Source organism: Adiantum capillus-veneris, chromosome 6 (genome assembly GCF_014529385.1).
Source record: "Adiantum capillus-veneris isolate H3 chromosome 6, ASM1452938v2, whole genome shotgun sequence".
In the NCBI taxonomy this organism is placed as follows: Eukaryota; Viridiplantae; Streptophyta; class Polypodiopsida; order Polypodiales; family Pteridaceae; genus Adiantum; species Adiantum capillus-veneris.
The window spans coordinates 120,899,182-120,971,270 of record NC_140936.1 but is presented as its reverse complement, the minus strand read 5'-3'; the positions used below and the strand labels follow the sequence as shown (position 1 = coordinate 120,971,270).

At 42.8% G+C, this 72,089-nt stretch overlaps 1 protein-coding gene across 2 annotated transcripts; it reads right to left on the bottom strand.

The window, feature by feature from the left end:
- Positions 1 to 23,794: 23,794 nt before the first annotated feature.
- LOC147456181 (uncharacterized) lies at positions 23,795 to 50,599 on the bottom strand. Of its 2 annotated transcripts, XM_086514730.1 has the most exons (5): positions 50,244 to 50,598; positions 25,777 to 25,975; positions 25,622 to 25,690; positions 24,859 to 25,009; positions 23,795 to 24,756 (listed from the first exon to the last, which is right to left on the bottom strand). In XM_086514730.1, exons 1-5 carry the CDS (start codon positions 50,476 to 50,478, stop codon positions 24,490 to 24,492), a joined length of 921 nt encoding a protein of 306 aa, XP_086370856.1. In that variant the 5' UTR covers positions 50,479 to 50,598; the 3' UTR covers positions 23,795 to 24,489. The 2 variants fall into 2 exon arrangements, with proteins under 2 accessions (XP_086370856.1, XP_086370857.1); XM_086514731.1 differs by lacking the exon at positions 25,622 to 25,690 and having other exon boundaries at positions 50,244 to 50,599.
- Between the last annotated feature and the right edge of the window lie 21,490 nt (positions 50,600 to 72,089).

Below are 72,089 nucleotides of genomic sequence, written 5' to 3'. Positions count from 1 at the left end.
CCTCCAAAGTTGGATCTAAGGTCGGTAAAGTTCCTTGATTAACACTTGCTTCTGTTGAAATATGACTTGACTGGTCTCTAACAGCAGGATTTCTATTATGATATAACTTGCTTGATCACAAATACATCAAGAAAATTACGCTTACAAAACCCTAACTTGTTATCTTTATGGTGCATCCAATTTTCCAATCAATAACAATTTGAATTGCAAACTCTGATTTTCACAACCTGTACAAAAAGTACTTGGTGGCTATAAGTCTACATCCGTTTTGTTAGTCAAAATCTACGCAAATCAAAGTTTTAACGCACTTTCGACACAAAATTTCATTTAGCTTGTAACTTGACAAATCAAATGTAAATTGAATTTTGAAAAGACCAATATGCTTCTAGGGACTGGTGTTAGCTTTGGTATAATCTGGGCTCACTCTGTGAGACAGGGACATGGATCGCGATCGATGTATCGTATATGTCAGAATGCACTAAAACTTGGCACGCAAATCTCTCAGAGTTCTTTGATCCGTGCTATGTGGTTTTTATGTGGTTTGGATCTCTTTGGATTACCCAAAAGTCAATTTCTAGGTATGTTTGGCGATTTTTGGACTCGAATGACTTTTGCGTTGTTTTGATACACTTCCTGAAGTTTTTTGATACCCTCGTTTATGGAGAATTTGTTTGTATTGGTCTCTACCCAAAGATTGTATGGCCTCTATCCCAAAATTTAGCAGGGGGGTATGGATTGCGATCCATGTTCCGATAGATATGAACTCCAAACTTGGTTATATGAATACCTATAGTCTAAGGAGTGTACCCCACTACTTACTTTTGGACTTGGAAAATTTATTGATCAAAGGTGAATTTTTCTATCTGTCTTGCAGATTTTGACTAGCAGTTCATCTTTTGGTGATTTGGTCAACTTTTTGTTGTTTTTTACTATGGTACCTTTTACAAAATTTGTCTCAAATGTCATCATCTACTACTCATTGCTCAAATCTCAACCTTAAATGATCAACAGTGAATTCAAAAAGTCAAAACGTCCCAAATTTTGGTCAATTTCCAAGGACTTTGAAGGTTTTCTCCAATTTCTTGAGTTGAATCAGTTCTCTATGTCAAACTTTCACTAAAAGTGTATATCCAATGATCTGGAACGTCACTAAACCCAATGGTATCAGTTTTTGGTTAAAATGTCAAAGGGAGTCATGGATCACAATCCATATTCCTGCACCAATTGGCTTGAAACTTTTTAGATCAGCTCTTCTTGGCTTGGTTTACCCCTTTTTGCACTTATTTTTAGGTTTGTATCAACTTTTGAGTTCTAACCATCAAATTTTCAAAATTTCAGAGCTTATGGTCTTGATTAGCAAAATATGGTTTTGATAGTTTTTTTCTGATCTTTTTAGCCGAAATTGATGGTTTTGGTTGTTATGTAACCTACACGTACTTGCTCCTCTTCCTGAAATAAAATCACAAGTTTCTTGCAAGATTCCTTTAGCACATATGTCGCAATCACGAGCCCTCCTTTCCATGCTCATCGTCCTCTGTCCACCCAGCACTAGTCGACCCTGTTGCACTATCGTTTGTGCCTGAGTGCCGCAATCAACCTCTGAAATCCCTCAACCTCTCTCTTCCCTACAAGATTGATCACAACCCTTATGGTTGTAGTTTGCCAAGGGTCAAAGGCGAAGGCAGTGCGAGAACTGAGTAGACAACATGGACACGAGCTGAACAATCTCTTTGCAACATGGACACGAGCTGAACAATCTCTTTGCAACATCCTTCTCTACCCTTTCCTCTCTACGTGGCAGCAGCCCCAGAGCAACAAACTTTGCCCTGACTCTCTCTTGTAAGTCCAAGGGTCATGAAGACCTGCAATACCCCATGCCTACTCCAACTTGTTGCCATGCAAACTCACCAAAGAAGCTTTTGCTTGTCTTTTTTAGCTAATGAGAAGGAATACATGTTCTTTTGAAAGTATTTTCTTTTTTTGATAATGGCTAACATGAGAAGGAATATGTGCTCTTTGGAAATTGTTTTCTTTTTTTTTAAATGGGTGCAACTTGCTTTTGCTTCTCTTTTTTAGCTAACGTGAGAATGAATATGTGTTCTTTTGAAAGTATTTTCTTTTTTTTGAAATGGGTGCATCCTACTCTTAGGTTTTGAAATGAATCCTATGAACAAAAACCAACAAATGGTGCAAAATTGAAAGAAAAACTGATGGTGGAATAGTACTTTCAAAGCATCGAAAAAAATGTAGAATGAAATGCTTTAGTATCTCACTCACAACTCCCAATACCTCTCAAGAATAGATCTAGCAAGTCCCCAAATTTTAGCCTCTATCAAGCACTAAACCCGTGCTGTCTGATAAAGTGTAAACGGAATGAAAATCAAAATCAAAGGTCTCTACGACTAAGTCACTCACCACCTAAGGATTACTATCCTCGGCAACGGCACCAATGTTAGTGGGTAGTCGCGACAGACGTTTGTAGCATAGCTATCTGGCACTAACATAATGTCAATACTCAAGAAAGTAACTTGGATGGGGCATAGAGACTCTTTGAGAGTGTCAACCTTAAGAAGTAAGCCTACGGAGCAAAATCGTCTTTCACACTAACAAATCTATCACTCTCAAATCTGACAAATTGCCTATGTTCTATGTCACTGTTGTCGATTGTCATGCCATTTTGGCACTCAAACGAAGTCCAAATGCAACGAAACTTTAGGAGGAGGTCTACGACACCTAGAGGCACTAACCTACCAAGTTTGGTTGCAATTTAAAAAAGGTACCAAAATTACGATCCATCAAGATCAAGGTCCAAAAACCTACAACAGAACATACTAGAAATATGGCCCTATGGTATAGGAATACTCTCCCATGGTCCAAATGTCAAAGAACGATCATTAATCCACTAGAAACAATGGATTTAGTTTTCTGACGCATAGTCATGAACCACATTAGAATTAATAATGATTACACTTAAATTAAAAAGCAATAGACAAGGAACACAATGCAATAATTGGAATCAAATTTGGATTACCAGAGCTCAAAATAAATCAATTACAAAGCGCATGAGTAGTCGCTCTCAGTCGTACGCTCCAAAACTCATAAAACCTCTTGATAATGATAATGTCTTCTTTCCCACTTGAAAAAATTAGACTTTATCCCTAGGGCTTGCTTGGCCAGTGGCTCGCTTAGAAGACTCAAACTCAATTTCAAACTTTACAACTCCGATTTTACATAAATTCGCTCAAAAATCATCTGACTAAAATCACAGATTCTCATATAATTACAAAGTCTTTTTGCAAAAATAATGATGGGATATCAAAATTTTAGGTCACATGATGGAGGAGTCGACTAGGAGGGCGCCCGTCTGGTCCATCTGCCAACACTCACCATGTTTGAAACCGTGGAAACTTGGATCTATTTGGAAACAAAAGCTCCTTGGTTTCAAGAATCACAAGAACAAGGGGGGACCGTAGCCATTGTGCAACATGTTTTTCAATGTCAAGCATGCAATTGCAACAACCTGCTCGATTCCCACCACATTATGAATACATAGTTTGAGAATACAAAGTTGGGTGTGAGGTCATAGTGGAATGTTTTTGTGGCTTCATAATTATGTTTTGGCTTGCTTTTGCAGTCATATTTCATCTACATTGATGGAGTATCAACCACTTCATAGCCTCTACGGCAAATTCAAACCTATACATGGGGATATTGGAGCAACAATTTTTGCATACCTTTGTCCAATAACATTGGTTCAAAAGAGAATTTCTACTCCTATATTGTACCTACTATTATGCAAGGTTATGGGAAGCTTGAACCCATCAAGGTATCTTCCTTATTAAGTATGAAATAGCCATAACTAGATTTATGGTGGTGGCATCTTTCAAGCAAAAGATAGTATCAAATGTACAAAACTCCTTGAAGTATGTAAGGTCTCTAACCCCGACCAAAAAAGAGCACCATTGTACCATGAAATGAACATAATGGAAAAAGTTACTATTTTTAGCAGTTTTCCAAATTCTGTTAGTGCCATGATGTTAATAATGTTTTAAGCTTCGAAATGTGAATTAAAATAATTTTTGTAAAAACTTTTCCAAAAATAGTAAGTTTTGGTCACCCGATCCGTCCAGTTTTGACCGTCTCGAAAAACTGCATCCGTACCCGAAATTTGAAAAAAACACATTTTCGGACCCCGAGGGCTGTTAAATATGGCAGGTACTTGGACAGATACGCTTTAGTTAGAGCTTAATATAGCAATTTACAGCATTAAAATCCGACTCGTATGGCCGTTTTAGCCTAAAACCAATTTTTCCTCAGGTTGAGCGGGGAGGCACCGGGGCTCGAGGCTGTGTGGGAACAGGTCCCAGGCCACTCAGAGCCTTCTTTAGCAGCTAGGGGGCGCCCTCTCTTCTTTTAGGAGTTGTGGGAGAGTTACCAAGCTTGAGAGAGAGTGTGAGAGTCAGTTAGACTACCTAATTGGACGCTTGGTAGGCATGTAACTGGACTTGCCATGCATGAAGTGAGTGCTCAATCAGATGCTTATAGCAGCATGGGTCGATTTTCAGCATGGAGGGCCTATTTAAGAGTGTTCTCTCTCTCTCACACACACACACACACACACATATGCTCACACATCCACTCACTACACACACACACACACCTTCGGGAGGTGCTGCCGGCACATAGTTTTTGGAGAAGAAGCAAAGGAGGGAAGTGCTTTCCGATTCTCATCTCGAGGACTCCATTGGATCAAAAATTCGAGAAGAAATTCAGCCCCTAATCACAACATTAGTTCTTTTTCTCCAAGTTGTAAATTAAGTAGTGAGTATAAAATGGCCTTGGTAAAGAGAACTCGCTTCGGTGGTGCCCACGACCGCGAGGCGGGAACAAGCAACGTGAATGAGAAAGGAAAAGCTCCCATGGACGACCAAGTACCGGCCATCTCACGGACCACTCACGAGGAAGTGGAGGAGGTAGGTCACATTTTTATTCAAGTTGTTTAATTTAACATTGCATACGATAACTTAGGAAAGAACATATCCCTAAACATGTTGGAGAAATCTGACGGAAACCTCGGCATTTGAAATTCAATTGTATATTAAAGTCTAAGTAGGAAAGAATGGTTGATGGATATACTGTTTGAAACAGGAAAGAATGTTTGCTATGGAAAATTTAACTCAACATGTTCATTCTATTTCCAATGTTGAATTAGTCCTGAACCCCCTCCTGATCACAGGGGGCAGAGTTAAGGGCTCTTGAATCCACGAATGTTGGTTGAGCGGTGAATACCCACGACTTGCTTTCTATGCGGTGGGAACCCACGTCTTGCTTTCTATGCGGTGGGAATGTCCATGTCGTGCTTTGTATGCGGTGGACATACTTAGTTGTATGGACAGCTAGGCGACAACGGGAGGAGTAAGCTCTCGCTGGAGGGGGGATGTTGTACCTCCAGAACATTGGAATTTTAATGAATAAGTTTGAGTAGAATTTTTACTAGAGTATTGTCTTGGTGCCACTTTGCAATACTGATTGAAGGCTGTCTTAACGAATATTGTGATTCGGAATCTAATCAAGGAATGTTTATGTGGAACAATCATTGTGGTAGTAATTAAGACACACAAGGAAGTGTGAGTGTGGGGGTGGAAAGTGAGGGATTGGCTCAAGTTGCCAATGCCTATGAGAAGGGTGGTCCCGATTGGTCGGGAACTCTCTGTCCCCATAATGTTTAAATCGATACTAGTAATACTCATTGCCCCTAGAGCGGCGAAGTTCAAGTGTACGTGCCTCTGAAACATGGGGAAAAGGCACTCAGGATTTCTCTCCTCTGGAAGATGGATCTTAGGATCGCTAGATAGGTTAAGTACGCTTTCCCTGCGAGGTGGAGCTAGATCTCATTGCTAGTAGGCTCGACCTCGCTCGACTCACTTTGTGATGAGAGATCGTCCGCTAGTTGAACCCTGAACCACTTTGTTTGCTTCCGCTATAGATCTAGTGGCCACCAGGTTCACCATCAGATCTGTCGTTTCATACGCCGAGATGGGGACCTCACACCTGGTATCAGAGCCTAGGTTTATGAACTGAAAAATGATGTTGTTTGAAACTTTTAAAATAATAAAGGTTGGCAAGGTAGACGTACTCAAGGACTGAGCATTGATGTTTTAGGAAGATGCCAAGATTGCTTACTGCAAGTTTAGAACATTTGAGATAATGTATATGGAGGCGTGTCGTTCTCCAAATTACAATTTCCGTCAAAGTATGATGGAAATTTTGATGAAGGCCTTTGCTCCTCCATCAACGGGAATCCATCAAGGTTGGGAGATTATATGGAATAGTAAGGGTCGTATCTTCTACATCAATGCTACAAAATTTGAGTATTTGTCCACATACTTGAAGAAGCTTCATTGGGCGCATGAATTGCGGGTTATCCAAGTTTTCTACTTCCTTGGGACTTTTGGAGAAGTTAAGGTCACTGTAGATGGTCTCAAGACAACCTTGAACCGATGGGTCTTCGATCAAGCAAAGAATGTGATCCCTAGTGATAGAATTAAGCCGAATGCCATTCTGGACGTGTTTCCTCCAAACGAGAATCTTGTAATATTTGAGCCTATTAGCAATGTGTACAAGAAATATTACTCTGAGGAGATAGTAGACTATAAGCATTTGTCTTCAAACAAATATCACTTGTACTATTGTGCTCTTGAACAACCAATAGTTAGAATCCTTTAACTGTTGAACCAAGCTAGATTTGTGACTACTTGGCAAAAATCAACTACGGAACTCGACTTGGATAAGGAAATTTTGTCTTGAGTCTTTTGTCTTGTGCTGTTAAAGTTTTAAGTTGTTATTCTAGAACGGCCTCAACCCTCTTCTATCAGTGAAGTGTGAGAATTTCTTGAGATTACGGGTTGGTGTATGAATTGTCATAGATTATGCTCTTATCGTAGCTCTTATATAACAGAATTACTAAAGAAGGAAATAAGGATTGAGTGGGAGACTGAGCATGATTCTAGTTTTTCCAAGCTAAAAGGATTCCTAGTTTTGCACCTACTCTAAGGTTTCTAGATTTTGCTAAAGGATTCAAAGTAGTACTAATGCCAATAAATTGCCTTAGGAGGAGTTCTTACGCAAGAAGTAAAGACCTGCAGTATTACTACATGAAAGCTGAGAGATCATGAAAAGAATTAATCAACTCATGATTTAGAACTCTTAGCAATTATTCATGCCCTTAAGCTATGGAAACATTATCAGCTTGGGCAAATTAATTCATTGATAACGGATCACAAGAGTCTTAAGTCAGATTAGTCATAAGGAACAATTCCAAGTATGAGAAACTTTTGTCTGGTGCTCAAAATGGATGCTGTTAAGAAATTTTTGTATAATGATAGATACCTTAACGTAGAAGGAGCCTAAGAATTCCAAAAGATCTTTTACTCAAGAAGAGCATCCAAACATAAGCTCTTGATAATTCAATTGCAAGACATCCAAGGTACGTAAAGGACCTCAATGCTATAAGGAAGAGCTATCACTAAACAAACTTAAGGGTGATGTGCTACGACACATGCACCAATATCTTTCAAGATATCACATCAAAGTCAAGAGGATTAAGATGCCGTAATGAGAAATACAATCATTAGACATTCTTCAAATGACGTGAGAGTATGTAAGTATAGATTTTGTTGCAAGATTATCTCTACTCAAGGAGAACATGATGGTTGTAGTTGGTATACCCACTAAAGTGACAGCTATTATCCCAGTACAAGTCAATTATACTAACCCCAAGATAGCTCGACTGTTTATTAAGAAAGTACTCAAGTTTCATGGATTACCAAAGAGAATAATAAGCGATAGGGATGCTCAGTTTACATCTAAGTTTTAGGCATCATTGTTCCAAGCTGTTGAGACACAATTAAGATTTGGTACAGCTTATTATCCTCAAGCCAAAAGACAAACAAAGAAAGTCAATTAAGTTATTAAAAGATATGGCACAACAAACTAAGATTGTAAGAAATATACTCAAGTTGCCCAAGTTAGGCAAAAATTTTACATCAACAAGAAAAGATATTCCAGACTCTGTATTTGTGGTTGTTGATATGCTCACAAAAGTGGCTCATCTAATACCTGTAAAAACAACCTTTACTGCTTCCGATATTAGCCGAGTATTCATCAAGGGAATTTTTAGGATGCATGGTTTACCCAAGCGTATCGTCAGTGATAGAGATGCCAAGTTTACATCAAAATTTTTCACTTCTCCTTTCCAATCTATTGGGTCACAATTAGCCTTCAGTACAGCGTATCATTCGCAGACAGATGGGCAAACTGAAAGGGTTAATCAAGTCATTGAGGACATTCTCAGAGCCTATTGTTTGCAAGAACCAAAGAAGTGGTTACAATATCTACCTTTGGTGGAGTATACTTATAATTATTCCGAACACAAAAGCATTGGAATGTCACCCTTCAAAGCTCTTTATAGACAGGACAGTTTAGAACCAGTGAACTTCTCAGATCCAACCATCAGGGTAGAAGCCTCTAGGAAGATGTTAGAAGATATGGAAGCTCATACTAGAGCTATTCGCCAAGACATTGAGGCCGCTCAGGAAAGACAGAAGCACTATGCAGATAAGAACCGTTCGGAAAGAACTTTCAAAGAAGGGGATAAGGTTTTTTTGCGAGTCCGACCAAAGAAAAGCAACTTATCACTAGGTAGATATAAGAAGCTAAGCCGAAGGTATTGTGGACCATTCGAGATCGTTAAGGTTGTGAGTGACCAGGCCTAGAAGCTAAAGTTACCTACAAACTTGAAGGTTCATGATGTATTCTACGTCAGCTTACTCAAACCCTACATCCCTAATCCTGATCAATTCTTGGACTCAGATCAGATAGTCATGCCAGCACAAGGAGTTCTCGAACTCCAACCTGACTATGTACTTGAAACAAGGGAAAGGAAGTTACGCAACAGAACTATCACGGAGCATCTAGTAAAGTGGAAGGATTACCCTGAAGAAGATGCAACTTGGGAGGACGAACCAACACTCATCAAGGATTACTCAAACACATTCTTGAGATGAGGACATCTCAAATTTTTCACGTTGGGGAGGTTGTAAGGTCTCTGACCCCGACCAAAAAATAGCACCATTGTACCATGAAATGAACATAATGAAAAAAGTTACTATTTTTAGCAGTTTTCCAAATTTTGTCAGTATTATGATGTTTAGAATGTTTTAAAGCTTCGAAATGTGAATTAAAATTTTTTTTGTAAAAAATATTCCAAAAATAGTAAGTTTTTGGTCACCCGACCCGTATAGTTTTGACTGTCTCGAAAAACTGCACCCGTACTCCCAATTTGAAAAAAATGCATTTTCGGACCCCGGGGACTGCTAAATATGGCAAGTACTCGGACAAATACGCCTTAGTTAGAGCTTAGTATAGCAATTTACGGCATTAAAATCCGACTCGTATAGCCGTTTTAGCCTAAAACCAATTTTTCCTAAGGTTGAGCGGGGAGGCACCAGGGCTCGAGGCTATGTGGGAACAGCAGGTCCCAGGCCACTCAAAGCCTTCTTTAGCAGCTAGGGGGCGCCCTCTCTTCTTTTGGGAGTTGTGGGGGAGTTGCCAAGCTTGAGAGAGAGTGTGAGAGTCAGTTAGACTAGCTAATTGGACACTTGGTAGGCATGTAACTGGACTTGCCATGCATGAAGTGAGTGCTCAATCATATGCTTATAGCAACATGGGTCGATTTTCAGCATGGAGGGCCTATTTAAGAGTGTTCTCTCTCTCTCTCTCTCTCTCTCTCTCTCTCTCTCTCTCTCTCACACACACACACACACACACACACACACATATGCTCACATATCCACTCACTACACACACACACCTTCGCGAGGTGCTGCCGGCACACACAGTTTTTGGAGAAGAAGTAAAGGAGGGAAGTGCTTTCCAATTCTCATCTCGAGGACTCCATTGGATCAGAAATTCGAGAAGAAATTCAGCCCATAATCACAACATTAGTTCTTTTTCTCCAAGTTGTAAATTAAGTAGTGAGTATAAAATGGCCCCGGTAAAGAGAACTCGCTTCGGTGGTGCCCACGACCGCGAGGCGGGAACAAGCAACGTGAATGAGAAAGGAAAAGCTCCCATGGACGACCAAGTACCGGCCATCTCACGGACTACTCACGAGGAAGTGGAGGAGGTAGGTCACATTTTTATTCAAGTTGTTTAATTTAACATTGCATACGATAAGTTAGGAAATAACATATCCCTAAACATGTTGGAGAAATCTGACGGAAACCTCGGCATTTGAAATTCAATTGTATATTAAAGTCTAAGTAGGAAAGAATCGTTGATGGATATACTGTTTGAAATAGGAAAGAATGTTTGCTAGGGAAAATTTAACTCAGCATGTTCATTCTATTTCCAATGTTGAATTAGTCATGAACCCCCTCCTGATCACAGGGGGCAGAGTTAAGGGATCTTGAATCCACGACTGTTGGTTGAGCGGTGGATACCCACGACTTGCTTTCTATGCGGTGGGAATGTCCATGTCGTGCTTTCTATGCGGTGGACATACCTAGTTGTATGGGCAGCTAGGCGACAATGGGAGGAGTGAACTCTCGCTGGAGGGGGGATGTTGTACCTCTAGAACATTGAAATTTTAATGAATAAGTTTGAGTAGAATTTTTACTAGAGTATTGTCTTGGTGCCGCTTTGCAATACTGATTGAAGGGATGTCTTAACGAATATTGTGATTCGGAATCTAATCAAGGAATGTTTATGTTGAACAATCATTGTGGTAGTAATTAGGACACACAAGGAAGTGTGAATGTGGGGGTGGAAAGTGGGGGCTTGGCTCAGGTTGCCAATGCCTATGAGAAGGGTGGTCCCGATTGGTCGGGAACTCTCTGTCCCCATAATATTTAAATCGATACTAGTAATACTCATTGCCCCTAGAGCGGCGAAGTTCAAGTGTACGTGCCTCTAAAACATGGGAAAAAAGGCACTCGGGATTTCTCTCCTCTTGGAAGGTGGGTCTTAGGATCTCTAGATAGGTTAAGTACGCTTCCCCTGCGAGGTGGAGCTAGATCTCATTGCTAGTAGGCTCGAACTCAACTCACTTTGTGATGAGAGATCGTCCGCTAGTTGAACCCTGAACCACTTTGTTTGCTTCCGCTATAGATCTAGTGGCCACCAAGTTCACCATCAGATCTGACGTTTGATACAGTGGGGTGGGGACCTCACAGTATTCTAAAGCTTCTAGGTCTATGGGCTTAAGTTGATGTTTGCATGTTCATTGTTATGCACATATCTTTACAGAGTTGCATTTGCAGAGACAACCACAATGTTTGTTTGCAAAGATGTGCACTATGAGGATTTGGGGAGGCTTTTAGAAGAGAACTTGGGTTTGTTAGAGGGCATGCACAATGGAGATAGGTACCATTGTAGGGGTGGAGCATTAGGTATTGGGATGCGCTCTCGCACCTCCTTGTAGGTATGATTTCATTATGATCAATGGATGTGCAAGCTTTGAGTGTGGACTCCCTTATAGTGTGTATAGGGAGCTATTGCAAGTTTTGAGGATGCCAATGATGCTCTAGAAACTATCCAAGTGAACAAGCATTGGACTCTTGACAATGTGCGAGAAAATTTAGCCATTATGGGTTTTAAGGACCTTCAGAAAGCTCAATTTCATCTCCAAGTCACAAGGTGAGGATTTTTTCATCAAAGTTTTGGTCCATCAAAGTTTGACATTTATTGCTTTAGTTATTGTTGAATGTCTGTAGATTGGAAAGAGAATGGAAGACAAAAACAAGGTCCATCATGATTGGGGTGTGGATGGAACTATGATCTCACTGTTGTATCTTTGTTACTCTTATATTTTTGAAAAAAAATCTCCTCTATAATCAATTTGCTTAGCTTTGGCACATTTTGGATTTTGAATATAATTTTTCATTCAACAATAGCAGTCTTGTGTACAATTTGTTTCAATATCATTTTTATGTATTTTTTAGAATCTTGGGATCACAAGGAGGTGAAAGTCCATTGTTATAGCGTACGTTGGCTGCCCTATTAAAGAAGACATTTTAATAAGCTATTTTTGGAAAAGATGCCTTTTTTAAAAAGGACACCATTATAAAAGGGGGGTTTGATAACTCATTCACACTTTTCACTTTCGCAACCCTTGAGCTCTTCCTTTGTCTATCGACACTCCAAACCATATATGGATACATCCACAGTCTCTACCTTTGTACCCACGTCCACCTCTTTGTCATGCTTTACTCTCTTCCTTGAGGACACCAACTACAAGGAAAATTTGGAACTTCACACACTTTTCACATGCTCCCCAGCCTTGCTGCCATAGTTTCCCTCCACATGGATGCATTTGCAAAGATTTCAACATTCATAGAGGAGCACATCATCTAATATGCCATAACTATTCCCTCACATGCAAGGATCTGGGTGCCTTGTAACCTCTTGCACTACATCCACAAAAGACTATCTGTTCTCTAAGCAGTTGAGATGATTCCAAGAAATTTCCATTGATATAGGCCATTTCTTGTGGACGAGCAGGCCCTAGGGGTGCCAGTGTTAAAGAAACAACTTCAGGTTGGCTTCATCATCAAGGATGCCAAGAAGTAGCAAAGTATCCCTATGAACCCTTTGGCCGAAGGCCATGCACTTCAACTTGAGTACCCTAGGTGGCTCGAGAAAGTGGTTAAAAAACCCATCATTGTGGCTAGCACTAGTGTCACTCTAAAGGATGCTCCACTGATGGATGATGCAATCCCAAAAGTAGAGATCAATTACTTATCGTTATTGGTAGTGGATGGGGTAGAGTTTATTTTTTTGCATGACTTAGAGAAAGTGTTTGGCCTATGCATGGAAGAATGCATGAGTGTGCTATGCACCAGTGTCCAATTTTCCCTAAACTCCACGCTAGATGCCCTTGAGAGTAAGCTTCTTCCACTCGGTGACTCTTTCACTGACACTATCACACTTGTGTGTGAGGAGATTCTGGTAGCAAAGAAATTTCACGTGGCAGAGGAATCACGCAAGCTAAGGTTGTGGATGCAAGGATACCTACTCCAATGTACAACCCCCCTCTGATGAGCCAAAGATCGTGGATGCTGTAAAGTCATGCATCGACTTGGATGTCAAGGGAAATAGAGAGGAGGCGGACAAGGAGAAAGAGTTGAATTCTATCTTAATTTCAAATTTGTTTTTTCTTAGCTTAATTTTCCTTTGATTGGTTTTTGACAGGATTTCTTGGAGCTTGATGAGTTTGCAGCGCAGACGGGCGGCAAGTGAAACGATTTTCGGACCACAATCCTTCCTTGCATATTACATAGGAAAAATATCCCCTGACAATGTTGCCATTGTACTATATGAATTCAATCCCAAAGTTCATTTCATGGCATGGTCTTTGAAAGCCTTGAGAAAAGTCTTGTGGTTAAGCGCCATTGTCCAAACTGCTCATCTTTTATTCCTAGTGTGTAGATCCCTGGCATGCACTGTATTTGGCACTGGCTTTCGTGGCAAGGTACTTGCCCAAAAAGGGATACATGCCTCTGTTGGATTGATTGACCCTAAGGCGACAACACACTCCCTCTTGGTCGGGGAGTTTCCTTATGTGCAAGAGAGACGTCATTGGGAAAACAAGAACAAGGGCCACCTCTATAGCAATGTCTCCCAATAGCGCTCAAGGCACAAATTCAACACCACAACAAGTATTAAAATAACTCCCACAATACCACAACTCAAAGGTAGTTAATCCCTTGGGACTTTACAAGCACACGCCCACCTAAAAGATCACCATGGAAACTAGGAAGCACCTGCACTAGCATGGAATTACAACACACATTGATCAATGTACTTGAGGAAAAGAGCTTCTCATTTCACTATATGATAAAACCACAATTTGAAAGTGTATATACACCACAAAACAAGCGAGCTTCCACAACTCACTATAGATAAAACTACCTACAGGCTGCCATACCATGTACCCTGCGGGAAACAAGCGGTATTTCCCAAACCAAAACTCCAAAAGGGTTGTTTTAAAGCCTAAAAATTTTATGTATTTTTTGCAACAAAACCTCTAAATACCACAATTTTCAAATCTATGCACCTCTATGTGCAAAATCCACACACGCTTTTGACATCGAGCATTATTTTCATATGCATAAATTTACACAAAAATGGGGTGTACAAAATTCGTGCAACAATGCCAAGAAATAGCTAAGAAAATTATGGGCACCCCAAATGAATGATGTAACATCCTTCCTTTTAATTACTAATAAAATATATGCAGTTGCCTCTCTGTTCAATTATGTTTTGAGGTCTTTAAAAAACCCTAAACTTGGTGTTGTTATTTATGAATGTGTGTCCTTTTTGCTTTGCCAAATTGTAACTCGTGCCGGTGTCAAGAGGAGGGGGTGAATGGATGCATGGAAACTTAAATTTAATTTGAATTTGTGCTTCTCTGGTGTCCTGGGGTGCACACGAGGCCAATCAAGGGAAGGGGGGGCACAAGGGCATGCAAAACTGCCAAATATGGTTCTATTTGGAAGTTTTGCATGCCCTTGTGCCCCCCCCCCCCCCCCCCCCCCCCCCCCTTTGCCTTGATTGGCCTTGTGTGCATCCCACGACACCAAGAAAACACAAATTTAGCTTAAAGTCAAGTTTCCATGCATCCATTCACCTCCTCTCCCTGACACTTATAGGTCCAAAGGTGAATGGGCTCATGAACACTTGAATTTGGGCAAAAAGATGTGTTTTTCTAGTGACCTAGGGTGCACACAGTCCATTCGAGGAAAAAAGAGGGGTGGTCACAAGGGCGTGCAGAAATGCCAAACAAGGACCTCTACGGGCCCTTGTGGCCACCCCCCTTTTTGCCTTGGCTGGCCTTGTGTGCACCCAAGACACCAAAAACACTCAAATTGTGCTTAAATTCAAGTGTCCATGCATCCATCCCCCCCCCCCCCCCCCAACAACACACTATGGATTCAAAGGTTGTGCACCAAACATGCAAATTTAACTTAAAAACATTAGGAGGTTAAATGATATTGGACATAGAAGATACAAAAGTCTGAATCCTTTAATCATCAACAAAATGTTTGGATACAAAAGGGTGGGCAATACAAAAATATAAGTTTCACTTTCGCTAATTCTCGAAGTCTCGCCTCAACTGATGCGTAAGTTGCATGTCCTTTGGTTGTATAGTCACTCTCTTTGCATGTACGGCACATAAATTGGTATCCTCTGTGGGCCTCAACAGCTTCTTGAATTGCCTCCATTGCCATTGCTTGCATTCTATATTGATTTCCATAGCTTTGAAGCATCTCTTTCACCATGCGAGCAAAGAGGCTCATTGAATGAGAAAATCTTTTGTCTTCTAGTAGTGTCGAATTTCCACAAATGCCCTTGTGATTTTGCAAAGACACTCGGATTGTTTGGGGGGCACTTGCACATTTGTTGGTGGGGGACGCTTGGGCTTCTTAAAAACTTGGATTTATAGTGGTTTACATGCTTCATTGCTGGTGGTTCTCCCTCCTTCGGGTCCTCATGACTTCCTCTCTCCTTGACCCCCAATCTTGTGATGTAAGGAGAGCTCCTTGCCCATGGGGTAGTGTCTTCTCTGCCACTAGCACCCAAAGTGTGTGTGGTATCTGAGGACGCTGCCATGGTGGCTCTATCTTTGACTCATTGTCTCTATTCCCCACTTGAGCTCACGACCCTCCTACTTGTGCTTGTTGATGTGGTGGCTCTTCCCTATCAGTCGAAGATGATAATTCCTATTCTTCTTCTCTCCATCATCTGGCGCAGACCTTTATTGTTTGGCATGGTGGCTGTTGTGCTTGATTGTCGTGTGCGTGCCACTTTTGTGAGTCCGAGGCCTCTCAACAACTACCTTGCCCAGAGCTTGAGGAGCACCAAGATCGTCCAAGTGTTCACGGGCAGTTTCTTATGTTTCTAAGCCACGCCGACTTCTCGCAACCTTGGAGAATCTTCTTGTTGGTGGTAGGCATATGCTCCTTGGCGGGTTTTTTATTACATGCCATGGGGTATGGTGGTAGCTCACTTGTGAGAATGAGAGAAGAACCAAGTGAAAAGTGAATGGATCTTATATTTATAAGGATCCATTTTGGAAGGGCCCTTTCATACTATGATTTTCTTTTTGAAAGCTTTAATTTATTAAAAGGGTGTCCCAAACTTTAATAAAAGTAAATCTATAGACATGAAGTGGTTTTTTGTGTTGATTCCACCTCGACCCTTGTCTGACCTTGCATTGGCACCATGTTGCATGCTTGGCAGGGCCTTGTGACATTCGCCACTTGTTGTTGTACTCTCGATGACAAATCAATTTGCGCACTTCCCTTGCAATCTTTTATTGTTGTGCATGGTCCATGATAAGCTTACGAGAAAATTCCATGCGGAAGAGCGAGTTAAACATCTCAAATAATTAGATTGTACTACATCACCACCATGTCCAATATTTTTAAAGTACACCCCCTAGATTGATAATCATGGGATTTCTCTTTGTCCTGAGTGCTAAAAATCTCAAGCGAACCATATTTGTGCATAAAAATGCTCCATGCACAAATAAGATATGTGGTTTACACAGTAAAATGATGCAAATTATAAAATGAAAAGAACCTCTTATAATACTTTCACTATGTGATAAGGCTTACCACGTAATGTGTGATGTTATTCTCACCCCAAGCAAGGGTGAAGACCTTGGTGAAATCTACCAACAACACTTGAAATGATGGGCATTGTTCCTTTGTTGTGTTGGTAAGACCCATAAGCTTGACCATTCTATCAAAAGTTGCCCAAACTTGCTTGCGCTTGTTTATAAGCTCGCTATTTGAGTCATTGTCAGTAGTGGCTTTGCATAAATTTTTTGAAGCTATTTTGAGTGTCATCTTGGCATGGGTTTCCGGGACTTGCTTTCTTTAAGAAGTGTTTTGCATTTTGTCCACTCATTGATGCTTGTTGGGCGATCTCATGGGCCTCCCCTATGTTCTTTGTTAGCAACAGTTGACACGTTTCCACCATGATAGCCAATGGAATTGAAAAGTGCCTCCATCCTGGTGATCGTCTCTTAGGACTTTCGTAAAGGATTCATTGTGTGAGCATAGTCAATGTGGAGTTCAATAGCCTATCAAAAATGAACATGAATGTGTGTGATGTGAAGAAATGCACATTAGACAGAGAAAATGGAAAGCAAGGGTTTGCAGGCCTTGTCCTTCAGTGCATATCCGATGCATTCAGCATGGGGCATCTCAACAAATATTTTTCTCATTCCCTGCCTTCATCTCCGACAAAAATATCATCCAATGCTTTGCCTCCATCCTCTTACCACCATGGAAGCATTGAACTATCTTTTGTAGAGTTCTTTTGTGCTTTTTGTCTGGTAGGTTTGTACCCAGGAGTGCAAAATGGACAAGGATAGAGTGGAGAAGCCCCTTAATTGTATCCAAGAAAACACTTTATGGTCTTAAGTTCCCACACAGGTACCACTCTACATCAAATCTACCTAAACCCTCAATCTGCAACTTCTCACCCGCAAGTTGGGAGTGTATTACTTTTGTAATCCATGGAGTTCTCTAAAAAAATCCATGAGCATTGGTCTCTTTGGACATCTCCGTAGCACACAGCCATTGATTGGATTACTGTGATTGCTCACTGAAAGAGAGGATGGGAGATGACTCGATTGAATCCCTTCACTTTGTTTGCAACAGGGCTTCATTCACTAGAGTGACACTTATCATCTCTAGCCTTTGATCTTTCACTATTTCACATTCATTGAGTTTCAGCACAAAAGAGACCTTTGTGCCAAGCACTGCAAAATAAGTAAAGGAGTCTAATGAGGCATCATACAACAAGTGTAATGCATCCCATCTTCCAAACCACTTGTGTATATCTTGCATCCATAGTATTTGTGTCACCTTCTTGAGGTATCTCGTAGAATCTTAGCATAGCTTGCTAAAGTCTTTTGAGGTCCATAAATATATTGTTCTACATTGTGTAAGAGAAGCCCTTCTCTAAAGATCTTGTGGAGTTTTGCCTAGCCTTTTCCCTTGTCTTTGGCGTGCATGAAGCATAAAGTGAAGCAAGCATTGTGTCATCAATGTGTAGGCATGTCCCACTGTGAGAGAATACATCTTCGTTTGTGAATGCCTTTACAAGGTTGTAACTTTGTGTGGAACAAGAAACAGGTTATCCACGCAGGGAATCCTTTAGAAGTTGAAAAATAGCCTTGTAGGCTTTAGTGTTGATCCCGGCCTCATCACAAGCTTGTTTCATATCACCTTCACTAACCACATTTTCCAATTTATGCATCAACTCCTTGGTGAGTGCATCACTAATGCACTTTCCCCCTCAGGTGAATGTAAGATACAAATCACATCATGGTTATTGAGACAACTAGTGAGAAGATGGACTTGATCATCTTGGCTTGATCCACCGCTTGCCTCCTGAAGTTTTTGGCTTCCAACAAGATAAATAATAGTGATTAGTGTGTAGTAAAAATTTCTCTTGCAAGAGAAGAACAAATCACCTTGCGGATACCAATCATCGTTTGCATGCTCCACCCATATGTGCAAGTGTTTCAATCGATAAAAATGCAAGCTTGTGTTCTCTTTCACCAAGGGGTGTTTCTTTCAAGTGTGCGATGGTGTTTCCAAACTTTTAAATGTTGGCATCCTTCTCTTGCATTTGTTGTTGGAGAGTTACAACCTCTCTCTCCAAAGAGGCAATTCTTTCTTGTAATGCCAATGTGTTGAATTGAAGTACTTGACATTGGTACATCCACCAATGCAAAGAATCACTTTCACCCATAGACTACCGCTTGCAATAACCTAACAACCTTGTCTCTCTCATCTCAAGATATTAAAGAAACGTCGAAAGGCTATTAAATATTGGATGGAAGCAGTTTACAGGATCGTACGGATAAAAATGGCCAACCATCCAAAGTTTGACATTAGTCTCACCAACGGCACGACGTTCCTGTGATGATCTTTGCTCACCCACTGTTGTACGGTCTTCGGTGCAAACTCCGTGGGCAAGCGAACATATACCATTGTGGTGTGTGGAGTACATGGTGGCAGAGGAACACAGTTTATGATGTCACTAAGCGCCATGGCAACTGATGTGTGAGGAAGTGAAGGAGGAAAAGAGGAAGGGAAATAGAGGAAAGGGGAGGGAGAAGGAGGAGAGAAGGAGACATGCAGGGAAGGGGGGAGGGAGTGGAGGAGGAGAGAAGGGGACATGGATGGAGAGAGAGAGAGAGAGAGAGAGAGAGAGAGAGAGAGAGAGAAAATGTTATTTTTAAAGGGATAAAAAGAATATTGAAAAAGTGAACTTTCAGTGAGTGTAAGTAAAAAAAAAAACGATTTAAAAATGGTCTTTTTGATATGTAGATATGTTTTGGAGGGGGGGGGGGGTGGTTAGACCAAAAATAAATGAAGCTTTTTGAAAAAAAAAAAGTTACTTTTTAGCCTTTAGTTATGCACATTTTTTATGATGTGGTCACACTCCGTTTTCTCCCTTCACTTTCAAAACGCTAGAGAGAGAAAGGGACCTCCTAGATCCACTTCCTACATGGGCCTTAAAAAAAGCTAAATAATCCTATAAAAAACTAGGTTCTAAAATATCCTTGTTCCCTTAACCCTACAAAATATTAGCCTTAATCTCTAAAAATTAGGCTTTCTTACAAGGCCCATGCAAAGTCCATATTTTTCCTAATAGTGCTATAATGGGTCTTGAATCTATCCTTATCTATACTCTAGATGTTGAGATAGTATGACTCAAATCCTTTGTTGTAGTCTCCGTCAATGTTGTGAAGCTCCTCTCTCCCTAATCGCAAGCATCTCGATCTCCCTGGCTCCAATGCTCAAATCCTTTGTTGTAGTCTCCATCGATGTTGTGAATCTCCTCTCTACTTAATCGCAAGCATCTCGATATCCCTAGCTCCAATGCTCGGTCAATGAGAGTACCACGGGTGTGAGTATGAGCTAAGCTTTGCAGTGGTGCTTGCTCCTCTATCTGTCCAGTGTCTGGTGTGAAGAAATCAATAATCTGTCTCTTGGATTGTCCCTCTTCATATCTCCTTAATAAACTATCTATGTGTCTGTGTAACTCAAGTAGATACACTCCAAGACATATATAGTCTTGATACCTCATGACTTTGAAGAAGGGTCTGAAGCCTTCTCCGAATAGATAGTAGATGTGACTCCGTATCTCGTAATACACTAGGCACTGACGTATATAATGCATCTCCATCTCTGGTTATGTATGGCATGCGCGGCATATCTTGTTGGATATTGGTATCCCTCTGAATCTTGCAGTCTCAATCTCAAGCTGGTGGAAAGATTTCTGTATCTGACCATAACCTATGAGATAGATGTGTATCCATATATAGCTAGGTTGGGACGCAAACCCATTCGCTCTGTGAGTTGGACAATATGCTCTTTATGGAAATCCATCTTCATACCCAACTCCTGTGTTGGCTCTATCCTTGTTCTCTTGGTGTCCAAGTGGTCAGATCCTGGCAAATGAGTCTAGTAATCTCCACCCATGTAAGAGACAACGATGGTTGTCCATGTTGAAGCCGTGTGTCACGGACGCTAGAGAATCAGCCTTCTTGAGCTCCTACAAGAAGAAGAACCTTCTTCTTGTAGGGCTCAAGAAGAATGATTCTGTACTTTAATCTTGTAATCCAAGTCTTGTATCAAGTTCTCATAATCAAGTATTAAGTCTTGTAATCAAGTTTGTTAATCAAGATTAAGTTTATAATCAAGTCTCAAGATCTTGTTAATTTGTGAGCGCCTCCCCTCACTCTCTCTCCTAGCTCGAGACGCGCTCATAATAGTTTGGTAAGGTTGAGGGGCTTGTAGCCCAAGACCTCTATTTATACTAAGGGCAAAGGAGGTTAAGATCTTTTTATGTTCTTCCTTCTAATTAAGGAGGTTAGATCCTGTAGGTCCTTCATTTTAAGGAGGTTAGAACCTTCTAGGTTCTTCCTTCTAGAACCTTTTGGTGATGATGCAGGCGATGATGTAGGCAATAAGCGATGATGACATAAGTGATGATGTAGTCGATGTTGTAGGTCATCTTCTAGAAGCTTCTAAAACTTTATTCGATCTTCTAGAATCTTCCAGAAAGGCTTCTTGTAGGATGTCAAGAAGACTAATTCTCCGGCATCCATGACACCATGTATTTGAGATCATGATGATATTTATGCATACCAACATGATGTGTTCCCTTGTAAAGATAACTATATGGAGGACTCTAAGGACCAATCTGGCATATCTATCTCTAGTAGTATCCCATAAGTTGTGCATAAAGGAGACAAATTTAGTAAGCGCCTCTATCTCCATGGAGAAGTCTTCTAACTCCGCTCTAATGATCTCATGTGACACGGAGGCCTTGGCTCTAATCAACCGAGAGATCATATATACCAAGGGCCTCTCCATACCTCTCTACCCATCATGACCCATAGAGGGTCCCAAACTTGAACCCCATAATTCAACTACAGAGATTGTGGGAAATTTCAAAAAAATTGTAAATTCAGGTTTTTTTGCAAGTAGCAAAAATTTCGAAACATTTATCAGAAGTACAGAGATTGTAGACAGATGTGGAATGCACATGTATGCATGATGTGGAGATTCCAAACAAATGTGGCATGAACATGTAGGCATAATGTGAAAACACCTACTTACATAGTATGGATTTCTCTCTTTCAAGAACTTTCGCCCTCTCCCTCTCCTCTCCTATTGCGGTTCTCAAACATGAGGAAGCAAAATGGCAAAGACGACCCTCTAGAGCATGCCATTCAAAAATGCAAAGAAGAATTTGTGAGACCATTGACAAGATTAATCGCGACATCCTCGGCACAATAAAGACACTCGAAGGACAGGTGTCGATCCAAGAAAGCACGATGAACACACTTGAGGATCGAGCAACGCCCAAGATCAAGCGATAGCATTACTCAAGGAACTCGCAGAGATGTGATCATGACACACACTTGAAGAGGGAGAGCTTCAACCGTCAATAGTTGATGAACTCAACACGACTAAAGAACAAATGTGGGCCATCAAAGAAGGGGAAGAGAGCACAAAGAAATGACGACTTCGTGGGTGACGTTACTACAAAGATCCAACAGAGAGCGGATGAGGCCGACAAATGGATCAAGATCGCCAAGAAAGGAAAAGGCAAAGAAACAACCCCCACACCCACCATCATTAACTTGACACTAAAAGAGTAGCAAAGGCGTGTGTGCACCTTACATGTGAAGATTTGTGGCCTCAAAGACCAAGATAATGTTGATGAAGAGGTAAAAGAACTCATGACCATGATGAGGATTAATGAGCCACCGCATATGAGAGCTTAGAGAGTGGGCAATAAGAAAAGTGGAAGCAATGGGGAAACCTCAAAGGAAAGGGCTCTTATCCCCCCCCCCATGGAAGCCAAGGACTTTCGAAGAAGAGACCAACTCTAAGAAGACGAAATCTTTCTTGGAGATGACCTCATGCTCTCATAGATTTCTCATATGCAAGAGGTAACTAGCATTTAATGGCACTTCCTTTTCATAGAGAAGGGAAGGTGTATTGTGACGTACCCTACATTGGGGCACTGCACAAGGCACTCACATTTAGAGCTAGGGGACACGCCCGCATGTGAACCGTCCTTAAGTATTTAAATTTATAAAGGGGTCACGTGTCAAAAAAAAAAAAAAAAGAAGGGACCCATGTAAAGGCGGCGCAACGAGGCCATGTAGGGCGACGGAGGTGCTCCAGTGTGTGTCTCGAGCTAAGAGACCTACTTCGCAATACTGAGACTGGCTTTGCAATATTGGTATAATGAGACGTACCCTATACTGGGGCACTGCACATGTATGCCCAATGTTTTTAAGCCAGAGTACAACCGAATATTCTCATGAGTTGCACGGTCTACCACCTATATCCAATCACATGATGTGGCATAAGTTGTTCAATGCTTGGTGTGTCTCAGAGTAAAAGACGATGTCTCTCCCCATAAAGTTGTCCTCAAATGTCCCTACATCAAGATGAAGTGACCCATTACAATTCCATCCTGCCATCTTTAGTGTGGTCCCATAGGTCTCAACCGTCGTAGGTAGTGTCGCTCCAATATCATCACCCTTCCATCTTGGTAAAAGGCAATCTTACCTCATTCCCTTGCCGTCCTAGTATCAAGCATACTTGCACCACATGGTTTGTGGCCCGTCTCAAGTTTCAATGACGACTCAACCTATACCTTACACAAACCGTTCACGTGTATGGCCAAGGAAGTACACCTAACTCCCTTCTTCACTCAAGCTTGTTTTTAAAAGCCAAAAAGAAACTTCACCTTTGGAATAGCCCAATGAATCAAAACAATTATCATGAGCTTCAACACATAGACATGAGTTGTCTCCACCCTGTTTTTAAGGACGGTATGGAATGAGGAGAGAAGACATTGGTTGAGGAGCACCATTGAATGAAGCTAGTCATTTTTTTATAAATGACTAGGTTCAGTCAGAAGCCTATGTTCCCAAAACTACATAAAAGCTTTATCTACTTCATTTTCCCATTCCTTTGATCTTAAAATTTCCTGAATTCAACAAATTCTCTTAACGTTCACCAAGCCAATTTGTGCATATCCAATAGACCCAACCACTTGACGTTTTCTTTTCAATGTTCTGATTCTTTAGATGCACTCACTCGATTTCTAGTGGCACAGGACTTATTCCCAACAAAGAAAGAAACATACAATCTATCTCTACCATGGTCTTTCTCAAGTATAAAACCAATAACATAAGAGAGTAAAACATTATTATGAAGATCAGCAAAAGAAAAAGAAGGCTTTCCTATGGAGGATGGCCTGAAACAAAGAACCGAATCAGCCTTATAATGAATGCCTCAAGTCTGATATATAGCTGATTCCATCAATCGATGGGGCGAGAGGAAGAAACATTTCAACGCACGTATTTCTGACTCTTAGATACAAAATTGGGGAACAGAACAAACATTCAGTAGAAAACAACGGTACTGAATGGAGATAATCGAAGTACTTAATTCTGTCATATTCAGACCCTTGTGCCATTGTGTCTACAAGTGCAATCTTTAAGCACATAGACACCAGTTGTCTCCACCCTGTTTCTGAGACTTACTCCAAACTAGAGCTACTAGTGCTCAAAACCAAGCCAAATATGAGCAAGCTCTTGGAATAATCATCACAGCTCTTGATGTGATGGCTTGCCAAAATAGCCCTTGAAGCTTGGCACACCCTTGGAAAAGATATTTGGAGCCACAGCTAAGCATAGTAAGATTTCTCCCAAAATGCAACTCTATGGCTTGATCTTGCAGGAAAGGAAGGCAGAGCAAGCCTAGTCAGAGATGTCAAGCATGGACGCACAATCAGGCTGAGAGGTGACCTCCCCCGCTTTGCACTCTCAAAACAAAGCTTTGACACAGCTTTTCCCATGCAGCTTCATAATCAATCATCAACAATTTCGCCTTCCTCAATCTCCTCCTCCCTGTACGGCACACCCTCGGTTACCGATGCATCCTCCAATAACTTCTCTGTGACTGCATCAACTTCCATGGGTGCAGTCTTTGATCTACGGTCCTCAATGATAGTGAACTTTGTGTCATCGTCAGGGGAGACGACTAAAATAATTGGGTACTCGATGATGGTCATTCGATCAAGCTGGGCACCCAAGGGCTCTGAAGGGTCCAATTCCACGTATGTTGTCTGCTTCCCCTACAAAACTTCATACCCAGTGTTAACTGATCATGAACCTACTAAGAGATCAATTCCTTTTAAAATCCAGAGAGAGAGAGAGAGAGAGAGAGAGAATCCCACTCGACACATCTGCTTTGGAACAAGAAGACGCATAGCTTCTATGGGTCTCATGCAAAATTTCCTAATCTTTCGCACGAGATCGGCTCTGAGCTTGCCATCACTGCCAAGCTGTCGCTCCAAAACCTTTGCTAGGCTCTCATTTTCATCTGCACTGGCAACCACATTACACAATCTTAGATGCTATTTTTAAATGTGTGTGTGACCACATCTATCAACAAGTACAAAACACAAAGTACGGCAGGAAATATTCAGATTAGTCGCAATCTTAGAAAGTGTGTCCCCAAAAAAGAATTCAAGGCAGTTACGCGAGGCAGTAGCAAAAACAGAGCTTTCTGAGCCATAGATTCTTTATGATGTCAGAGGCAGAGGAGAAAATGTAAACTCAAATCTTAAAAGAAAAATTTGCCGCAACAGAAAGTGCAAGATACAGAAAAATAAACACAAACATGAAAGCATGGGAGTTTCCTGCTTGAAGTCATTAGTACCCAATGGTGCGTGTGTCGCTATTCATAAGCATTTGTAAAACGACAAAAAAAACCAATAATCTGATAGGAAAAAAAGCATGGAAAGTAAATTGGAAAGTGTGAGCTATCTCCTCATGACCATAGGAGTGCTTGGTAATTTTTCCTGTCCAATATTCAAATCGAAATGTGTTAAAGCCAAGCAATGCATTTTTCATCGTGTTTAAAAAAATGAACTCGGTCCAGCACCAAACTTTCAAGCTCCAACAGTCCTCCCAACCAAAAAGAAAGTAGTAAATTACCTAGAACTAATCAGCACAAAATCTGTTGAATGGAAATGCCACTCAACTCTCCAAAAAATGCACTTCCTCCTGTTCGAAAACCACGACTATAACCACGAGCATAACACTCTTAACAAAAGCAACACAATTCTTGCAATAAGCTAGAAAAAACATACCTTTTGCAATACCGTGTAGAGTTGTCAACTCTTTTTGTCATGCCTCTTGGCAATATCACTAAATTGATTCTTCGCCTCCTTGCTTCTCTTTTCAAAATCGAGAGACGTTCATATGGCTCCAGCTTCCTTGTATTAAACGGTGCCCTGAATCTTCTAGCTGATTCTGATTGCCTGAGAATTTCTTCAAGCAATTGGTAATCTGCACCTCATCAATACAGTTTACAACTCGGAGGAAGATGACCCATAAAGTGATAATATTAAATTTGCCAACAAGGATTTATGCGAAACCTGACTCCAATAGACCTCTGGGCTACACATGCCCAAGGATTGTAACATATAACTGCTCTGAGAAAATCTAATCAACCAATCACATGCCTGACACTACGCAAAAAACCGGGTGTGCAAAACACGTATTTACTCAACTTGGTGCAAGAAAACATTTAGTTGATTGTGAGATTTCCATGCCTAAGGATAATAACATGCAGAAAAGTAATCAACCAATCCCATGCCTCTAATTATGCACAGATTGTTTGTGCAGCACACGTACATGTACAACCATAGATTAAGCAAAGGAAATTATCAGTCCGAAGCTATGTTGAGAAAATCAAGGAGCTGACAAGGCAGCTCTGCAAGAACCACCATCACAGAAGCGACTGCAAGCATGGTTCTTGAATGGCTTTCGCAGCAAGAAGCTCAGGGGGCAGGAGGTGCCAGCACTGACGAAGAAATTCAATGATCTGGTGCAGCGAGCCCTGAAGCTGGAACAACAGGCTAAGAAGGAAAAAGGTCGTAAGAAGAGGAGGTCCAGTAGTAGCAGTTCTTCTACGGATAACTCTGATTCAAGCGAAGTTTCAAGCAGTTCTGAGAGTAGCTCTGATGAGAAGACCAAGGACAAGCCTAAAAAGGGGTCTTGGGCTAAGAAGATTGAAGAGATGGCTCGGCAAATTGCTGAGATTAGCCAGACCAGACAACCAGTGAGAAGAATGGAAACTTGGTGTTCAAAATGTAAATCTAAGGACCATGTTTCCAACGAGTGCCCACAATGTACTTACTGTAAAGCCTATGGCCATTTATGGAATAATTGTGGCATTAGGATTCATCATTTCAAAAAGAGCAAAGATTTGTCAGTAGTGGCGTATAGCAATGTCGAACCAGTAAGAGTGGAAATCGCTAACGCTTCTCAAGAGGAGAAACCAGATACCAGTGGTACTGGTCCAGGGCACGGTAGATACCAAGCGGGTACTGGCCGGGGCCGGGGCCGGGGGCGTGGTAACTTCCAGAGCCGAAGTTTGAATTGCTATACTTGTGGAAAGTATGGGTATTTCGCGGCTCAATGTCCAAACACACCTGGGACTATGGCTGTCACTAGCGTGTGACTACTATCTATCCTTTTTGTTGATTTCTTTCTTATTATCCATTTACTTTCACTTTTTGGAAACACCCCTCGGGAAATCTAACTGCCCTGCATTGCATAGCTAGTGTGGAACTGTCCAGAGGGAGTCCAGGCCTGAGGGCAAGAGAGCACTAAGGTTGGACAAGGACTATGGTTAGCCAAGTGGAGTCATTGACTAGCCAAAGTGGAATCCTTTGCTACAGAGGCTACATTTCAATTCTGGATGTGGCCGCAATGTACAAAGAGGGTCGGATGACCTAGAAAGATACAATGGCAGCATCTCCTAAAATTTAGAGAACTGCTATTTTGGGACCTGAAAATGTGTTGACGTCATTACCTCTGGAATGATAAGGGGAACATTTTCTTACTCTGCCGTGAAGTCAACTGGGCAACCGGTTGGGATATTTTTAGACGGCAACCCCGAAACGGGAAAATGCTTATAAATGTGCCAAGTGGCACCTTCTGGTGCACTTGCCTCATGCAACAAGAAGTGGCGCTGAATTTAGGAGGGGGAGAGCCTCATTTTCAGATTTGTCACAGGTTAAGAGCTATGGAGTGCTTGCTTTCCCTCTTATGCACAGTGCGGTGCCAGGAGTGATGCCCTGCACGCTACGCACTGCCCTCTCTCTCCCCTTTGGCAGTATGTTATGCCCCTCTAGTGGGCTCTTCATTTGACCAATGTACAGTTGTGTGGGTTCATGCGCGATTGCCGAGGCAAGAGCCTCTTGCACAGGTACTGGATTAGCTAGCGGGGCTAATCCCCCCGCAGGTACAGGTGAATTCGGAGAGGTTTCACACCATAAATCTCGTCCGATTCAAAGGGCAAGTAGCCCTACAAGTGCGGGAGCTCGAGGACTTGCTACGGATGCGACCGGCACGCGAAACGGAGCCCGAAACAGTGAATTACAGCCTGCTGTGTATTTTTGCAGGTTTAGGGTTTTGGCCCTAAACGGACCCTAATACCCCCAGGAGGTTCGGGGACGCAAGGGGACCGCTGTACAGGTGATCTGGCGCATTTTCAGGGCTGAAAACAGAGAGTTCAGCGTGCTGCAGATCCTCGCCAGGTTTTGCAAAGTGCCCGAATGCGTCGGGAAAGTCAGTCAATGCGTGGGAATATTGACTGTGAAGGGTTCTAGTACAGTTATGCTGCCGAAATCGGGCTGGAACAATGGAAATTCAGCCAAGTTTGTGCGGGGCAGCTTGTAGGGAACCACAGCGTTTATTCCCTCTTTTGAACAATAAAGAAATACCGAAAGGGGCGCCTAAGTTAGGGGCCAATCTGGTGTCGGTCTACTCATACAGGTGCAATCTAGCAGCCTGTATCCCTCTCCCCTTTGTTGTGTCTTGAAAGTACAGGTAAAATAGACGACTAATAATGGGTGAAAGCTAAATCAAGGTTTAAAGTAAAGTCTACCGCCCTTTTTGGATTGAACAGGCCGGTTTCATGGTTCTGTCGACAGGATTAAATCACTTTTTCCCATAGAAGTGAGCCTTGGTCAGTTTAGGCTTGAAGACACAGGGGATCATAGACCAGACACAGGGAATAGCAATTATGGCTGACAGACCAGATGATGTGACTGAAGAGGTTTCCTCTTCACAGGGTCAACAGACACATAAAGTGGGTGACTCCTCAAGACCACCACGGACAGATGACGATATATTCAGGACCCAATTGGCTACTGCTGTGGCTATGTTCACACAAGTAATGCAGAACCCGAGGTTTTTAGCCTTTCTGCAACCTCCTGTTCCGTCTCAGCAAGTTGGGTCACTGGATCATATTCAAAAGCCTGTTAAGGCTCGAGCACAGGTGATTCATACCATACAGTCAATGGAAACACCTGTACACTTGACGGAGAACATGCAATCTCCACAACCTGTGCCTAAGATGCAAGAACAGGTGGCTGAGATGCCAGTCTTTCAAGCTGTACCAGTTCAGCCCGCCACCTTTCAGCAGCCTATAGCTGGTTCTAATGGGCAGGGAAGCAACCTACAGGCTATGCAACAGGTCTTCCCACCACCTTCAGTACACCCTGGCTATTTTGGAGGTGGATCCGTATTCCAGAGCATGGCTAGTCATGCACCTGGAAATCAGTTTTACACGCCAGGAACAGTGTTTGGGGGTGCTCAAACGATGATGCCTAACCCCATGTACAGTGTCATGGGTATGCAACCAGGGTTTCAGAGCACTTAGGGCCAATTTGGGATGCCACAGGCAAATTTTGGTATGGCTGGAATTACAAATCAGCAGCCAAATATGGCATTTCCAGGTCAAGTTAATAGCGGCCAAGGAACACAAATGAACCCTAATAGTGTTCCCATGTTTCAGTCACTTCCATATGACAATTTAATGCCGCTCGAGAGGCCAACTCCGTACAAAGAAGGTGGCAAAGGTGTGTCATTCACGACCTTTACAGGGTTTGATGACAGGAAGAAGGCTCTCTCATTCCTCCAGCAGTTTGACAAGGCCTATGCAGGGGGAAACTTTACAGAGGCTTCAAAGGTCCGCAAGGCAGCCACTTTCTTGACAGGGAATGCGGGACAATGGTGGACAACTTTATTGCTTCAAGGGCAAGCTCCGTCCACATGGATTTACTTCAAGCAGATTTTTGCAACAGCATGGTTATCTGATGACTTTGAAGCAAATGTCATGACAGAATGGCACCAGCTAAATGCTGCCACTTGCAGAAATCTGGATGATTACAATCGGAAGTTTTGGAAAGCTCTACTTCCAGTAACTTCCTATAGGTTTGTGCCATTGACAGAACAGATTGAAAAATACAGTTGTGGCCTACCCAAAGGATTGAGAAAATACTGCACGAAGACAAAAGTCACTACTTTGACGCAGCTCATCGAGGTAGCAAACACTGGCAATGGTTTGCTCAAGGGAGAAGATTGTGAATTTAACACTGGCGTCAAGGCAGGATCAGGCAAGAAAAATTCAGCCAAGAAGCACGTTCCCAATGAGGCTCCTAAAGGGACTCAGGAGTCAGCCAACGCAGGGAAAGACAAAGCTACGGCTGAATCAGAAAAAGGACCAGCAAAGAAATGGAAAAGACGTTTTCCTCGCAAGTCAGAAGAGCAAAAGAAGGTCCTGAGGACAGAGAACAAATGCTTTATATGTGAGCAGCCTGGCCACATTGCTTACAATTGTCCTACAAAGAAAAGGCCAGCTGATTCTGATGACAAGGAAGACAAGAAAGGAAAGAAGCCCATGGCTGGTCTAGTGCCAGATATGGTGGGCGACAAGCCAAATTCAGATGCAAGTGAGCTTTGCAGAGCATGGGGAAAGGTCAGGGATCAAACAGTGCTTATCTTCTTTGATCCAGGTGCCAAAGCCAACTTCATTTCCCCAGAATTGGCTTCAAAGTTGGGAATCAGACCTGAAGAGATGGGGTATACAACAGAGGCAGGTTTGGCATGTCCTGGCCATACAGAGGCTGTGACGCCCATCATTGGAAAGTTGCGTCTACATATCCAGTCCTATGTAGATGCTGAAGAATTTTACATCATGCCACTGGATGGATGTGATGTGTTGCTAGGTATTCCTTGGTTGTTTCGTGTACAGGGAATCCTGGATGCCTACAACAAAAAGATCACTGTACAGAGCAGGGAAAAGACTCATATTCTGGATGTAAAGCTTAAAGGGGAGTCTATTCCCACTGTATCAGCCTTTGCTATTACTTCTGTAATGAAAAAGCATCTTTCTGCGTACTTGGTTTTTGCACGCGAAGTGTCAGATTGTGATGAATCAAATTTATCTGTGTTAGATAAAGAAAGGTCAATGTTTTTACAACAATATAGTGACTGTTTCTCCGATTCATTACCATCTCAATTACCGGCAGAGAGACCCGAGGACCATGCGATAGATTTGGTGCCAGGCAATAGCCCACCAAATAAGCCTCCGTACAGGGTTAGTGTGGCTCAGCAGAAAGAGATAATGGGCCAAGTACATGAGCTGTTAGAAAAGGGGCTGATTCAGCCCAGTTCATCTCCATTCTGTTCTCCAGTGTTGTTGGTGCAGAAAAAGGATGGCTCATGACGTATGTGCATCGACTACCGTGCACTGAACAAGAATACCATCAAGAATAGGTTCCCTATACCTAGAATTGATGATATTATGGACAAATTAGAAGGAGCAGCTATGTTTAGCAGGATAGATCTAAAGAGTGGGTACCATCAGATCCGCATTAGATCAGAGGATGTGCACAAGACTGCTTTTAGAACGACATTTGGCCTTTACAAATTTTTAGTAATGCCCTTTGGTCTCACAAATGCTCCTGCTACGTTTAATAGGATGATGGACAGAATTTTCCGTCCACACCAGCAGTTTGTTGGTACATTCTTTGATGACATGATAGTCTACTCAAAGAATGAAGAGGAGCATAGGCATCACTTGGCCATTGTGTTCAAAGAGCTACGCAGTCATAGGTTGCTCATCAATGCAAAGAAAAGTGAGTTTTTTCTGGAAGAGATTCACTTTCTGGGACACATTGTCTCAAAGGATGGTGTCAGAATGGATCCTGCAAAAGTTGAAGCGATCAAGTCATGGCCAAATTTGAAGACGGTGCATGATGTCCGAAGCTTTTTGGGACTATGCTCCTATTACAGACGGTTTATCCGAAATTTCGCTGAGATTGCTTCTTGCCTTCCACATGCACAATCTGAAAATGGAACATGGACAAGATATTTGCCCATCGCATATGCTTTTCAGATAACTTTGTTTGTGTCAAGAAGTATCGCAAGGTTTGATGGTCCGTTTGGACAACAAAGTCTGCACCTATCAGGTAGTGTTTCCAACTTAAGAGCGCATGAATCACAGCCAGTAACTCTTTCTCATAGACCTGCATGGTCATCTCTGGCCCTTGCAAAATTCTGCTCTCATAGGCTACTACCCTGCCATCTTGCATTAGCACTGCACCAATGCTACTACCGCAGGCATCACACTGGACCACAAATGACTTCCTAAGATCTGGCAACACAATGACTGAATCTGAAGTCATCTTTTCCTTTAAGAGATTAAAAGCTGAAATCTCTTTCTGTGTCCATCTAAAGGTGTCTGCCTTCTTTTGAAGAGCATGTAAAAGAAGCAATTTCCAGACCAGTTTACTGAACTTAATTCAAGAGAACGATCAGTTCAGTTAACTGGAAGGCTGGAAGGATCATTTGAGTCCAGCACGCCAGATAAGCCAGCACATTCTGGGGAGGACACTGCAAATCAGAACAGTGATTTGGAATTCAAAGGGCCGTCTTAGGATTACCCTGAAGAATCAACCAAGAGAAAAGGTGGCGGCCTAACTGGTTACTCCCATATGACCAAGAGATCGAGGAATGGAATCTAGGTTCTGAACATAACCCTAGAATGATCAAAGTTAACAAACATCTCAACCCAACAATGAAGGAGAAAGCATGCAAAATGTTCCAGCATTACAAAGATGTTTTTGCCTGGGAACACACTGATCTGAAAGGGGTGGATCCAGAAGTCTGCCAGCATAGGATACCACTGAAGCCAGATGCCAGGCCAGTAAGACTGCAACGGTACCGAATGAATCCCAATTATGGTAAGAAGGTCAAGGAAGAGATTGACAATCTTCTTAAAGCTGGGTTCATCACTGAAGTAGCCAATAGTGATTGGTTGTTTCCTATTGTAGTTGTTCCAAAAAAGAATGGGAAGTTGAGAGGGTGTGTAGATTATAGGAAACTGAATGCTCAAACCATCAAGGATCCATTTCCATTGCCTTTCACAGATATGTTGCTTAATGAGATTGCAAGGTATGAGATGTACAGCTTTATGGATGGATATAGTGGCTACAACCAATTACAAATTGCTTCTTAGGACCGGGGGAAGACCAATTTCATTACTGAGTGGGGAGTATTTATGTATTTAGTAATACCATTTGGCTTATGCAATGCACCAACTACTTTTCAGCGGTGTATGACGGAGATATTCAATGAGTTTCTTCATCGGTTCCTCGCCATATTCATGGATGATTTCATTGTATATTCAGATGAGGAACAACATTTACTATTCCTGAAAATGGTTTTTAAGCGCTGTCAGGAGAAGAGGATTTGTCTGAATCCATTTAATTCTGTTTTCCTAGTCTGGAAAGGACAGCTACTGGGACATGTAGTATCCCGCAATGGAACAGAAATGGCCAACAACAAGATTCAGTGTGTTCAGCAGGCCAAGGCGCCCAGGAATGCATCTAAGTTAAGTTCTTTCTTGGGATATATTAACTTTTACAGAAGGTTTGTGCATAAATTTGCCTCCCAAGCTTTACCACTATATGAGCTCACAAAGAAAACCACTAAGTTCAATTGGACTGCTGAGTGTGAGGAAAGTTTCCAGAACTTAAAAAAGGCCATTATCAGTAAACCAGTCCTTCGGCAACCAAATTGGGATGTTATTTTCCATGTACATGTGAATGCTTCGGGATTGGCGATGGGAGCGATACTAGCCCAGCCAGATGAAAGGACTGCCTATACTGTTTATTTCGCTAGTCGCAGATTCAGTCGGGCTGAACAAGGTTACACGACCACTAAACGAGAAGCTTTAGGGATGGTTTTCAGTGCTACAAAATTCAGGCATTATCTACTAGGCAAACTGTTTCATTTCTATGTGGATCATCAAGCTCTCCTATTCTTGATTAATAAAGTCATTATTCAAGGTAGGCTAACACGGTGGATGATGTTCCTTATAGAGTTTGAATTTCGGATTTTCCATAAACAGGGTAAGAACCACTGTGGCGCTGATTTTCTCTCTAGGAGTACGGAGGGCTATTCGACCAAACCACAGCAAATCAGCCTAGCGTTTTGCATTGCAAGGCCACCGGCTCAAGCTCTCCTATTCTTGATTAATAAAGTCATTATTCAAGGCAGGCTAATACGGTGGATGATGTTCCTTATAGAATTTGAATTTCGGATTTTCCATAAACAGGGTAGGAACCACTGTGGCGCTGATTTTCTCTCTAGGAGTACGGAGGGCTATTCGACCAGACCACAGCAGATCAACCTAGCGTTTTGCATTGCAAGGCCACTGGCAGCAGCAGAAGACAGTTTCCGCCCTAGCATTTTTGCATCAGCATAGTGTTTTGCAGTTTCACCGCGACGGAACACCAAGAAGCATCAGCGTTTTCAGTTTTCAGCCCTTAGACACGGCAGAACGACCCCCAAACCTCACAGATCTCACCTTCCCGCAACAGTTCCTCGCCGCACGGTGGGATCCATCGAAGTTTGCAGTTTCAGCCCGGAAAACGCAGATTTCAGCATCTGCGTTTTCAGCGCGTCGTCGTCGTACCGTCGTCATCGACATTGTCACCGAAATAGAGTCAGAATTCAGCAGATAAAGATTTGCAGATTTCAGCCCTTAGAATTTTCAGATTTCAGCCCGTCTCGTCGTCGTCGACATCGTCGGCAAGTCCAAGCATTGTAGAGATTTGTGCACTCATAAGTAGACCGCTCTCGCCATGAAGAGTGGGGGCCCTTGGAGGAGGGTTTGACAACATTCTGGTGTCTTATTCTTCTCTCTCTATCTCTCAGTTTGTACCTTCATTCACAGTGTTCATCCACTTTGTTTGTGTCCATTGCACTCTCATTAAAGGAACGGAAGGCTCTCCCTTCCGTAAGTAAAAGGAACCTTGAGCACAGTTTGGAGCACTCATCCTGAGGAAAGTTCAACATTCATTCCATTGCACCTTACATTGGTATCAGAGCTTTGGCAGTGTTCTGTATCACTCAAGGAAAGAACCACAAGAATCACAAGAATTTTATTTATTTTTTGCTTGTTGCGGTCACACATAACCCAAGTCCTCTTGGGCGTGTCGATTCCTAATCGTGTTTGAAGAGTGACAAGAATCCCAAGAAAGAAGGGCTTGTCCAGCCTCCCCTTGTGCCTCTTTTCACTCATTGAGAGCGGACCGTGCAATTAGCGGCAGGCCAATCGACGTGAGGTGGGAAAAAGCAACCTTGGTGTGAGCGCAAGGCCGCCAAGAGGTGCACCCGCGGAAAAGAGCAGAACTCGGGTGAAGAGAAGATCCTTCTCAAACACAGATTGCAAGCGAAAGAAGAACCTCAAGAACCCAAGAACCCAAGACTTCAGTGGATGGTCATCACTCGAAGCGAAATGGATACTTCGCTTGGAGGTGATGAGCATGAGAGAGGCGAAGAAGAAATTTTCCCCACCAGGAGGTTTTTCCGACCCTCCCCCTTCCCCATCTACGCCAAGCATTGCACTAACTCCTATGGAGGAGTTGAAGCAGTTGTTTATGGAAAGGACGTTAGAACGCGAAGCAAGTAAAGCAGAAAGTAATAAGTATGGCAGCCATAGATCGTGAATACGATGCAAAAATGGAAGCCATAGAGCGTGAGCACGAGCGCGAGAACAAAGAAAGACTAGCAAGATTTGATCGCGAGAACAAAGCAAGAATGCAAGAGATGTTGCAACTCTTTTCTCAAGTGCAGGCACAGATGCAAGAAAGGAGATTCTCTCAGTCTCTTCTTCTCCAAAGCATGACACACATGATTTGCATGATGATTTGAATGGCAATGATTTGCATGATGATTTGAATGATAAGGATAAGCATGATGATGAGCATGATGATTTGCATGATCAAGATGTGATTTCTCACAAGCATGATGATTTGCAGGAAGATGATGTGATTGTTTACAAGGATGATGGTTTAGTTGATGCTTTTTCTAGCGAAGCTAACCTCGTTGCAGATTCGATCAATCACGAAGAAACGATCTTGGCTCTCGAATGGAGGTCCACAGAACCCCCACAAGAAGACTCGATCAACCACGAAGAACCGATCTTGGCTCTCAAGCCTAGGTCCAAAGAACCTCCCAGAGGAAGTACTATGTGTTCGCATGATTAGTCAGCACGCATTGTTCGAGTGTTTCATTTGTGATCGTTTCCTGTATTTTAGTCAGCGTCTTTATGTGATCCCTCATAGGCATGGCATATTGTACGTTGAGCACGTTTCACTCATGAATGAGCACAGATGTATGCGAATTTCTCATGAAAAGATGAAATGTTTGCATTCAAGGAAGTCACATTCCATGTCTCTTCCTTGGCATGACACGGTTTTAGAAAGAGCACAAGAAAGATTGAGCATCAAGCATCGGCATTTCCGTTGTGAATTGCCACAATTGATTGATTTAGATCAGGAGAGAAAGATTCGATCTCATTGTTTGCGTGTGTGTGGTGAACGGTCTGGCACTCCGTTTCTTTGTTCATCTACATTGCATGCACAGTCTTCAGAAAAGACAAGATTTTTTCCAATCACTTTACATGGAATAGGTACGTTCATGGTTTTGTGTTGGAAGTGGTTTCAGAAATTTTCAACCATGGAGATTCTTGAAGAAGAAAGAAGCATGACTCTAGACGAAGTTGAAGCATCGAAGGAGCCACAGAAGACTGTGTCGCTTTCGGCGCGGCCCAAAGAAGCAAGTGTTGCAAACCTTTATGAAGTTCAAGTACCGCACAACCCACACATCGGAGTGGGCCGGCAAAGAGTCCTTTCCAAGATTCCGGATGCTATTGGCGATCTCCCTCGACGTCATACAGTTCGGTACCAATACCTCACTTTGAAAAGGAGGGGATGTCAGGTGACACATCCAACCCTATGTGTCCGTGGACAAGCTACAACATGACCAGGGTTCAATTCAATCAAGTCAGTTTAGAATAGGAAGTGATCTGGCACTTTTGTGAGTCTGTTCATAGACCATGCATGACCAAACGCTTAGATTAGATGCATATCCTTCGGTTGCACACAGCATGATCATCAGCATTCCTTTCAGAATCCATTAGAATCCATCAGGGGAATTTTCCAGTGCATTAAACCTATTTTCCCTATTTTTGACATTTTCATTTATTTATTAAGTGACTTTTGTTGGGGGCAATTTTGCTAGGATAATATATAAGCAAACCAAAGCTAGCACTTTCTGGCAGAAGAGGCAACAGGAACCAAGTGTTCAGCAGGCACCTTCTGTTGGTAAATTGGCTTTATCATACATAAAAATAATTCTAAATGAATTATTGGATTTATAAGTGAGAGGGTTTTCTCGCTTGGAACACAAGGAAAAATAATTCTAAATGAATTATTGGAATTTTAAGTGAGAGGGCTTTTCTCACCGGAGACATCCGAGTACAATATATTCCTAGTGCGTCATTCAAAGTAATAACGGGAATATCTGTAAGGCCACCAGGAACGGGTACTTCTAATGTGTCACATCGGATAGGTGACAGAGAGCATCGGAAAGAAGTATCTGACCATCCGGGAACGGACATCTCTGATGCGTCATAGGATGGGTGACATAGAGCATCGTGAAGGAGATTGTATCGTAAGTTCAGTAGGAAAGGACTAGATGATGGGTATTCTTCATGCGTCACAAGGTGGATGACGGGTGCATCGGAAAGGGAATATCCATAGTCGCGAGTAAATTCCGAACTTTGTTAGAATTGTGCACAAGGAAAAGCAAGCACTTGAATGAAGATGGGTTCAAAGGAAACTTTGAGGAAAAACAGATGCTTTCTGAGAAAGCGGGATTGCTATTCGGGAAAGCAGATGCTTTCCCGCGAGGAAGTCTATGTCTGCATTGCAACTATGCATGTGATTGCATCCACGAACGCCTGGGAAGTGCTGTGAAAGCATTGTTTTTAACTTATAAGGTTTTATTGAGTTTTTGGGCAGGTTCAGACTATTTTTAAAATACGCCGGCCGCCCACTTAATAAGTGGGCAGCCATCTAATAAATAAGGCAACACATCGGCGAGCGTTTTCTCTCTCTTTTCCTAGCAGAATAGCGAAAAAAATATGAAGAAAAAAAAAAAACGGCCGCGATCTCTACATGAGCAGCTACTCGTGCCCATGGCTAGGAGCTATAAAAGCATCACATGCCCTCACTCAAAGGGGAGGATCAGTTTTTGCAAGAAGGAGATGCTGCTGCAGAGTTCACCCGCAAAGAAGACGTTTGCCAGTGATGCCCATGGCTGCCCCAAGTGTACCAGATGTCGCCAAGACCCATTGCGCGAGTTTCCTCACGAAGAAGTGCCTACGGAGCGTGTTTCCATCGCGACAAGCTGCTGTTTTTCTCTGTTTTCAGCCCATAAACATCGTAGACGGGGCTGATTTACAAGAAGGAACCCGAGAACACACCTCTTTTGTGTGTAGGATTGGAAGAGAGGATTTTCTATGCAGAGATCTCTTTCGGGGAATTGCTTTTTTCGAGAACCGAGTTGCGTTACGAGCGTCGCGACTTTGAAGGTACGATTTTTATGTTATGATCTCTATGTATTTGATTGCAGGTGTACTTCCTCTTTGTGAGGGAGTAGGAGCAGAGGAAGGCATGAGCCTTTGCAGGATAAAAGCGCTCTGAGGAACTAGAGCCAGATCAGCCCAAGGGTTTCGTACCCAAGTTTGGGAAGCAGATCACGGATCGAAGAGAGGTAGATTCTCGAGATGTGATCCGGAAGTTGAAATTCCCAAGGGAAGGACTTTGTGTCCAAGAAAGCGGAGTTATTCTGCAAGAACATGACTCTGGAAACAGAGTCGGAAAAGAGTTGCAGGGATGCCATGCCCTGAGTATGGAAGGTGTGATCCAGAGGCGAGAACCTTGGTTCTCAAGGATTTGGAATAAGGAACGGAAATTCCTTGGAATAGGGTTTTGCCCTAGGAATCGGAAGCCGAGGCTTTCGAAAACCATCAAGTCTTATTCTAGAGGAAAGCTCTTAGGGAGGCCAAGAAATGCTACATTTGTGAAGGACACTTTGCAAATGAGTGCCCACAGAAGAAGTCACAGCATAAGGATGACAAGTCAGACCATAAAGGGAAGAAGCCAAAGCCGAGTGCAGGACTTGTTCCAGATTTGGTTGGAGATCAATCAAACACAGATGCCACGGAGCTGTGCAGAGCTTGGGGCAAAGTTAGAGACCAGACAGTGCTGGTTTTCTTTGATCCAGGAGCCCATGCAAATTTCATATCACCAGAATTGGCATCAAAGTTGGGCATTCGTGCAGAGGAGATGGGTATGACAGGGGAAGCAGGTTTGGCATGCCCAGGACATTTAGAGCCTGTTACTCCCATTCTGGGAAAGCTTCGTCTGCACATTCAGAGCTATGTGGATGCGGAAGAATTTCATATTATGCCGCTTGAGGCCTGTGATGTGTTATTGGGTATCCCATGGTGTTACAGGTTGCATGCTATGGTGGATACTTACAACAAAAAGATTACCCTTGTACATAGAGGAAAGACTCATGTCCTTGATGTAAAGCTTAAAGGCGAGTCTGTTCCAGTTGTTTCTGCTTCTGCTATTTCATCTGTAATAAAGAATCATCTTTCTGCGTACTTGATCTTTGCAAAAGAAGTACCTCAAGTTGTATCTAATTTGTCTACCTTAGATAAAGACAGGTCAACTTTTTTTAGTGGTTTCAGTGATTGTTTTTCGGACTCTTTGCCAGGGGAGTTACCTCCTGAGAGACCTGAGGATCATACTATAGATCTTGTGCCAGGTTCTAGTCCACAGAATAGACCACCATACAGGGTTAGTGCAGCCCAGCAGAAAGAGATTATGGGTCAGGTCAACGAGCTTTTAGAGAAGGGGCTGATTCAGCCCAGTTCATCCCCTTTTTGTTCGCCTGTACTCTTAGTGCAGAAGAAGGATGGTTCATGGCGCATGTGCATTGACTATCGCGCCTTGAATAAGAATACTATCAAGAACAGGTTCCCCATACCGAGGATAGATGACATTCTTGATCGGCTTGAGGGAGCGTCATTGTTTACAAGAATAGACCTAAAGAGCGGGTATCATCAGATACGCATTAGACCAGAAGATGTCCATAAGACTGCGTTCAGGACAACATTTGGTCTCTATGAGTTTCTTGTCATGCCATTTGGTCTCACAAATGCTCCTGCCACATTTAATAGAATGATGGACAGAATTTTTAGACCACATAGAAACTTCGTGGGTACCTTCTTTGATGACATGATTGTCTACTCAAAGTCTAAAGAGGAGCATAGGGATCACTTGACTGCAGTTTTCAATGAGTTACATAAGAACAGGCTACTCATTAATGCGAAGAAGAGTGAATTCTTTTTGCAAGAGATTCACTTCCTTGGGCACATTGTTTCAAAGGATGGGGTACACATGGATCTCGCTAAAGTGGAAGCAATTAGGTCATGGCCAGACTTGAAGTCCGTACATGACATTCGAAGCTTTCTAGGCTTATGTTCCTATTACACGAGGTTCATCCGAAATTTTGCTGAGATTGCTTCTCCACTCCATGCACTGCAAGGAAAAGGAGTTACTTTCAAGTGGACAGCCAAGGAAATTTTAGCGTTCAAACACTTGAAAGAGAAGCTGACTTCAGATCCAGTAATTATTTTGCCAGATCTTTCTAAACCTTTTGTGGTTCAATGTGATGCGTGTGGCCATAGTCTTGGTGCAGTTTTAATGCAGAATGGCAGAGTAGTCGCATATGAGAGCAGAATTCTTTTGAAGACTGAAAGGAACTTGCAAGTCTATGAGAAAGAATTGCTAGCAGTAATTCATGCTCTCACTAGTTGGAAACACTATTTGCTAGGGGCTGATTTTGTTGTCCAAACGGATCATCAAACCTTGCGATATTTTCTTACACAGACGAAGTTGTCTGAGAAGCACATGCGATGGGCAAACATCTTGTCAATGTTCCATTTTCAGATTGTGCATGTGCAAGGGAAAAAGAACGTGGTGGCTGATGCGTTGTCACGAAAGCCCCAAATTTCAACAGTGTCAATTCCGTACCATTGTGAACTGGACGAAATGAAGACACCATATACTGAAGATTCAGATTTTGCAAGGATCTATGACCAGCTTGTTGATGGGCAACATCATGAGCACTATATGCTTAAGAATGACTTTCTCATGATGCATGGAAAGTTATGCGTTACTAATCAGTTACGGCCAAAGATTTTGATGGAAAGTCATGCTCCACCTTATGCTGGGCATCGTGGAATTGATGCGACAGTGAAAGGGGTTGAGGCATTCTTCTACTGGCCAGCTTTGCGTCAAGATGTTGACACATTTGTAAGATCATGCTTAGTATGCCAAAAAGTCAAATTTGACAGACAAAAGCAACCGGGATTGTTGCAGCCATTGCCGATCCCTGATAGGCCATGGGAAACTATAGCAATGGACTTTATCTTTGATCTTCCAAGGACGCAAACAGGAAATGATGGGATTTGGACTATCATTTGTAGGTTCAGTAAGCAGGCCCATTTCATTCCTGTTAGGAAGAAGATAAAGCCAGAACACATGGTCAAGATATTCATGAGCAATATCTTTAAATATCATGGGATGCCTCAGTCAATTGTCAGTGACAGGGATCCACGTATGACGAGTCTTTTCTGGAAGGCATTGTTTGAGAACATGGGCACTACGCTCAAGTTCTCTTCTTCGTTTCATCCGCAAACTGATGAACAGTCAGAAGAGGCAAATTCTACTGTCTTGGACCTACTCAAATGTTATGTCTCAGAGCACAAGGCAACTTGGGAACACCATCTCCCATTGGTTGAATATGCTTACAATAACACTGTGCATACATCAACAGGTAAGGCACCATTTGAGATAGTGGAAGGAGGAAAGAAAGTCCCACCCATTTTGCAGACTAAGGACAAGATATTTGAGGCAGACAAGTATGTGCAAGATATGGATGAAACATACAGGAAGATAAAGATTGCTCTTGAGAAGACTCAGGCTAAGCAAAAGAAAGCTGCTGATCGTCACCGTCGTGAACTTGTATTTTCACTTGGTGATTGGGTACTTTTGCGCTTTGAAAAGGCCAGGTTAAGGAAAAGGAAGGCAAGGAACGCTTGTTTCCTAAGCTCAGTATGCGATATTATGGTCCTTTTCAGATTTCAGAAAAGATCAGCAATGTAGCTTACAGGTTAAAGCTACCAGAAGGCTGGAAAATACATAATGCTTTTCATGTCAGCCTTCTAAGGCCCTTTGTTGGTGATGTGCCAAAGAATATGCTTGATGAGGAACAACCCGAAGTGGAAGAATTGGATGAAATCCTTGTTCCTGAACAGACATTGGCACATAAAGAAAGAAAGGTTAGAGGAAAGGTTGCAAGACGCTATTTGGTGAAGTTCAAGAACTATCCATCATTAGATGCCAAATGGATGGAAGAGTCTGAATTGCTTGATTCACCTCAGCTATTGCAATTGTATCTTGAAGCCTTTCAAATGGAACCCACAGTGACTTGATGTAGCCTTTTTGGAGCAAGGCAAGAGCATGGTTCATGATGCTCAAGAGAGTAGTTAAGCAATGTATCTACTCTTTCCATACAGAATTTAGCTAGAGAAGTTTGTGCTCAAGAGTACACTAGAAGACTTCTATGCTTGATATATGTGTCGTAGCCAGGTTGGTGGGATTGTTTAATCGTCCAACGCTACATTTCCGGAAGCATGTATATCTTGGATTCCCATCATAGAATATATGTGATATCGGGAGATATCTGCATGTATTATTGGCATGCAAGCGAGGTCGCTTGCAGTATTTCAAGGGTGGGGTGTGTCACCAGGAGGTGTATTTTTCCTGGTGCCTTCCGTAAATAAGTATTAGATATATTTATTTTATTTTTACTTGTTTGTCCCAAAACCCTTGAAAAGGTGCAAGTGGACATTGCATGGCCAGTGTGAAACGGCTACAGCCAAATGGGTTTCTCACATCGGGGATCTAGGTCGGTCAGACAGGGACTGCCCGAGCCAGTTAGCACTGAATTCTGATGAGTATGGAAGCTCGTGTGCGCCAAACTGGAATTTGGGCCACTCGTCAAGTCGCTGCAACTTTATAAGTTAAAAGGGGCCAGTAAATTAACCCACATTGTAGATGTTGGTCAAATGGTAGTCTTCAATGATGGTCAGGAGACCGATAGGGACGCCATGGAAGCATCTCCTAAAATTTAGGGAACTGCTATTTTTGACCGGAAAATGTGTTCGCGTCATTAGCTCTGGAATGACAAGGGGAACATTTTATTGCTCTGCTGCCAAGTCAACTGACGCACCAGTTGAGATATTTTTAGCAAGGAAAGCCTAAACTCGGAAACTGGGCGACATGTCAGCCTGTGAGCGATTCTGCCACTCTGGGAGGCAAAAACGAGCTGCATATCAACAAAGGGGGCGCCATTTTCAGCCTCAGGTGGATTGTAGCAGGTACAGAAGCTATGGAATGCTTACCTTGCCCTCTATGCAAAGTATAGTGACGGAAGTGATTCCCCGCACGCTACATACTGCTCTCTTTCTCCCCTACGTACAGTATGTTATGCCCCACTAGTGGGCTTCTCATTTGACCTATGTACAGTTCTGGGGGTTTATGCGCGTTTGCCAAGGCAAGAGCCTTCTGAATAGGAACCGGATTAGCTAATTGCTAATCCCCCACAGGTACGCACAGTTCCATCACGAAAGATTGCGAGTTTGGAGAGTTTTCTCGCGTGAAAACTCGTCCAATTCACAGGGGAACTGTCCCATTGCGTGCGGGAGCCCCTGGGACACACGTAGGCGTGTTCGCTCCACTAAAAACGATCCGAAACAGGGAATTACAGCCTGCTGTGTTTTTCTGCAGGTTTAGGGTTTCGCACCTAAACTGCAAGGGAACATCGGGGGAGCCTCGTGAGAGCCTTGGGATGCGTGTACAGGCTTTTGGGCTCCCGGCAGTGAAAAACAGAGAATTACAGCCTGCTGAATTTCTGTGACAGCTCACCAAAAAGCTTCAAGATATCGAGGGAATCTGTCCTAGACAGGTGTTTTTGACCTACAGGGGTTTTTGCGCCGTTATGCTGTCGAAATCCGGTCGAAAACCTGCGTTTTCAGCCCTCGCCAGGTTTGGACAGCTTTGTGAAAGCTTGTGCTAAGTGGTCGGATCGTCTACCTTAATTTGAATAAAGAAATACCGAAAGGGGCGCCAGTCTTTGGGGCCTACAGGGTGTCGGTCTCGTGTGCGCAGTGACATTCTAGTCGCTGGACGCAACTGTGTTCTCTTCCCTTCTCAGTGCTCTGTGTAAAGTTAACAGGTAATTGAAATAGTACCGCTCTCTACGTTGTATAGGCCGGTTATAATCGGTTTGCCCAATAGGAACACGAGCGAGTCAAAGCAAGTAGTGGTTCGCTCTTGCCAAGGTAGCTCCATTCTTGATCCTCTCTGAGGAAGGAAAGATGAACAAATTTAACGAAGGACTTTTGCCCGAATTTTGTAAACGCATCTGCAAGATACTTTGCAGCAGATGGTGGAGTCAGCAATAAAAGCTGAAAGTGTACACCTTAGTGCACATAGAATACAATCCCCACAGTGGGACAAGAACCATTGAACAAAGAAACAACGAATTTTTGTTACCTCTCCTCGAAGGATACATTGCTATCCGGAGAAAGTTTGGAGTAAGGGAATTCAATCTAACTCTTGAGTTTTTGAATAGAAGACCCTCAAAGTTCAAACTAAGTGAGAGGGCAGGTCTTTGATCAAAGTTAAATCTTTGAGGAACTCATCAACTGTGTATTGCTTTTATGCACGAGATATGCACATGTCTAACCAAGACAATCACTCTCGAGTGTTTATGAAAGTAAGGTTGACTCAGAACATTGTTTTATACGATGAACTGCTTTGCTTAACCATCCGGGAGGTCCATGATTGATCTGGTATCCGGTAGTTCTCCAACAAATTACCTGCTATTGCGGGTAGGAAATTATGAAGGAACCATTTTGAGCTTTCAAGCAAAGAAAAGCTTTCATGAAGCTTGGGTACTCTTTAAGCCCACACCCCCTACCCGGTAAGGGAAGATATGGTAGTGCTTTTAGCACAAGTGAAGGAATACTCTCTTTACGAGGGAAGGAACAAGCGACGACTATGGCCAGTGATCAAGGAATCCAAGGATTAAAATCCTAGTTTATTTGATGAGCCGGTTTTGCTCTAAGATTGAGCCAAGGGATCGTCATGTTGAGCGTCTTCGCTCTAAGGATCTTACGAAGGAAAGGTAATTTCCCAAGCTCACTGAAACTTATGTACACCTTTGGGTACATGGATATTCTGACACAAGAATCTCTATTTGAGATGTGTTCGGTAGAAGGAATTTGAGTTTCTCTACGGAGAAGAGGTTTTCTGATGATCGTTGATCATTGAGTACGCTATGTGCTTTTACCATTACATAAGCAACTTTTGGTTGCGGTATATGTTTCTCCATGAGCAGGTCAAGCAACATTTACACGCTGCTGGAATAAATTCGAACTATTATGTTCATAAGAATATAGCTCGCCAACCATTTCAAAATGGTAAGAATTACATATGGGAGAACATCCATGAGAATCAAAGACGGTTCACTCTATTGTGAACAGGGTTTGAACGTACGTTCAGAAAATGCTATGGCTAGAATCCTACCTGCCTGAGATTTTGCAAATCGTCATTGATGCTCGCAAGGTGAATCATTTTTTATGATTTTGTAAGGAAGAGACGCTAATGGACGTCGGGAAATCACTGCTGGTGGTAATAACTCGTAGGAGGAAAAGATTGGAAGGAAGTGCCGCCGTGCACAAAGAATCTTCGGATTGGAACCGTCCGCCTACGTTGAGCGACGGCCCGAAACAAGAACCTTCTTTAAGGTGATCGCAAACTTTGTTTGTGAAAGAAAGACATCGAGCTTAATGCTCTATGACTTGAGCATTCCCTATGTGGGAGGACACGAGGTTTAATACCCTCTAGACTAACAGCGCAGGATTATGCGCAAGGACAGATACCTAGATTGATTTCTAGGAGAATTATTCTTCTCGAATTGAGAAGGTGGAATTGAGTTAACAGACTCTCGAATGAGGAAACGTTCGATCTGTTGGAAAGACGCGAATGACGAGTTCTTCCACGGCTCGTAAGTTTGATGATTGGTGAAGAATATCCTCGAGGTACTAGAGGGAGGACCTGAACCGGTAAGCTAAGTATTGAATTTTTGAATTTTTGAATTTTTGTTTAATTTAATTTTTAAGTTTTCTTTTGAGAAAGAACTAGCTCAACTCAGCATTGAGCAAGATTTGGAATCTTTCCGGTTTCTCCCCGGCAGTTCAGTTGGACCTCTACAGTTGAGGACAACTGTTTATAAGTGAGAGGGATGTTGGTAAATTGGCTTTATCAGACATAAAAATAATTCATTTAGAATTTATAAGTGAGAGGGTTTTCTCGCTTGGAACACAAGGAAAAATAATTCTAAATGAATTATTGGAATTTTAAGTGAGGGTTTTTCTCACTGGAGACATCCGAGTACAATATATTCCTAGTGCGTCATTCAAAGTAATGACGGGAGCACTGAGAACGGGCATATCTGTAAGGCCACCAGGAACGGGTACTTCTGATGTGTCACATCGGATGGGTGATAGGGAGCATCGGAAAGAAGTATCCGACCATCCGAGAACGGATATCTCTGATGCGTCATAGGATGGGTGACATAGAGCATCATGAAGGAGATTGTACCGTAAGTTCGGTAGGAAAGGACTAGGTGATGGGTATTCTTGATGCGTCACAAGGTGGATGACGGGTGCATCGGAAAGGGAATATCCATAGTCGCGAGTAAATTCCGAACTGTGTTAGAATTGTGCACAAGGAAAAGCAAGCACTTGAATGAAGATGGGTTCAAAGGAAACTTTGAGGAAAAACAGATGCTTTCTGAGAAAGCGGGATTGCTTTTCGGGAAAGCAGAAGCGGGATTGCTTTTCGGGAAAGCAAATGCTTTCCCGCGAGGAAGTCTATGTCTGCATTGCAACTATGCATGTGATTGCATCCAGGGACGCCTGGGAAGTGCTGTGAAAGCATTGTTTTTAACTTATAAGGTTTTATTGAGTTTTTGGGCAGGTTCAAACTATTTTTAAAATACGCCGGCCGTCCACTTAATAAGTGGGCAGCCATCTGATAAATAAGGCAACACATCGGCGAGCGTTTTCTCTCTCTTTTCCTAGCAGAACAGCGAAAAAAATATGAAAAAAAAAAAACGGCCGCAATCTCTACACGAGCAGCTACTCGTGCCCATGGCTAGGAGCTATAAAAGCATCACATGCCCTCACTCAAAGGGGAGGATCAGTTTTTGCAAGAAGGAGATGCTGCTGCAGAGTTCACCCGCAAAGAAGACGTTTGCCGGTGATGCCCATGGCTGCCCCAGGTGTACCAGATGTCGCCAAGACCCATTGCACGAGTTTCCTTGCGAAGAGGTGCCTATGGAGCGTGTTTCCATCGCGACAAGCTGCTGTTTTTCTCTGTTTTCAGCCCATAAACGTCGTAGACGGGGCTGATTTACAAGAAGGAGCCCGAGGACACACCTCTTTTGTGTGTAGGATTGGAAGAGAGGATTTTCTATGCAGCGATCTCTTTCGGGGAATTGCTTTTTTCGAGAACCGAGTTGCGTTACGAGCGTCGCGACTTGGAAGGTACGATTTTTATGTTATGATCTCTAAGTATTTGATTGCAGGTGTACTTCCTCTTTGTGAGGGAGTAGGAGAAGAGGAAGGCATGAGCCTTTGCAGGATAAAAGCGCTCTGAGGAACTAGAGCCAGATCAGCCCAAGGGTTTCGTACCCAAGTTTGGGAAGCAGATCCACGGATCGAAGAGAGGTAGACTCTCGAGATGTGATCCGGAAGTTGAAATTCCCAAGGGAAGGACTTTGTGTCCAAGAAAGCGGAGTTATTCTGCAGGAACAGGACTCTGGAAACAGAGTCGGAAAAGAGTTGCGGGGATGCCATGCCCTGAGTCTGGAAGGTGTGATCCAGAGGCAAGAACCTTGGTTCTCAAGGATTTGGAATAAGGAACGGAAGTTCCTTGGAATAGGGTTTTGCCCTAGGAATCAGAAGCCGAGGCTTTCGAAAACCATCAAGTCTTATTCTAGACCGAACATGGTAATACGTTCGGTTCAAGTGCTTGTATAGACTTCTCCTCAGTAATAAAGATACTATTACGGGGGGGGTACCAGCCCATCTTCTGCTCCCCAGTACTGTGTCGATCTTCTCACTCTCTCTCTCTCTCTATTTATTTCTCTCTATATCCTTTGGCTTCAGTTAAGTGATAAATTCTATTTATCCAAGTATATTCTATATTGTTATACGCTCCCATTTTGTGACGCCTTCTCAGCAAGACCCTCCCCCATCAGAGATTGATCAGCCCTAGCGTTTTTCCATGGTGCAAGTCTGCTAACGTTTTTCAGTTTTCACCCCTACGACTTCGCAGCATAGCCATTGTGGTAGTAGATCCTTACCGCCTTGACTTGCCGCGACAGACAGACCCTAGCGACATCAGAACAGTAGGAGAGCCAGCGTTTTTGCATCAGCACAAAGATCAGCCTAGCGTTTTGCTTCTGCATCAACTTGGCGACCGGACCGCACCAAATCAGCCTAGCGTTTTGCATTGCAAGGCCACCGGCGGCAGCAGAAGACAGTTTTCCGTCCTAGCGTTTTTGCATCAGCATAGCATTTTGCAGTTTCACCGCGACGGAACACCAAGAAGCATTTGAGTTTTCAATTTTCAGCCCTTAGACACAGCAGAACAACCCCCAAACCACACAGATCTCACCTTCCCGCAGCAATTCCTCGCTGCACGGTGGATCCATCGAAGTTTGTAGTTTCAGTCCGAAAAACGCAGATTTCAACATCTGCGTTTTCAGCGCGTCGTCGGAGCACTCATCTTGAGCAAAGTTCAACATTCATTCCACTGCACCTAACACTCCTTGAGCAAGAACAGGAGTAGCTAATTGCTACTCCAAAGCAAGCACCATTGAGGGTCATAATCTCACCAAACAGGTGTGTTTTCAGCACTGTGTACGCGCGCTGTATTTGGACTGTTTTGCAGCCGCAATGATGCCACAAGCATTGCGAACAGTGCCCCATTGTTAGATGACAGCTCGGGGGCTGTTTAGGGCTGAAAACAAATGAAAAACCAATAAATACAGCGTGCTGAATTTACTGTTTTTGGGCAGGAATCAGAGGGTTTTATGCCAGTAGAAGCAAGTTCCAGCAGTGGAATTGGTTTCGGGCAAGTTTTGGGACTGTTATGCTGTCGAAATTTTGCCAGAACAGGTGGTATCTAGCGGAATACAGTTAAAGGATTCCCAAGACTCTTCTTTGTAATTTACCCTCCTAAAGAATAAAGAAATACCGAATGGGACGCCAATTTTGGAGAGCTTGCGTTTCGCTTCAGTGAATTTGCATCCTGAGCAAGTTGTATCAAACTGGTGGATGAAGGTCATTGCCTTGTTCATATCTCTGAGTCCAAAGAATTATCATATTTGACGCTTTGTCCCCACTCTTGAAGTCTTTCTTTGTCCATCTAGACTTTAAGTAATCATACTTGTGTGGAGACCATAGGGTCAAGCCCAACCCAAAGCCCATGATGTAATCACTCCACGTAGCTCAAGCCTGCCACATAAGAATAACTTCCAAAACGGTCTCCCACTGGAGACATTTTTGATGTATAACTTAGAATGAATAAAAGGCAAGAAGGGGCCTAGAAAAGGCAGGCGTCTGAGTATTGGCCGTAGCAAATGACTTCTGCCCTAACAACATAGAGGTAGAGGATGTGGTGCAAGTCAAGAAGGTGGCTATGGTCGTGGAAACCAGGTGTTGGCACTCTATCAGTGGAGGTCCCCACAAATCACGCCTTGACCTCCTTTTAAAGGTAGACGACCACATGGACCATGTTCACATTGGCGTACAGACACTAGACAAGGGTCCTAGATTAGGTCTCTCTCCTAGGACATGTCCAAAAATTTCAGGACGTGATAGGTTTGCATCTGAAAGGAGGCAAATATGCAACACGTACACCCTATTATCAACATGGTCATGCTAAAAAAAAACTTAGGCATGGTATAATTCCACCTACAAAATTTTGAGATTTTCCTCTAAAAGTTAAATTTGAAGATGAGAAAACCTACAAAATTGAGAAAAATTTAGTGCAAAACTTTCAAATTCAGACTAACATTTCATATGTAGGTTTTTCAAGTTTTTGGGAAAAAAACATTCGAGCACTATACATGGTGTATATGAGAGCTTCCTGTTGCAACAAGTTAATTGAAAAGAAATTGTGAGCGATACCTGAGAGAAGTTGAGAATCATCGAAAGAGTCCATAGGGACAAAAGCAGTACGGTCACGCTTGCCAGAGCAGGAGGTGCGCTCCTTGTGGGCACGAATGCAGGGCAGACTGCAGGAGCGAAGAAAGCAAGCGGGGCACTTATACTTGGCAACTTCCTTCTTGCACTCCTCGCACTTCACCGTTCCTACTGCCATAGCCCTCTTCTCGCCATCCCGCTCTTCCGCCTCTTCTGCCATGGCTTAGACCGAAGTGCGTTTCGGCGAATGGGCACTGGAGTTACCCTTGGTGGTCGCCAAATGTAGTGTTCAATGTTACCTATTGGGACTACCTTCCGAGAACTAGAGTGCTTCGTTAGCTATGATAGATCGAAATGAGATCAAACAAAATATTGGAAACTGAGAGAGAGAGAGAAAGAGAGATTTCATAAAAAAGTGTTAGATTTTTTTACTTAAGAGTGTTTGGGATATTGATCGTCGTGGTTTAGTGGTGTATCTCCACAAAAATTGGTTACTGATCGTAATGTTTCAGAGGAGTACCTTGCCAAAAACCACAAGGAGTGTTAAGAGTTTTGTCAAGCTCAATGTTCATGATCATACAAGATGTCAATGTCATTGTTTGTTGTTCCATTTTTTATGTTTCAAAAAAAAGAAAACATGCAAGTCTCCTTGCATGGGGGAGTTTGCACAATCTTCTCCAATTTTTATAATACGAGGAAACGTGCCATTCCCACGGCAGCGTGCAACTTTCAATGCGTTCGTTAACTGCGTTCTCAGTGTTAAAAATCAAAAAATGATAATGCTTATTGAATGTCTATTGCCAATGGACTTCCTTGCATCAATGATGTTGGGCATCTCCTGCACTTAACCTGCTACAAGAGACGAGACCACAAGGAGGATACCCTTCAAGAAGTTTTTGTGCTATTGTGAGGACACCACATTTTGTATACATATCGATCAAACCACCACCAAGCATGAAATTGTACTCCCAACAAACGTTGACTAGCGATCATATTGTGAATTCTAATATCTATGGTTGCGTACGTGATTGCATCTGCTGACCCGCATGCCTTCCAGATTCCTGTGCAGGCGTAGTTGATTGCATCTGGATAGAGACCCTTTCTACGATCTTGTGGCGGCGTTCCGCATAGGAAGGTCCTCGGGTGCTTTTCGTGCGTTCTGAAGATCACCATATGTGGCGTACACATAGTCCCAGGCAAAGCCAAGCACAACTTCTTTCCTGTATCGCTCATTGGCCTTGCTCTTGTTGCGCACATCCCACAGTGAGTGCATTAAAGGAGTCCACACTGCAGATAGAAGGATGAAAATAGACTAGAGCTTTTTGGGCTTGCTCTTGCAATGTGTATCCCGCTACCAATGCATTGAAAGAGACGCCATTCCCATCATTTAATGCATTCAACAAGCAACATTTCAGGCAAAATGGTCATGAAGAACATGCCCATGTCATATTGCATCTTTGAATGAATTTTAGAGCTTCCTCCTGCCCTTGCTTGACATAATTGGATATAAAAGCACTCCAAGAGACTTCGATTGGTGAGAAACCGTACTTTTCTAAAGCGCAATACACGTGTCATAATTATCGACCAAGATTGTGCCAAGCGCGACATCTTTTTTCAACAACCTCTGAACAACAATAAAAAGCTCATTTTTTGTGCCCGTATCAGCCTCTTGCATAGAGACACATGCCTGCAATGTGGACACGTAGGTGATACCATATGGAGAGAGGCCCACATTGGCATCTTGTGTACAAACTTATGTCTTCAAGATGCACGCGTATGTGATTGCATCTGGAAAGAGTCCCTCACTTCATATTCGCTAGAAAACATATCAACCAAGGCATTGCCAAGCACGGCAATTTTTTGTAACAGCTACTATTAAAGAGAATTTTCAAGCCCATATCGACATCTTGCATACAGCCACAAGCCTTCAAGATGCATGCGTGTGTGATTCCATCCGGAGAGAGGTCCCCACTCTGCATTCGCTAAAAACATCCGAGAGCTTTCTGGCCCTGCTCCTGTTGCGTGTATCCCGCAATCAATGCACTCCAAGAGACGGCATTCGGGAGAGAGATCCCACAACCAATGCATTCCCATACTTTGCATCCCTTGAAAATAGCCTAGAGCTTTATGGAGTTGCTTCTCTTGCACACATCCCACAATCAGTGCATTCCAAGAGACAATATTCTGGTTAGGAAGCTCCTCAAACACTTTTTGTGCCTTCTCAAGCTCAGCACATTTGGCATACATCTCGACCAACACAGTCCCAAGCATGACATCTTTTCTCAACAGCCTCTAGAGCCACTCTTCTTGCACACATCCTGCAATCAATGTTGGCAGATAGGAAGCTCATCAAGCACTTTTTGTGCTTTCTCAAGCGCACCACATTTGGCATACATATTGACCAAGATAGTGCCAAACACGACATCTTTTTTCAATAGCCTCTGATTAACAATATAATTGTGAATTTTTGTGGCAATATCAGCATCTTGCATAGAGCCACATGCCTTCAAGATGCATGCGTAGATGATTGCATCTGGAGAGAGGGCCTCGCTTCGCATACATATCGACCAAGGCAGTGCCAAGCACGACACCTCTTTTCAAGAGCCTTTGACTAACAATATAGTTGTGAATTCTTGTGCCCATATTAGTATCTTGCGTAGAGCCACATCCTTCAAGATGCATGCATAGGTGATTCCATTTGCAAAGAGTCCCTTGAGCCCTCGCTTCACATATATATGGACAAAGACAGTACTGCTCTTGTTGCACACCTTCTACAATCAGTGCATTCCAAGTGGCCACATCTGCTGAAAACAGGGCCATGACAGTGGGGAAAATCTTGCAATCAGTGCATTCCAAGAGTCCATACTCCGCACAGAAGCTCCTCGAGAACTTGTGAGAGCCACATACCCATATGTAAGCATGGCCTTCAAGATGAAAGTATAGGTGATTGAGTTTATGGAGATACACTTGCTTTGCATCTGCTAAAAACAGTCTCGAGCTATCTGACCCTGCTCTTATTGTGCACGTCCCGCAATCGGTGCATTTCAAGAGGCGACATTTAGCATTCATATCGACCAAGACAATGCCAAGGACGACATCTTTTTTTAACAGACTCTAACTAACAATATAATTGTGGATAATTTGCCCATATCAGCATCTTGCGTAGAGCACATGCCTTCAAGATGAATACATAGGTGATTGCATGTGGCGAAAACAAACTAGAGCTTTCTCCTATGGGCAAAATCCCACAATCAGTACATTCCAAGAGTCCACACTCCGGATAGGAAGCTGAAAATAGCCTAGAGCTTTCAGGCACTGCTCATGTTGTGTGTATCCTATGACCAATGCATTCCAATGCTTTGCATCCGTTGAAAACAGCCTAGAGCTTTCTGGCCCTGCTCTTGTTGCACACATCCCGCAATCAGTGCATTCGAAGAGGCGACATTTCATGACAGTACCACATTTGGCATACATATCAACCAAGCACTGCCAAGCACGACATAGGCTTACCAACAACGCCAACCCAGGTATCTTCTCGTCGTTAATTCTCTCACCCATGTCAACAGCTTGCATAAGGCCACTGGCCTTCAAGGTGCAAGCATAGGTGAATGAATTTGTAGAGAAGCCTTTCATTTGCATCTGCTTCCTGTTGTGTGTATCCTACAACCAGTGCATTCCAATGCTTTGCTTCCGCTGAAAACAGCCTAGAGCTTTCTGGTCCTGCTCTTGTTGCGCACATCCCACAATCAGTGCATTCAAAGAGGCGACATTTCTTGCAAGAATCTCCTCAAGCACTTTTTATGCTTTCTCAAGTGCATCACATCTGGCATACATATCGACCAAGGCATTGCCAAGCACGACATCTTTTTTCATCAACAGCCCGTGACTAACAATATCAATCTCAATTTTTGTGTCCATATGGGCATCTTGCATAGAGCAACATGCCTTCAAGATGCACACGTACGCGATTGCACTTGGTGTAAATAGACTAAGTTTTCTCATGTGGAAAATACTGCAATCAGTGGATTCCAAGAGTCCACACTATGCGTAGGAAGTGGAAAACATTCTAGAGCTTTCTTGACCTGCTCCTATTGTGCATATCCCGCAACCTATGCATTTCAATGCTTTTGCATCTGTTGAAAACAACAGCCTAGAGATTTTTGGCACTGCTCTTCTTGCACACATCCCACAATCAGTGCATTCCAAGAGACAACATTCAAGACAAGAAGCTGCTCAAGCACTTTTTGTGCTTTCTCAAGCACATCACATTGGGCATACATCTCGACCAAGACACTGCCAAGCACGACAGCCTCTGGAGCTGCTCTTGTTGCGCACATCCCACAATCAATGCCGGATAGAAAGCTCATCAATCACTTTTTGTGCTTTCTCAAGCGCACCACATTTGACATACATATTGACCAAGATAGTGCCAAGCACGACATCTTTTTTCAACAGCCTCTGACTAAAAATGTAATTGTGAATTTTTGTGCCCATATTAGCATCTTGCGTAGAGCCACATGCCTTCAAGGTGCATGCATAGGTGATTGTAGCTAGAGAGAGGCCCTCGCTTTGCATACATATCAACCAAGACAGAGCCAAGCACGACATCTCTTTTCAAGAGAATTTGACGAACAATATAATTGTGAATTTTTTTCCCATATTAGCATCTTGCGTAGAGCCGCATGCCTTCAAGATGCATGCATAGGTGATTGCATCTGGAGAGAAGACCTCTCTTCGCATACATATCAACCAAGACAGTGCCAAGCACGACACATGTTATCAAGAGCCACTGATTAACAACATAGTTGTGAATTCGTGTGCCCATATCAGCATCTTGTGTAGAGCCACAATCTTCAAGATGCATGCATAGGTGATTCCATCTGAAGAGAGGCCCTCGCTTCACTTGGCACTCGAGCCTCCAAGACAGTGTCAAGCACAACAGCTTTTTTCAACAGCCTCTAGCGGCCGGGTTGCAACCTCTCTTCGTATACATATCAACCAAGACAGTGCCAAGCACGACACCTCTTATCAAGATCCTTTGACTAACAACATAGTTGTGAATTTGTGTGCCCATATCAGCATCTTGCGTAGAGCCACAATCTTCAAGATGCGTGCATAGATGATTCCATCTAAAGAGAGGCCCTCACTTGACTTGGCACTCAAGCCTCCAAGACAGTGCCAAGCACAAAAGTTTTTTTCAACAACCTCTAGCGGCGGGCTGCGTTCCTGCCTTGGCTTTACAAAGCTATAGAGAGCCCTCTTTTCAAGAGCCTATGAGTAACAACATAGTTGTTAATTTTTTTTGTGCCCACATCAGCATCTTGCATAGAGCCACGGTCTTCAAGATGCATGCATAAGTGATTCCATCTAAAGAGAGGCCGCCCTCGCTACACTAGTTGTTTTCAAAACTTGGCCCTTCAAGATAGTGCAAAGCAGGACAGCTTTTTTCAACAGCCTCTAACGCGGGCTGGGGCTGCGTTCCTGCCTTGGCTTTAGAAAGCTATAGAGAGCCGTGCATCTCCCTGCAAGCTTGTAAAAATAGCCAAAATTCCACGCTCCGGCCCTTCTCCCTGTGCGTATCGTTGTCCTAGGTGCATCGATAAAACGATGGAGCCCGTGTGAAAGTCTGCCACGTTGGCCCGCCCTTGCTGGGCATATCCTCCTATAAGTGCAGTCCAAGAAACTACATTTGGGGAGAAAACCTCCCTCCACATTCGTTGAAAACACCCCTTAGCTTCCTAGCCCTGCCCCTGTCGGGCATATTCTGTAATCAGTGCATTCCAAGAGACTTCATTCCGGATAGAAAGCTGGTCAAGAACTTGTTGTGCTTTCAAAAGTACACCACACTTGGCATACATGTCAAGCAAAGCCTTGCCAAGCACGACATCTTTTTGTAAAAGCCCCTGCCTAACAATCTCATCATGACTCTGCTTGCCCATGATAGCGTTTTGCATAATGCCACATGCCTTCAAAACACAAGCATAGGTGACCGCATCCGGAGAGAAGCCCTCACTTTGCATCCGATAAAAATAGCCAAGGACTTCCTGGCCCTGATCTTATTGGGCATATCCTGCAATCAATGAATTCCAAGAGACTGCATCCCGGACATAAAGCTCGTCAAGAACTTGTTGTGCTTTGGAAAGTACACTACACTTGCCATACATGTCAACCAAAGCATTACCAAGCACGACAATTTTTTGCAACAGCCCTCGACTAACAAGCTCATCATGAATTTGTTTTCTTGTGTCGACATCTTTCAAAGTGCCACATGCCTTCAAAATGCAAGCATAGGTGACTGCATGTGGAGAGAAGCCCTCGCTTCGCATCCGCTAGAAACATCCCAATGCTTCTTGGCCCTGCCCCTGTTGGGCATAACCTGCAATCAATGCATTCCAAGAGACTGCATCTCGATCAGGAAGCTCATCAAGAACTTGTTGAGCTTTCAAAAGTACACCACACTTGGCATACATGTCAACCAAAGCATTGCCAAGCATGGCAATTGTTTTCAACAGCCCCTGATTGACAATCTCATCGTGAATTTGTTTGCCCATATCAATGTCTTGCATAATGCCACATGCCTTCAAAATGCAAGCATAGGTGACTACATGAAACCCTCACTTCGCATACAATGGAAACAATTCAAAGCTTCCTGGTCCTGTCCTTGTTGGGCATATCCTGCAATTAATGTAGTCCAAGAGATGACATCTCGGTTGGGAAGCTCGTCCAGAACTTGTTGTGCTTTCCAAAGTACACCGCAATTAGCATACATGTATACCAACGCATTTCCAAGCACGACATTCTTCTCCAACAACCTCTGATTGCATTCGGAGAGAGGCCCTTGCTTCGCAAGCACTGAAAACAGCCCAAAGCTTCGTGACCCTGCCCATGTCGGGCATATCCTGCAATAAGTGCAGTCCAATCGACGACATCCCAGACTGGAAGCTCATCAACAACTTGTTGTGCCTTGACAAGTGAACCGCACTTAACATACATACTAGCCAACAAGCTTTGTAACCTGCAAATTGCGTGTGGAGAAGATTGGGTAGCTTTTGACGGCGTAGTTTTTTTTAAGAGCTTGTCAGCGTTGGAGTTTTTTTTTTAAAGAGAAGCCACGTGGGCTACCGGACAGGCGAGGAATTTGGAATTGCCCACTACGCTAACGAAGTAAAAAATCTCCGCTTGAAATCTCTCTTTTTGGCTTTCTAAAAGAAACCCTTAATGTTGTGTTGGGTTACTACAGGCACATACTCGGTCCACACGCAGTTTATTACGGTGAATCTTCAGAGATCCTGTTATTCTTCTTCCCCTGATAATGTCTCCTGCAATATGGCGTTCCCATGTCTTCGTCGCGCCCCATGCAGGCCTGCCTCCTTCCTTCCATGCCTCGCACAAGGTGCAAATTCCTTCTCCCACCCACCCACACACACACACACACACACACACACACACACACACTCACTGGCTGCACTATTTCGCACTGAGCTTGCCCGCTCTCTAATATGAACAACTCCTACGATGGGCAACCTCAAGGCGCGCAATCTGCAAACCTCTTTAAGCTCAATGAACCTCAATTAAGTACACCTGACTACAGTGCTTGAGTACACATGAATGCAATACCAACCAAGGTGTAGAGAGAAAGCATCGGCCCTCGGCCTACTTTCCGTTCAAAACGAGAGAGAGAGAGAGAGAGAGAGAGAGAGAGAGAGAGAGAGAGAGAGAGAGAGAGAGAGAGAGAGAGAGAGAGACTCCTCGTGCGTCACGAGCTTTTCCGTGTGGTTGGCGGCCTGCTCATCCCTGCACACATCGCACCTGGCTTCCGGCCTCCAACAACCACCAATCTCTCCCCTTTATCTCCAACAATGCGCTCATAGTCACACAACGAAACATGTTTGGACAATATGTAATGCATTGACAAGCTACAGACGACACTCAACACACATTGCCACAAAGAGAAGGAGGAAGGTCGTCTGCACTCGATGCCTCCTTTGCAAACCAGAGAAACTGTGGCAAAGCAACCATCGCAACAAAGTCTCTCCAACTCTGTCCGATGCTCGCAACAAAATCTCCCTCTTTGTGTCTCTCTCTCTTCTCTCCACATGCCTCCCTCCCCTTCCGTTTCAAATCGACCTTGCCCCGAGGCCCGAGCTTCCAACATTCTTTCACTTTTACTCTTTAGCAATTCTACGTGCTGCCTCCTCCTTTTCCCCCCCTCAAAGCCATAAGAGCATCTGCTTGAGATACCCTTTAATGCAACCCAAAACGAAAATTGGGCGGACCTACGGAGACTCCTTTCATTTCATATCCTGACATGATGGAGACTTACCTTTCATTTCACATCCTGACATGTCTTTACTTTTGTTGAATTCTATTGTTTTAGAATGCTAAAGTAAAGCTTCACCTTGCATCAATTTTAGTAAATTTTACACACACACACACATGTTTTTTTTTTGCATTCTATTGTTTTAGAATGCTAAAGTGAAGCTTCACTTTGCATAATTCTAATAAATTCTATACACACACATATACATTAATTAGTTCTTTTTATTTCACCTTTCGTTTCACAACTTCACATGGCTTTACATTTCTTGCATTTTATAGCTTGATTCCAGTCAGTGTTAACGTTTGAGAAAGTCTCTTTTATTACTGATCAAGTTTCTTCCTCACAAAGAAGAAAATAAAAAATACTAGTAGAATTTTCAGATTTGTACAATTTTTAGACGATTTTCTCACATATTTCATCGGTTTTTCTTCCATTTACCATGGTTTGCAGTTAGCTAGTCTCGATTTTCAATCGGCTCAAGACTAAGCTGAGGTAGTCCTTTCCCAAACACTGATACTAGTTTAATTCAACGTAACAATTTTATCACTTTCTTATTGTTTTCGAAAGCCTCCTGACCCTTTCACTTGTTCTTTTTCTTTTGGGCCTGCTGAAGAAAGGCCTTAGTATTGGGTTGGCTTAGGCGTACTTTGCATATGGCTTGCACGTGGACGGTTAGAATTTAGGCGAAGGTTTCAACTCACAATAGGTGTGGTACTGCGGAGAAGCCGAGCTGTCACATACACAAGAGACAAACACACAATGACACCTGCAGCAAGGAAGAGCGTCTCTCTCTCTCTCTCTCTCTCTCTCTCTCTCTCTCTCTCTCTCTCTCTCTCTCTCTCTCTCTCTCTCTCTCTCTCTCTCTCTCTCTCTGCATTCTTGCTATGCGCATGCGAATTTGTCGTGTAGCACTGCAGTTATTTTTGCGTGTTGTCTAGGGAGTCCCAAGCGGTAGAATTGCGCAGAAAAGAGGATGGGCTTTGCCTTGATTGCGACGTTGTGTGTTCTTGCAAGTATCCATCGATTTTTGGCGGGCACATGCCCTGTGGACTCCATCGCCCGTAATCTTCTGCGCTACTGCCTAATGTTGTGCGTCTCACGATTTCCATCTATGTACGAACATGGCTCTCAATCTAGCTCAGGCATTAACAGCGTTCGAGAAAAATCGATTTTCCAAATGTTCAAAGTTCCTTTCCTTGGATTTGCCAAGAGGAAATTTTGGAAAATTAAGTTTATTTTTTCGGGTTTTTACATTATTTTGCTCTGTTGTGGAGTGGAATTTCTCCCTTTCCCCTTGCCCTCAACCTGCATTTTTGAAATTGAAAACGGTATGATGTTAAGCCAAGACACATTTTCCTTGAATACTGCTCGGCAATGTTGAGGCTCCTGCCCAGTGCCATCCTGCAAGTTCTCTGCTTCATGAGAATGTTGTGTATCTTAACTTCCTCTTGCAGACGATGGCAGACCCTCGAATTTTCGACTGCATCAAAGAAAGAGAGAGAGAGAGAGAGAGAGAGAGAGAGAGAGAGAGAGAGAGAGAGAGAGAGAGAGAGAGAGAGGCTATGGTACCAAGATAGTGGAAAATTCATTTTTTCGAACATAAAAATTTCCTTTCCTTGTTTATTTCAAGAGGAAATCTCAAAAAATTAGGCTATTTTTTAAAATTTTTACACTATTTTTGTCTATTTTGGGGTGGCATTTCTCCTTTTCCCGTGCCCTCAACCGGCACTTTTTAAATTGAAAATGGCATGATATTAAGACAAGACACATTTTTCCCGAACGCTGGAGAGGTTGGCGAGAGACCTCGTCCATCGTCCAATCCAATGGATGCACTCGCCTCTGTGGACATGTGTGTGTGAGAGAGAGAGAAAGAGAGAGTCTGAGATGATTTAGACTTTCCTTGATTTTGTCAAGAGAAAATGCTAAATACAAAATTCCTTTCCTTCTTTATTCCAAGAGGAAATTTCAAAAAATTAGGCTGTTTTTTTAGATTTTTACATTGTTTTTTCCTATTCTAAGGAGGCATTTCTCCTTTTTCCCGTGCCCTCAACCTGAATTTTTTACATTGAAAACGGCACGATATTAAGCTGGGACACATTTTTCCCGAACACTAGAGAGGTCCGACAGAGGCCTCGTCCACCGTCCAATTTAATGAATGCACTCGCCTGTGTGCGTGTGTGTGTGTGAGAGAGAGAGAGAAAGAGAGAGTCTGAGATAATTAACACTTTCCTTGATTTTGTCAAAAGGAAATAGCCTGGTGGAGCTCACGAGGACAGTCTCAGGTGGTGACGCAGAAAGGAGTAGAGGTTAGGCTAGAGAGAGATGACCGTCGTTCGCATATAGATGTGTATAGACTCATTTGGTTGTGGCGCACATAGAGAGAGAGAGAGAGAGAGAGAGAGAGAGAGAGAGAGAGAGAGAGAGAGAGAGAGAGAGAGAGAGAGAGAGAATTGCGCACACGTAGTCACAGGTACTATTCAGCATGTGCCATTGCGTTTAAACAATGCGGATTCCAAGCATACAAAACTTGTTTCCCTTTCAAACTTTCTTTCCTTGATTTTGTCAAGAGGAAATAATTATTGAAATTTAGGCTTTCTTCGTGACTTTTCAAACTACTTTTGTCGATTTCTAGGCAGAATTTCTCGTTTTGCTCATGCCCTAGTGTTCGAGAAAAATGTGCCTCAACTTATTATCGTGTTGTTTTCACTCTCAAAAATGCCGAGTGAGGCTAAGGGGAAAGGGAAAATTTCCACTCCAAAATAGAAAAAAATAGTGTAAAAGCCCAAGAAATTAACTTGATTTTCTAGAATTTCCTCTTGGCAAATCCAAGGGAGGGAATTTTGTATGTTTGCAAAAGTGTTTTTTCTCGAACACTGTTGAGCCCTCAACCGGCATTTTTTGAAATTGGAACTGACACGCTATTAAGATGGGAAAAGTTCCACTCCAAAATAGAGAAAGATAGTGTAAAAACCCAAAAAATTAACTTGATTTTTTGAAATTTCCTCTTGACAAATCCAAGAAAAGTAATTTGGTATGTTTGGAAAAAAGCTTTTTTCCAAACACTATCAAGCCCTTAACCGGCATTTTTGAGATTGAAATTGGCACGCTATTAAGACGAGGCACAATTCCCCACGAATGTTGGGTTTTCGGAAATCCTTCTCCTCCAAGTGCTCGGGAAAATGTTCAATGCATGAGCATGGTGGGAACCCTAGACCACCACCACATACTCTTAGATCTAACTCAACTTGCCACCTCAAATTGCACATTCTATGGACAAGAAGAGTATCAATGGATAAAATGGAGTACCCTTTTTGATTGTTCTACCTTTGTCCACTAGTTCATTAATGCCTTTGAATTTGATGTTCTCTTGTATGTGTCTAAATATGTGTCAAATCTATTTAATAGATCTGATAGTGGGGTAGCCTTAAGACTTAGTGAACGTTGAGAAAGAGAAGGGAGGATTGTAGTATATAAGTAGTGTTGCTGCTGCAAAAAGTTCAAGACTATCCCTCTCTCTTGTTGATCCTAAGATCCCTATGACTGTGTGAAGTATTGTTTCTATGAGCTTATTTATCCTTTAGCTAAGAATCTTCTTTTCTCTTTGCTTCTTTTGAACACGTCAAGTAATAGTCGAGTGGATATTATTTACCACCCTCTCTTAATATGGCTGCCTCTTCCTCCTCGCGAAATCCACTCGATGGACATTACGTTGGCTACGATGACAACGCATAACCTATGTGCAATGAATCTAGTGACGTTCGCTCGATGGAGTTTGAAGATGGTGACTCAATAGCTTGATAACTTATACAAAATGCGTGATTTATGCTTGGCAATAATGCAATTTTGCTTCCTATTTTTTCAAAGTTGAACAAGATAGTGCACCGTGATACGACTGCGTCATTCTTGGAGCCCGATAGTAGCCTCATTCTTGATCATGTGCCTCCACTCCGCATGAGAAGCGCTTCGAGTCTACCTAAGCTTGATGTTTCTTCTTCTCTTGGCGTTGGGCCCAAATCCCTCAAGCGTGTGAATCAAAGTGATGCGGTGGCACGTACACTTTTCAAGACTTGCGAGGTGACAACGGCACCAAGTAAGGCTTGCTTGCGCCCCATAGATATTTTATTGTTGTGTCCAACCCTTAAGAGTTTTGTTTTCTGTTGTGGCAGCCAAACCTTTTCTGGAGGGTCCAACACCTGCAGTTGCAAAAACTGTGAGCATTACAGAGGGTGCCAACCTAGATGAACATACTACTTCTGAGTGTTACCATGAGGATGTGATTCCCGCTAGTTTATCTTCCCTTGTGCCTTATATTCCCACTAAAATCCCTCTATTGCGCATTGTTGACATCACTGAGACTTGCCCTCATTTTGCATTCGAGGGGTGCACACTGAACCGCTATGGGACTTACAAACAAAGCCCAGAAGTCGCTAAGTATACGCGCTACCTTAAGGCAGACCTAGTTGAACCACTCAACACCGACACCATCACTTGTGCTATTAGCGATCAATTTATTACGCAATTTATTGACACTCTTGCTATAGGAGACTTTGTGCACATTGAGAATGTGACTGTGGAAAAAAAAGCTAAGTCAGATGGTTGCACATCTCCTTATGTACTATTCTTCAACGCTTCCACGGTTGTAGAAAAGACAAAGCCTTTTGAAGTCAACCTTAGTTTCTACCCACAGAGCAAAGTGCGTCAATTTTTGGATGAGGCACAGTCCTTGCATGCACAGGGCACTCGTATGCACTTTGGAACTGTAGCCTTTGTTGTTATACAGGGCCATGCTAGCACTTCAAAAGCTGGTCTTTCCCACGATGATCTTGTTGTTGTGGATGGGCCAGCAGCTGAGGACCGTGCCATTGTAAGACTTCCTTATCTTTGCCCTTCTTTTTCCCTCTCTTCACATCATAGCTTAGCTTCGTGAATGCAAGCAAAGACGATTACCACGCTATCTTTGGTGCTCTTGAGACTGATGTGCATCCTATGTTTGTTGCACGAAACATAGGTTCCTTCAGAGGCCGGAGCAATACACTCTCAGTCTTGGATATCACTATCCTAGCATGCGTCAAAACTTCTCGTCTCAAGCATCGTTTGGAGGAAGCATACAAGGCCCATATTCTTGATGCGGGTCACAATCAAGAAGTAAGTATTGATCTTGATTTTCCTTTTTCACCGTAATAGCTCAAGAAAGCTCTAACTTATCAGGTGGCTATACATAGGTGACTGGCACATTGTACTTTGTGAATGTGAACTCAATTTTGGTGGAACATTTTTGCGGTCAATGCAAATCTACTAAGATTCATCACCAACAAGAGGCAGACTTTTGCTCTATCTGCTCAAAATCTACAGCTGTTGTTTTTTTGCCCAAACTCGAAGGAAAAAATTTGACCAACAAAGCTTCCCCAATTGACGTTTCCTTAGCGGGTGACGTAGTCGACAAAGTATTGCATCTTGACAAAAACTTTGTTGACTTATATGCTTCTGATGTACTAGATGCACGTGAGCTGCTAGCCTCCCTTGTCCAAACTGGCAAATTCATCGTCAACAAGTTAGGCCTTGTCACATCTTTTGTCGAAGAGACAAAGTAGCACTCCTCCTCTGCAACATTGAAGCTCCATCACCTCCACGCAAAAAAACACTCTTTATATTATATTGCTTTCATCCATTTCTCATCTTGTAAATTCCCATCTCTCTCTCTCTCTCTCTCTCTCTCTCTCAGTGTGTGTGTGTGTGTTTCATTTACTTGTCTTCCTCCCTCCCCATAGCCCAAGGAGGGGAAAAATTGCATGTACATGGGTTCCTCAAGCAACCAAAATGCATCTTTTGAACAACTCATTTAGAATGATATTGATAGTGCTTTCCTAGATAGTCACCCGTGGAATAATAATGTTTTCCTTGTGCTCAATAAAATAATAAAGTTACGCTCTTCATTGCAAAAAATTAACAATATCATGCTAGACACAGTGAAAGTATCGTTGGAACAAACGCTAATGGTGACACCTTCTTTGGCACATTTGGCTTCCAATAGACATGACTCTTCCATATTGACCCAAGTATTGAATAGCCACACATCATCTATTGGTATTGCAGTTGATATTATCCATGTATTCTCCTTTAGATTCAATATTGCATGTGATGTTCATATTTACGGTGTGCCAATAGCACCCAAAACGACAACATTTAATAGTGGAAGCGAAGCAACAACATTGCACAAAATCATCATTGTCGATAGAAGTGGTTCCTTGTTTTTTTACTTGGGGGACAACCTATGCTCGCACAAACGTTAGTATCGTACCTGGGACAAAGAAGAGACAGAATCATTGAAAGCTTTGCTTCTTCAGCAATTGAATGAACTCCCTGCCTCCATTGCGAGGCAATTTGCTTGCTTGGGTGATAGGACCATCCTGGAAATAGATGCAATAACATCAATAATTTTAAAAAAATATAAACAATTACATCCTGCAGCTCCCTTGAACATAAACATTGAACAAGCCTCCCCACCAAACAAAGCTATACCACAGTACATAGAAACAACAAACGATGTTCCTATATATCAATGTTGTAAATGTGGACGTTTAATGTTTTTTCACAATTAGCTCAAAAAGGGCGTAGGTCGGCACTTGGGAGGTCTAGAAATTGCGAGGTACATGAAAACTATGTTTGCGGTTCATGTGGTTGTAAAAGGCAAGATCATGGTACACTACTCACCCGAATGAATTCCATAGGATTTAACCTCCCCTTGCCTACAATAGAGAAGTTAAATCATGTAGAAAGCCGCCTTGTCAGTGATAGGCTACCTTTCGACAAAATTAGGGAGCTTACATACGATGGTCAGTTTGGATTACGAGGTAGCGTTGTTAATGTTTTGGCATCCTTGGGGAGAACACAACAAATACTGCCGAGGTTTATTCATGATGAAGCCTCAATACTAGTGGGTATTAAACGTCATCTACATTATAATCACTGCTACCTTTCCAAAGTTTTTCGGCCATTGCTTACAATGAAAGCCACTACTCAGCTATTGCAAACATCTTTATACAAAAACAAAAAATTTGCTCTAAACAACAAGTGGCTAAGCCATTTCCATAGTCTGCATTGCCCTTTGCCTGATGATTCTGCCGACAACAATCAATCACCAAAAGAAGATGATCTAGCCACAAATGTCATGCTCCATGGAATTGAGTCATCACAACAAGTAATCGATCATAATGACAAAATCTTCTTCATAGATCCTGCTGAGGGAAATAGACCTTTGAGTATTCTCAAAGATGAATACTGTGAAGAACTTAGTTTCCCTACTATTTTCTACGGTGAACCCCGTAAATACCATATACTTGCTAAGCATAAATATCAACATGTGGCTCAATGGGAACTTATGCACAATGATAGAAGATTCTCACTAAATATAGAGAATCTTTTTTTCAAAACAGTCAAAGTGATGACTCAAAAAATCCTGGGGTCCATCTGGATCCGTATGCGCAAAGGGAAGCAAAATCACAGTACACTAGTGGCCACACAAGTTGTTGGAGATACTAACATTGAGAAGGTCTTGTCTTCCCAACTTGGATATCGTGACTTTGAGGCATTGCGAACATCACCTGACTACAAGGGAAAATTGAAAAAAAAACCCGCGTTCGCTATGATTAGACAGCTTGGACCACCAACATTCTTTGTCACATTTTCTACAGTTGAGAAACGTTGGAAACCTTTGATTAGAGCACTTACTAAGGTCAAACCCATCATGCATGCAAGCACACAAATAGAAGCGTCATACATACGAGATTTGGTCCGAGCCAATTGGTCCGAGCCAACCCTGTAACAACAGCCCGCTTTTGTTGAACCGGTTTAACGGGATGAAGAAATTGCTAGCCAAGGATATAATCATATTAGGAAAACTCAAAGATTACTTTTTCATAACCGAGCTCTAGAGCCGAGGTAGCCAACATGATCATGGGCTACTATGCAAGGATTTCAAAATGACATGATCACACTATAATTTCAGGTTAATAACAATAGAAATGCAAAATAACAAATATTTTGTTAATTGACATTCATCTTTTTTGACCTCAAGGGAGACCTGGAGACCGGCTCGTAGCCCGCCGAGCTAATTAGTTAGACCGCCGGGCTCGTGAATTTTCCCGGCGGTCACGCCGGGTAAAGCTATTTTCCTGTCGGGCCCGCCATGGCTATATAAAGACGACGCCGGTGCTTGTCTTTTTCACAAAAGAGGTACATTGAAAGGTCTTCACCAAACTTTCTGGTAGCTTTCCACATTCTCAAAGCAGTGTAGCAGTAATTTTTTAAACCCTTCCTTATTTTATTGATGTTTTTTTGAGTTTTTTGGGTTAAAACTTAAAGGTTTAAAATTTCTTTTATCAAATCATCGTACGTGGATGCACTGGCACATGGTTGCAATTGCGGCTAGGTGTGTCATTGCAAAAGCGTACGATGATTATGTTTTATATTGCTCCCAGTCATTCATGCTTCGGCACATGGTTGCAATTGCGACTAGGTGTGTTGCTGCTAGAATGACAGGAGCATTTGTTTGAAAGAAGTAACCGTGCGTGAATGCACTGGCACATGGTTGCAATTGAGGCTAGGTGTGCCATTGCAAAAGTGTAGGGTGATTATGTTTTATGTTGCTCCCAGTCATTCATGCTTCGGCACATGGTTGCAATTGCGATTAGGTGTGTTGCTGCTAGAATGACAGGAGCATCTGTTTGAAAGAAGTCACCGTGCGTGGATGCACTAGCACATGGTTGCAATTGCGGCTAGGTGTGTCATTGCAAAAACGCAAGATGACTATGTTTTATGTTGCTTCCCGTCATTCATGCTTCAGCACATGGTTGCAATTGCGACTAGGTGTGTCATTGCAAAAGCGTAGGATGACTATGTCTTTCATTTGGTCCAGTGATCAGCAAATCATCAACATAAAGAACCACAATGAGAAATACATCACCCTCACGCTTTACATACAATGTGCTTTTTGTTGGACTGTTACAAAAGCCTTGTTTGACCAAATGAGTGTCAGCTTTCTCATACCAAGCACGAGGAGATTGCTTCAACCCATACAAAGCCTTGTTACATTTGCACACTTTGTCCTCTTGTCCTTTTATGACAAAACCATGAGGCTGCGTTACATAAACTTCCTGAAATATGTCACCATTCAAGAAAGCAGTAACAATGTCTGATTGATGTACATCCCAACCAAAATGAGCTGCCAATGCACATAGAAAACGCACAATAGTCATACGACAAGTGCGAGCAAAAGTCTCTTCATAATCTATGCCTTTTTGTTGTGCATAACCCTTTGCAACAAGTCGAGCCTTATGGCGATCAATCTCACCATCCGGCTTGCGTTTCAACTTGTAAACCCACCTCGTACCAATGGCCTTTTTGCCAGGAGGCAAATCACATAAAGTCCATGTGTCATTTTCTATAAGTGCATCATATTCTGATTGCATGGCAGCCATCCAATTTTTTGAATTTTGTGCTTCATCAAAAGTCAGAGGCTCCTCAACATCATGTAAGCTAGACACAGCCAAAGCATAACAATCTGATGCATAAGCTGCATGGCGAGAGCCTGAACGAGTACGACTAGACAAAGGTGCATCCAATTTACTATCACGCAAAGTGTGCACCAGCCATTTTGGCATACCTCTAGCGTGCTCATTTTCAGCCCTTTCCTCATCAAGTACATCAGGTACATCTGCATCAGTAATAGGCTGATCTAAAACATTTTCAGAAACCCCCATAGGCTGTACATTTGCCTCATTGGAACTTACATTTGTATTTCCACCACTGAAAAGAGGCAACAAAGTGTCATAAATGTCCTGTGAGCTTACATTACTGTCTCTAGTACATGACAGCAAGGGATGAACAGAATCTTCCACAAACACTACATCCCGAGAAACCAAAATACGTTTTGTTTGCGGATGATACAACCTGTAACCTTTGCTTTCAGCACTATAACCAACAAAAATACATTTGACAGCCTTATCATCCAATTTTTTGCGCTGCACTTGTGGCACCAAAGCATATGCCAAATAGCCAAAAACACGCATGTGCTCAATAGAAGGCTTTCTATCATGCCATGCTTCATATGGAGTAATAGACTGCAAAGCTTTCGTAGGACACCTGTTAAGTACATCGTGCCATTTCCGTCAGTGACCTGTTTTTCCTCTCAGCAACACCATTTTGCTGAGGTGTATAAGGCACTGTACATTGGTGTTTTATCCCACGACTAGCCAGAAATGCATTAAATTCATGAGACATATACTCCCCCCCTCGATCGGAACGGAGGGTGCCCATAGTACATTTCGAGACATTTTCAGCCATAGCCAGAAATTGTTTGAAGCACATAAAAACTTCGAACTTCGCTTTAAGCGGAAATACCCATGCATGCCTGGAGTAATCATCAATGAACGTCACGAAGTACAGGTAATTTCCCAAGGACGGAGTTTGCATGGGCCCACAAACATCACTATGCACAAGCTGCAACCTGTATGTGGCCCGAACTGAACCATCCTTTGGAAATTTAGAACGCTGCATCTTACCCAAAATACAGCCTTCACAAACATGTTTGACAGGTGCTTCAAGAGGTGGCAAAGAAGCAACCATATCAGATTTCTGCAAACGCAGCAAACTGGCAAAATTCAAATGACCAAAACGTGCATGCCAAAGTTTTGCATCTGAAATATCCCTTGAATCTACAACATCATTTACAAAATTATGTCCACACTTGTCATACAAAGTGAGCTTATACAGCCCACGGCACAAAAGCCCAGATGCAACAATTTCATCACCAAAACTGAGATCATGAATTGTACATCTGTCATCCACAAATTTGACTACAAGTCCAAGTCTAGCAAGTGTGGATAAAGACAAGAGATTCTTCTTGATCCCAGGTACATAAAGTGCATCAACAAGCGTGAAGGAACTGCCATTAGCAGCAGTGAGCACAATCTTTCCAACTCCCTGAACTGGATAAGAGGCGTTGTTGGCACAAGTGACTGAATTCCCATGAGGGTCAGACTCGAGAGAGGTAAACAATTCACGATGTGAGGTAATGTGCTTTGTAGCACCACTGTCGAAATACCACACATGTGAATCTGCAGCAACTGACAAGCATGCATCATGGACAACACGATTGTAAGTGCACTCTGCGCTAAAAGCCCATTCTGCATGAACATCAGCAACACAATCTCCTTTCACAGAAGACTCAACAATGGTTGCATTTGTAGTGGAACCATCATTTGCAGTGGAACCACCCTCTTTCTTCTTAGCCTCTTTGGCCTTCAACTTAGGACACGACTTGATCAAGTGATCATTGGCTTTACAATAATGGCAACGCATCTTCTTTTTGCCCTTATCACCAGAATTGCCAGATAAAGTGCTGCCAGCAGAAGCATTAGGAACAGAATTTTTGCCACTCGCAGCAGAACCATAAGAAGTGGCTGCATTACCGTTACCACCCTTTCTTTGAGAAGCAATAAAAGCCTGTTCAATTGCACGCTGCCTAGTCCTGTTTTTCCTGGAAAGTGACTCTTGCAACAACAATGTGCATAATGCATCAAACTTGACAACTTCAGGATTTCCTTGGGTCATAAGTCTCCAAGTACTAGCAAAAGTCTAGTAGGAATCTGGTAAGGCATCAAGAACAGTCTGCACAAGGGAACTGTCTGAAATGACTTCACCTGCAGAAATAAGCTGCTCATTGATATCCTTGACACTAGCAAGGAAAGTGTCCATATCATCTTCCTCATGCATAATCTTCGACTCCAGCTCTTTACGCAGCAAAGCAATTTTAGCCTCATTGCGGCTTGCATAAAGACCTGCGAAAATATCCCAAGCCTGTTTTGCAGATTTTGCTGAACGGATGTGAGGAACAATGGTGCACTTCACAGACAACGCAATCAATGCATGAGCCTGCGCATCCTTAACATCCCAACGAGCTTGTTCTGCCGTAGGAAAAACAACTCTAACAGCTGCAATCCTTGCAGCAAGACCTGCAACATCCTCAACATCGCCTACATCCTCAGAACCAGGCCGTACATCAATGCCCTGCACAATGTTCCAGACACCCTTTGACACAAGAACATGTTGCATCATATAAGCCCACATAGGGTAGTTGTCCCCATCCAACCTCTCCTCAACAACAAACATCTTGAACACATCTGTGTTGTTGTTGTCAGCCATGGTAAATGCTGCACCTGATGTGAAAACTGCACGAAAATAGGAGAAACGGAGCGAGAACAACCTGTGCTATATAGCACAAACCGTAGAAGACTATAAGGCACCTATTATGAAGAAAACGGCACTGACAGATTTTTTGCACAAAATGACAAAATAGCCTATGCAGTATTGCCTGTAGTGGAAACGGAGGCCGAAGTGAGCCCAAATCAAAATTCTGAGCAGACCAAGCTCTTTGAGCTGTCCCAAATTTTTTTTCGACTTGCGAACGCTTGCCAAAGCTCACTGAAATCGGAGAAAGTGAGCAGGCATGTGCTGGAGCAGCTGGCGACTAAGCCCGAGGACGTGACCTGCTCTGATACCAATTGTTGGAATTAGGGTTGCAGAGAAACACACACAGCTTGGAGAAGACGAAGGAAGCTCAAGGCACACAATAGAGAGTGTGTTACTTAGTGTGCAATGGAAAGATAGATAGCCCTAGAGTGATGGGCGTATATACAATGCACGGGGGAAAAAACCTCCTAAAGAGGGAAAAAATGCCCCGGCGGTCCTAGTGTGTTCACACACATCACTACCACATGTATATGGTAACAAGAATGACAGGAGCATCTGTTTGAAAGAAGTCACCGTGTGTGGATGCATTGGCACATGGTTGCAATTGCGGCTAGGGGTGTCATTGCAAAAGCGTAGGGTGACTATGTTTTATGTTGCTCCCAGTCATTCATGCTTCGGCACATGGTTGCAATTGCGACTAGGTGTGTTGCTGCTAGAATGACAGGAGCATCTGTTTGTAAGTTGTCGTACGGTTGGGCATTGGCACATGGTTGCAATTGCGATTAGGTGTGTCACTGCAAAAGCGTACGAGATCTATGGTCTATATTGCACTTTTTCTTTCTCGTAGAAAAGATCCAAATGCAGTGGCACATAGTTATATTTCACAATGTGTTGTTTGCAATAATACCATTGCAGGAAAAATGGATCCTTCTGCTACTTCAATGATAGAGTTCAAAAAGAAAATTAGACAATTGTTGATTACGATCGTCAGTGCACTAGATCCTGACGATATAGCGCAGATTGTTGCAGATGAGTCTAGATTGCAATCATTATACAGTGAGATTGCCCGCAAAATGTTGTTGTTATATCCAGACAAAACAACCGAATCAATAATCTCATTACTGAGTAGTTGGGTGGGCAATTTGCCCAATGTGGCCTCTGATTTGAAAGAGGAATGCCCTCAAGAAGTAGACAAGGGTAAGCTAGAGCATTGGAACACTAGATGGAGAGCTAAAAAGGAGAGGTCAAGGCGAGCATCCCTC

Bases quoted from the DNA above. Each gene is read 5' to 3' on its own strand.
- LOC147456181 (XM_086514730.1), bottom strand. From the start codon at position 50,478: ATGGCAGAAGAGGCGGAAGAGCGGGATGGCGAGAAGAGGGCTATGGCA. The intron at 25,976-50,243 runs GTATCGCTCACA...GATGAGGTGCAG, and splicing joins TGATTCTCAACTTCTCTCAG to ATTACCAATTGCTTGAAGAA. The intron at 25,691-25,776 runs GTATGTTTTTTC...GTTTTCGAACAG, and splicing joins TCTACACGGTATTGCAAAAG to GAGGAAGTGCATTTTTTGGA.